We start from the raw sequence: 60,237 nt of genomic DNA, 5'->3' as shown, positions 1-60,237 counted from the left end.
TCCCTTCCAGCTCTGCAGGCTCCAGCAGTTTAGTCCTCAACATCTGGAGATTCTTGTCCCTGAATTCAGTGAGTTGGGGTTTCAGTCCCATCTGCCATGGTTCACCCGAAGATCTCAGAACTTCTGGAGCACAAGGGGAAAGGCTGAGCTCTGCCCAGCACCAGCTCCAGCAGGAAAAGGAGGACAGGGAGGTGTGGAAGAGGCAGGATGGGGCTGGCAGCATCTGGGGGGGTCTGGGCTCTTTCCCTGCTCCAGGGACTGATGCTCAGGCACTGAAGGAGGATTTGGACATTGGAGAGAGCATTGTTGCTGTGGGTCATGGTGAGTTGGGTTGGGTTTGGGCAGGGCAGTGGTGCTTTAGGAGTCTGTAGGGCTCAGGCCTCCTGCAGGAAAATACAAGAAGTTGGATTTTTAATTTCTTTTTTTTTTTACTTCTTAAAGAATTTTCTCTCTTCCTGCTCCGAACCTGTGGTTTGGAGAAGGCATTTGTGAGGAATTGTGGTGCTTTTCAGTGATAAGGTTGTGTGGCTGACTTGCAAGGATCTTGGGGTCATTTGTTGGGGGTTTTTTTCTTTTCTTGGAAATAACCAACATCATCTGCAGCTGCTGCCCCTTTTCCAGGTGGAATTCCACTGGTACATCCCTGGGATGCAGTGCTGGGGCCAACTGCCCCCTCTGGACATCTTCAGCTGGAAGGGGTCTGACTTTGGGACCTCTGTTTTTTCCTCTCTGGTGGCCTTGTAGGCTTGGAAGAGACCACCTGGAATTTGGTTTTCTTCTCATTTTTCCATCCAGACTTTGTTGGTGTCACCTCAGGGGTCTGGTAGCCTGAAGTCACTGGGACTGAGCAGTCAGGGGGTGCTTTCTGCCTTGTTTTGGGGTTCTGTCTGCTCTTGGTTGGGCAAGGAAAATAGGACTGAGCCCTCCTTAGAGGGAAGAGTTTTAATTAAATGTTTCTTACTCCTTCAGAGTCAGACCCAGACCCTAAGGATCTGCCCCCTGGCCCCACACACAGAGTTTTTTGGGGACATTCAGTGTGCTTTAGTTCTAACAAACTAATGAAAGGATGAGGTTGCTGAGCCACCCAGAAAATACCTCAGGAGAAGCTTGACATTTCCACTTTTGCTTCTCACTAGGGACAGAACCTGAAGTTTATTCCCAGTCCCTGGAAACTCAGGGAATGGTTTGCCAGTGGGCAGCTCGTTGCCTTGGTGTGGTTAGGATAAAACATCAGCTTTATGCTCTGGTGCTTGACACCTTCCTGCTGGCAGGCTTTGAATATTGGGTGCTGGAAGATCTCTTGTTATAAATGTGCTTTTGAACAGTCTGATCCTTCTCTTCCTCCTCCCCTTCTCCTGCTCTGGAAATCAGAAGCAGTTCTGAAACACGAGCAGCACTTTGGAAAAATAACACAGCCCAGCTGACTGCTGTGAACAAGAGTTCTTTTTTAGCAGCTTTTTGTCAATTTAAACTATTTCTGGCTGCAATTGGGCAGTGATTGCAGTGTGTAATGTGTTCCCCTGATGTTTAGAGCTTCTCTGGCTGTGTCTTCTGCAGTTTTCCCCTTGCTGCAGGTGGGGATGGGGCAGAGGAGAGGAGAGCATCGTGCCAGGAGCAGGAGTGCTGGTTAAACATGACACAGGTTGGGTTACCAGGACTGCCCTGGTGTGAGGTGTGGATCAGCACCCAGCTGGGGAGCTAAAACTTGGGCTTTAAACCTCAGGAAAGGATATTTGGTGTTTCAGCCTTCTCCCAGTCCCATGGCTGAGCTCACTGGATGTGCATGGTGTAAGAGCCCAGCTTCCTGCTTACAGGTGAAGTGGAGTTTTAAAATTCAAGTTCACCTCTCTTCTCTTCACATATTGTTCATTATTCTTTCATAATTTCCTTATAGCACAAGAAGAAGAAAATCAGAGAAGGGACTGACAAGACTCAGGTCTGTTGTGTCCTCACCTGCTGAGTGCTGTCCTGTGCAGTGTCTTAATTTGATTTCTTGTAATGGGGAACTCCAGGTTGCTGGATGAGTTCTGTAAAAGGAGGTTTGTTTCTTTTCTTTTTTTTTTTTCCCTGTCTTTCTTTTCAAATGGGACTTGAAGAATTCTTTCCCAGTTTGGCAAACCAGACAGACAATCTCTTGTGTGTTTGTACTGGTATAACCAGGCAGCAGGGAGTGAAGGTAGGGCTGGGAAGGATTGCTTTCCTTTCTGTTTTATGTTTAATTTGTATTTGTTTTGCTCCATGCCTGCCTGGCACAGCACCTTTGCTGCTCTGGGGTTGTGTGCTCAGCACCACAACTCTTCCTGCTTTCCTTCTGCTTGGTGTTTTGACACCCCTGGCACTAAGGATTGCTTTTTGCCTTCCAACTGGAGGAGTTCAAGTGATGCTGTTCTAGGGAATAGGAAAATGAGCATTTCAGGGGTGTTGCCATGCTGCTCATTGATGTCCTGGCTCTGTTTATGGCTGAAATGGGCTGAACAGCAAAGGAGCAAAGGCTTAAACCTGTCCTCATTGCTTGCAGGGAGGTTGTTTTGGGAGGGAGAGACAGAAGCCTTCTTGCTCCAGTCTGTTGACCTCATCTCCAGCAAACTGGTGAAATCATCAGAAAGGGGTTTTTTTTCTTAATTAAGAAATGCATCATTCAGCCACTTTGTCTTCCAGCAGGATTATCAGCAGGGTGTGTTGTCAGATCAGTTTATAACAGGATTAGGCACCACTTTTCTGCTAAATGCCTCCACTTTGGGATCATCTTCAGGTCCTTCCCATCCTTTTTATCCATTGCCAGTAAATGAGCTCTGGATCCATCCCCCCTCTGGGCTCAGGGTTCCTTCTGTAACATATGGCTCCTGAATCCACCTTTTTGTGCCTTATTCCCACTGGATTATCCCCTGGTGGCTCTGTTCCTGCTGGATCCTGGAAGGCTTTGGGTTGAATTCCCCTTGGAAGGCTCAGTGCCCTTGTCTCACCAGTCCAGTTTGTGAACATAGTCCAAGGCCACTGTAGTGGAAAACACAAGTTCTCCTGTTTCTCTCCCAGTAATTGAGGATGTCTGGAGTGGGGTGGAGGTGATTTGGGGGCCTTTTGCTGGGTTTTGAGTCCTGGAGCAGCTTTCGGATTTCAGCCAGGGTTTTGGTATTGATTGTGGCACCTGAGGGTGACTTCTGCAAGTTCTGTTCTCTGCATGAAGAAGAGACCCAGGAAGCTGGAAGGCAGCTTGTCCAGCTGTGCCTGAATTTTTTTCCTGCCATGAGATGAATTTTGTGTCTGCCATGAGATCCTCACCTTCTGTTCCATGTCCTGAATCTGGGGGGGGATGAGGCAATGCTGGAGACTATTATATTTATTTTTTTTTCCTAACTCCTCCTCTTAATGAAATGCAAAACAAAGCAGTGAGATCTGTGACCTCAAAAGCAATTTTCAGATTGTTCTGATCATTTTGTAAATGAGCTGCTCGGAGAGAAAAAAAAAAAAAAAAAGATTACTCAAAGCTTATCAGAAGGATGGAGAAGGTGTTTTACTGGGTTTTGTGTTAAAAAGAAAAAGTGGCAGGGGTTATCCTGCCATCTGAAGCAATAAAAAATAATCTCCCAGCCTAAAAATATATTTTATGTACTTCTAGCACTGCTTGGAGAAGTCTTTTGTGGCTCCTGCTCATCTCCTGCTGGCAGTGCTCTGAACCTGTCCCCACCTGTGCCTCTTGCCTGATTTTTTTTTACCAATTTGGAGACAAAATCCATAGGTTATCCCCTTCCCAGGTTTCTATCTGGGCTGTCAGAGGCATCTTGCAGCCCCACACTCCAGTTCTGTTTATTCCCCACACCTAAAGCCATCCCATTTGTGCTGGTAATCCTAATAACCCCCCCCCAAAAAAACATCAAAGGTGTGTTGGCCAACCTCTTCTCATTTATTTTGTGGCTGTTGGGGTGTGCACACAGATTCTGCCAGCACCTGGGAGTCCTGGTGATGCAGGAAAAGGGAGATTTGGGGAGGTTTCAGCCCTTGCTCTCTTCTTTCTGCCACTGGCACTGTTCACTGAGCACATCCCCTGGGTGAGAAAGCCAAAGATAACCATGGTGCTTCCTCATTTCAGAGCAAGGATCCAACCCAAGGGCTCTTCCTGCAGAGCTGAGCCTTGAAAAACAAAATAAAATACTGCCCTGCTTTTGATTTGCACCCAGATAGAAGATTGGAGAGTTTCTCCACTGTTTCCCTGTCTCATATTCCACCTCTTTGGGACAAAACCTGCCCTGGGTAAAGTGAGAGGTCAGGTGTCAGTAGTGAGTGGTGGTTATTGTTAATTTGAAGTGTTTCTGTTCATTTAAAGTGTTTCTGTTCATTTAAAGTGTGAAGAGGAAATGCTGCAGGGCCTCCTGCAGTGGGATGGCTGAGTCTGGGCTTGAGGAGCATCTGCTGGGAGCAAGAAATGAGAGCTCTTTATTGATTCCCTTAGAGATGCAGGGAGATGCCTGGAAATATGACTGCAATAAATAACTGGGAGCAGTGCTGGAGGGTGAGGGTGTGTTTGCTGTCTCTGTTCTGAGCAGGCTGGATGGAAATGGGCAATTTGTTCTTCAGATTCTCTTAACAAATGAGGGGGATGAGCCATGACACCTGATTTTCTACAGCTCTGAGTACTTACCAAGTGCATCATCCTCAGCCTTGGAAGCTGAGAGTTGTGTGGCTCAGCTTGAAAGCTTTTTCATTTTTGGTTGAAACACCTGAAATTCACTGAGTGACCCCAGGCAGTCTCTGAGCCTCAGTCACTTCAAACACCTCCTCCCTCTTCTTCCTTCCTCCTCCTTCTTTCTCCTCCCTCCTCCTTTTTCCTCCTCCCTCCTCCTTCTTCCTTCTCCCTCCTCCTTCTTCCTCCTCCCTCCTTCTTCTTCCTCCTCCCTCCTTCTTCTTTCTCCTCCTCCCTTCTTCCTCCTCCCTCCTTCTTCCTCCTCCTCCTTTTTCCTCCTCCCTCCTTCTTCCTTCTCCTTCCTCCTTCTCCTTTCTCCTCCCTCCTTCTCCTTTCTCCTCCCTCCTTCTTCTTTCTCCTCCCTCCTTCTTCTTTCTCCTCCCTCCTTCTTCTTTCTCCTCCCTCCTTCTTCTTTCTCCTCTCTCCTTCTTCTTTCTCCTCCCCCCTTCTTCTTCCTCCTCCCTCCTTCTTCTTCTTTCTCCCTCCTTCTTTTTCCTCCTCCCCCCTTCTTCTTCCTCCTCCCTTCTCCTTCCTCCTCCTCCCTCCTTCTTCTTCCTTCTCCCTCTTCCCTCCTCCTTCTTTCTCCTCTCCTTCTTCCTCCTCCCTCTTCCTCCCAGCCCCATGCTGCCACATCCTGGATGCACATGGATAACTCTTCTTCTGGGACCAGTTGCATACTGGTGGGGAGCAAGGACATCCCCATCTCCTTGCCCTGCAGTTCCCCAGTGCCTCCAGAGTCTGACTGGGATGGTGACACTGGGGGGGATCAGTTGGGGACATTAAAATGGATGAAATGGGACAAAAACAACCCCAGGAAAGGTGTTGCAGGGGCTCTGGCTCAGGGAGCCAGGAACCAGAAAGCAGGAATATCTCCTGGAGGATTTACCCATCCCTCAGAATTGCCTCAATTTACTGAAATGGGAATTCTCAGCCTGGCAAAGTCCAACTCCAGTGAGTTCAACCTGCCTGGAGCTTCTTGCAGCCCTTGGATGCTGAAGCAACCCTGTAATAAAACCTCAATTCCCCATCCATGCCCCAGGGACTCCCTTTAGGGGGCTGCTACTTCCCTTGCAGTGTTTATCATTTTAAAGATGATCACACATTGTTTATCTTCACCTTGGGGAAAACCCTGAGCAGTGATGAGGTTTGGTTTAGCTTGTAATACAAATGAGATTGATAGGTTTGGTTTGGGGTTGGTTTTTTTTTTCAGTTTTGGAGTTTCAGAGCTGCTCTCAGTGGCCAAATGTCAGGGTTGAACCCAGTGGGTGCCATGTATTTTTTCTCAAGTGTTTGATAAATCTAAAATAAAATAAATAGTACAAATTTAAATAAATAAAACCCACCACTGATGCAAAGTTCATGGGGGGCTGATGGGCTGCCAAGTCCTGCTCAGGACTTTACCCATGCAGGAACCCCCCCTTGCTCTGTAGGACCTTGGGCTCTGCAGTAGGAGTGGAAGTGGAGGTAATTCTGTGTCAGTTTGCTGGTTTTTGGTAAATAAACTTCACTTTGTTACCACAAACAACACAAAAGTGTTGAGATGGAGCAGGGGGTTGCATTGTCCTCCAGACCTTTGCTGGTTTCTTGGGGATTGTTCCCCTGCTAGGGCTGAACTTCAGTTTGGGGAGATGGATCCAAAATAGGACATTATGGGGTGAGGGGTTTGTTTGTTTGTTTTTCTTTTCTTTTTGCCTGGTTTGTTCCCCAAGGGACACAAATCCGGTGTCAGCCCCCCCTCCTTCCCTCCTTCCCTCCTTCCCTCCTTCCCTCCCAGCAAAGGACTTTTTTTTGCTTTTCACAGGGTTTTTTTGAGCTCTTGGCTCTTTTTCCAAAGAGTTTTTGGAGCTCTCAGAGAAGCACCAACTTTTGATCCGTGGTCATTGTCTCTTCTCCTTCCCATCCCCAGGATGCCCAAGCATCTCCCTGCTTCAGACACTGCTGTCTCATGCTTTAGCCCTTATCTAGAACATGCAGAGCTCTTGCCCTGCATAATCTTTACACTTTATGGTACTTTTTTTTTTCTTTATCTTGGCTGAAAGAGTCACTATTGCCTCTGGAGTGAAATACTTAATCCCCACTGCCTTGCTCCCCTACCATCCAGACACCTCCAGCTTTCCAGGCTGGGGTGAGATTGCTCTGAGGGGAATTCCTCATCGTGGCAATATTAAAAATATCCTGAAAATTGAAGGTAGCAAACCTTGGAGTGTCAGGGCACTGCCTGTGTGCCAGGGGATGGAGTTAGGGCACAGGAGGAGAGAGGATATTTATGGGGGAGAAAGCCCAAAAAAAGTTATTCCTAGAAGTTTTTCATCACTTTATTTACCTGGATTACATCTTAGCATGAACAGGGGGTTTGGGGGGTGTTGGAACACATGGAATTAAAAAAAAAATGAAGTTGACCATTGGCAGATTTGCAATCCTGGGATGAAAACTCCAAGGTTTGGGCATCACCTCTCCCTCTGAGCTGCCCTGGTGGTTTTCCTGGTGCCCTTAAATCCTCTCCATCCCTCAGCCCCCTCTGAGGGGGATACCAGGATGCAGAAGGGTCAGGGATACCATCCAGAATGGTTGAGATAAGCAGAATCTGGGGATTCTGTGGCCAGGGTCTCCCAAGACAGCTTGAAACTGCAGGAGGAGAATATTCCAAAGACTTTGAAAATCTTTTGTGGGTGCTGGATTTAATCTAACATGGATGGAGTGCACTTTTATTCCCTGGTAAATTGCTGGGTTGACATTCCTGGATAGTTTGAACTATTTATTTGGACTATTTTTCCCATCTGTGTGTGAGAAAACTGCTTTTATATGAACTGTCCCAACCCAAGGCATTTAAATCCCCTTATCTCTGGGGCCATCCCCTTGGTGCAGATGGCTTTTTTGGAGCTGTTTTGTTGGAATCCTGAAGGTCGTTGTGTTTCCTGCAGCTCTGAGGGAGTTAACTTGAGTGTAATCTGAGGCTGGCACAGCTCAGGCACTGTGCACAAACAAGAGGGTTTTGTCCCAGCCAGGGTGGCACAAAAAGAACCATCCATGGTTGTGGCCACCCAGCCCCAAAAATTCACAGGGAATTAAGATTTCTCTGAAGGTGTGAAGGGAACTGATAGCAGGGAAATCCCCATCCCTGAGCTTCTTGAAGAATTAACACAGGGTGGTGTAAAAATAAGGTTTTTTTTCTTTTTTTTTCCCTAAAATTGTGCTGGAAGGGAGGACATGGGAGTCATCAAGAGCAGTCAGCATGGTTTTATCAAGGGTAAATCATGTTTGACTAACCTCATAGCCTTCTATGAGGAAATGACTAGGTGGATAGATGATGGAAGAGCAGTAGATGTGGTTTATCTTGATTTCAGTAAAGCATTTGACACCGTCTCTCACAGCATCCTTGTAGATAAGTTGATCAAGTATGGGTTTGGTGATCAGGTAGTGAGGTGGATCAGGAACTGGTTGAAAGGAAGGAGTCAGAGAGTTGTAGTCAATGGGGCAGAATCTGGTTGGAGGTGTGTGACCAGTGGAGTCCCTCAGGGGTCGGTACTGGGACCGGTGTTGTTCAATATCTTCATCAACGACTTGGATGAGGGTATAGAATGTACCCTCAGCAAGTTTGCTGATGACACTAAGCTGGGAGGAGTGGCTGACACACCAGAAGGCTGTGCTGCCATTCAGAGAGACTTAGACAGGCTGGAGAGTTGGGCAGAGAGAAACATGATGAAATTCAACAAGGGGAAGTGTAGAGTTTTGCATTTGGGGAAGAACAACCCGATGTCCCAGTATAGGTTGGGGGCTGACCTGCTGGAGAGCAGTGTAGGTGAAAGAGACCTGGGGGTCCTGGTAGACAAGAGGATGACCATGAGCCAGCAATGTGCCCTTGTGGCCAAGAAGGCCAATGGCATCCTGGGGTGCATTAGAAAGGGTGTGGTTAGTAGGTCAAGAGAGGTTCTCCTCCCCCTCTATTCTGCATTGGTGAGGCCGCACCTGGAGTATTGTGTCCAGTTCTGGGCCCCTCAGTTCAAGAAGGACAGGGAAGTGCTTGAAAGAGTCCAGCGCAGAGCTACTAAGATGATGAAGGGAGTGGAACATCTCCCTTATGAGGAAAGGCTGAGGGAGCTGGGTCTCTTTAGTTTGGAGAAAAGGAGACTGAGGGGTGACCTCATCAGTGTTTTCAAATCTGTAAGGGGTGAGTGTCAGGGAGATGGAGTTGGGCTCTTCTCAGTGGTGACCAGTGATAGGACAAGGGGTAATGGGTGTAAATTGGAGCACAGGAGGTTCAAGTTGAATATTCGAGGAAATGTTTTTCCTGTAAGGGTGACAGAGCCCTGGAACAGGCTGCCCAGGGGGGTCGTGGAGTCTCCTTCACTGGAGACATTCAAAACCCGTCTGGACACGTTCCTATGTGATGTACTCTAGGTGGCCCTGCTCTGGCAGGGGGGGTTGGACTAGATGATCTTTCGAGGTCCCTTCCAACCCCAAGGATTCTGTGATTCTGTGGAGCTGGGCTGAGCTGCTTCCCAAAGGGTTCAATCCATCCTGGGCTAAAGGGTTGTGGTTGGTTTTAATATTGCTAAATAGTCAGGAGAATTTTGGGGTGAAAGTGGGGCTGAGGATGATCCCCATCAAGAGACACTTCCCTGGATGTGGGTTGTGCCCCCCATCAAGAGGCACTTCCCTGGATGTGGATTGTGCCATCTGATTTTAAATAACCCAAGAAGTGGATTTGTGCTGGGAGGTGCTGACAAAGGCTTGGCAGTAGTGATTATGGTTTGTAATCATGGTTTATATTTGTCAGGTTTTTGAGATTTTCTGTGTAGAGCTCAAGTCCTTGGGTTCTGTTTTCTGGAAAAAAAAACAAAAAACAAACAAACCAAACACAAACCTGGGTGTTGAGCTGCTGTCTGGCACCCAGCAAAGCTCTCTGGTTTCTCTACATGTAGTGAAGCTCTCAGGGCATCATTTTCCATGAGAGTTTTATTTAAAAAAAATATAAAATAATAAAAAAATCAGAGTTCTGGAGTGCTGAGCCCCTCAGTAACTCAGCTTTTGCATTCTAATCTCCCCCCCAGAAATAAATCTTGCTCTCCTTCCTTCAAACAAGCAAGTCAAAGCACAAAAGTAATGGTGTTTTTGTAATAATTTACCCCTGGAAACCCAGAATGTAGCCCTAAAGCAGTTGAAATACCTGCTTCTTAATCTGGCAGTGGGAACCTGGGGGAATATTTATATCCATCTGTGAAGTCACTTTTTAACTAGGACACCTAAGATTCCACTGGGGGAAACCATCTGCCTGGATCACACTTTATGGCAAATATTTTCCAGTTGTTTGAACACACAGGATCTGCCTGATAGGTTTATTTTCCTTCAAATACATTCACAGGGCTGCTGCTCAAAATGTCCAGCTCGTTTTTCATTGGGTTTAGGTCTTTTTTATGGGAATCTGTGAAGGAGAAGATGGAACATGGGTTCTCTCCAGCATCCCAGGATGCTGAGAGCTGTGACAGTGCCCTGCAAAGGGACTATAAACCAAACCTGGGAGGGATTTGACACTAAATTTAAATAAAAAAGACATGAAAAAACCCATTTTTCATTGGGTTTAGGTCTTTTTTTGGGAATCTGTGAAGGAGAAGATGGAACATGAGATCTCTCCAGCATCCCAGGATGCTGAGAGCTGTGACAGTGCCCTGCAAAGGGACTATAAACCAAACCTGGGAGGGATTTGACATTAAATTAAATTAAAAAGACATGAAAAAACCCATTTTTCATTGGGTTTAGGTCTTTTTTTTGGGAATCTGTGAAGGAGAAGATGGAACATGGGTTCTCTCCAGCATCTCAGGATGCTGAAGGCTGTGACAGTGCCCTGCAAAGGGACTATAAACCAAACCTGGGAGGGATTCGACATAAAATTAAATAAAAAATAGATGAAAAAACCCATTTTTCATTGGGTTTAGGTCTTATTTTGGGAATCTGTGAAGGAGAAGATGGAACATGGGTTCTCTCCAGCATCTCAGGATGCTGAAGGCTGTGACAGTGCCCTGCAAAGGGACTATAAACCAAACCTGGGAGGGATTTGACATTAAATTAAATAAAAAAGACAGGAAAAAACCCATTTTTCATTGGGTTTAGGTCTTATTTTGGGAATCTGTGAAGGAGAAGATGGAACATGGGTTCTCTCCAGCATCCTGGGATGCTGAGAGCTGTGACAGTGCCCTGCAAAGGGACTATAAACCAAACCTGGGAGGGATTTGACACTAAAATTAAATAAAAAAGACATGAAAAAACCCATTTTTCATTGGGTTTAGGTCTTTTTTTTGGGGATCTGTGAAGGAGAAGATGGAACATGGGTTCTCTCCAGCATCCCAGGATGCTGAGAGCTGTGACAGTGCCCTGCAAAGAGACTATAAACCAAACCTGGGAGGGATTTGACATTAAATTAAATAAAAAAGACATGAAAAAACCCATTTTTCATTGGGTTTAGGTCTTATTTTGGGAATCTGTGAAGGAGAAGATGGAACATGGGTTCTCTCCAGCATCTCAGGATGCTGAAGGCTGTGACAGTGCCCTGCAAAGGGACTATAAACCAAACCTGGGAGGGATTTGACATTAAATTAAATAAAAAAGACATGAAAAAACCCATTTTTCATTGGGTTTAGGTCTTATTTTGGTAATCTGTGAAGGAGAAGATGGAACATGGGTTCTCTCCAGCATCCCAGGATGCTGAAGGCTGTGACAGTGCCCTGCAAAGGGACTATAAACCAAACCTGGGAGGGATTTGACATTAAATTAAATAAAAAAGACAGGAAAAAAACCATTTTTCATTGGGTTTAGGTCTTTTTTATGGGAATCTGTGAAGGAGAAGATGGAACATGGGTTCTCTCCAGCATCCCAGGATGCTGAGAGCTGTGACAGTGCCCTGCAAAGGGAATATGAACCAAACCTGGGAGGGATTTGACACTGACATTAAATTAAAAAGACATGAAAAAACCCATTTTTCATTGGGTTTAGGTCTTATTTTGGGAATCTGTGAAGGAGAAGATGGAACATGGGTTCTCTCCAGCATCCCAGGATGCTGAGAGCTGTGACAGTGCCCTGCAAAGGGACTATAAACCAAACCTGGGAGGGATTTGACACTAAAATTAAATAAAAAATAGATGTGAGGATGTTTTTTCACTGTTTAAAGCAGGCAGGTTAGGATTATGGGCACGGCAGTGCAAACTGGAAGAGGTTTTCCAGACCTCATCAGCCCCGTGGGGTGTTCGGGCTGGATGAACGCTAAGTTTAGGTTAAAGAATAAAATGAAATTAAATGAAATAAAATTAAATAAAATGAAATAAAATGAAATGAAATAAAGGTTAAAATGGGGAAACAGCATGGTCCTTTTTTCAGGTGCAAGAAATTCAGGTGTGAAATTTCTGTGCAGGGAGTCAGTCGAGTCAACGCGTGCAGGTGATGGAAGAACAAACTCTGCCTTGGGTTTTTCTTTTGCACAAACAGTGAAGTTTATTTTTTTCTCTCTCTCTCTGTACAGGCCCGTGTAACCTGAGCTGTAAAACCTCTGCTTTCTGACTGATGTGTTTTCCTGTGTTCCAGAGCCTTGCCCAGCTAGAGAACCTGTGCAAGCAGCTGTATGAGACCACAGACACCGCGACACGGCTCCAGGCAGAGAAAGCCTTGGTTGAGTTCACCAACAGCCCAGACTGCCTGAGCAAGTGCCAGCTGCTGCTAGAAAGAGGGAGTGTATGTAAAACAATCTAATTGTCCAAGATGTACCTTGGTATTTTGGGCATTGATAAGGGAAATAGCCCCAAGGTCTGGCGTGCAGTGTTTGTGTTGCACGCCCCATGTGCTCAGTTTGTGGGCAGCCTGTGCCAAAAAAAAAAAAAGAAAATAAATAGAAAAGCCTTGGCTCTGATGGTTAATTATGCTTCCTACCAAGGGTTGTTAGTTTGAGTGTCTTGGGGGCCTCGCTGCATTCTTTGCAGGCTGCCACCTGGACGTGTCAAGGTTGAAGTTGGAAACATGATTCTGGCAGTGGTATTTCATGTGGGCTTTGGGGAGAAAATGGGTCAGAGGGGATAAAAGCAACAGGGTTTCTTCTGGAATGTTTCCCTGGAAAATTACCCCTGCTATAGTGTTGCCTTAAAAATAATCCATCAGCTTAAAACAGTGAAAATTAGATCATGTGCTTTAGACTTAGTTTAACAGAAAGGATTTAAAATATGCCAGGAGTAAATCCTGCCTGACTTTTTAAACTTCCTTCTTTTGAAGTGGCCATTTGGTTCTTACTTTGTACCAGCACAGGTAATGTTTAAAATGATTTTGCCACATGATCTTGCAAGGTTTGACTTTCAGCAGAATGCTCATCCAGCTTTCTTACCCATCAGGTTGGAGTTTTGGTCACAAAAATAGGAAACAATAAACAGGTTGTAGTAAAGAGTTAAGTTCTCCAGGAGGAGGTGGTGGAGGGAGAGGAGTAACAGTTAATAGGCTTAGCAAAGTTACACAAAGCTAATGGTTTCACTTCTTTTGTCTAATCTGAAGTCCAGTGAGTTCAGAGCCAGCTAAACTGAAGCTCCTCTGATGGGAACTAGCAACTGGTTTACCTGAGGACAATTAAATTTATCTATTTGTAAGGGGAATTCCTGAAGCCCAATTTCATCCTCTGCCTGTGATCTCTTGCCAGAGGGTTAAGAGGTTTTCTGTTCAGTCTGGGACCAGACTCACTTTGCACCCAGCTGTCCTTGGGAATGTTGGAATAAACAGGTTTCCTCCACCTTGGACACTGAGCTTTGCAGAGTGCTCTGTATTACAGTCATTAACATGCACAAGATTTGTCCTTTTCCTGGCTGTAATTCATGGCCAGAGGTTTTAGGTGGTTGAATGCCATCATTTTTGTCCCTGAATTAGATTACAGTTCAGTGGGCTGGGTGCTAATCTGGAAGCAATAAATTTCAACCTGTATTTAGCAGTCAAGTGGAAGGTTTAAGTGCTCCTTAATGTCCAGCCCCAGAGTGCTGTGGCTCAGAGGGGTAATTGTCTTTTCCAGGTAACTTCCTGTAGGGTAACTATGTTTGCAGCTTTACTCCTACCTTCAGTGCTGTTTCTGCTCTTTAAAAGCTTTTCCCTTCTTTCTTAAAGAATTTCTTCAAGTATTTTGCTCACTTGGTGTCTTTAGCATCTCGAGTATTTAGACTCCATTAAATTAACCCTTGCAACCCAAAACTTCCAGAGGGCAATTAGCTTAAAATCCAGCATTGCTACTCAATCTTTTGAAGTGTGCAGTAAACTTCTGTTTGTGGGGTTGTTTTTTTTTCCCTTTGCAGTCATCCTACTCCCAGCTCCTGGCAGCTACATGCCTTACCAAACTGGTGTCACGCACAAACAACCCCTTGCCCTTGGAACAACGAATAGATATTCGTGAGTACAATTCCTTTTTTTTTATTTTTTTTTTTTAAACCAAGCTCATGATGTGAATGTTTGTGGATGACTTTTCATCCCTGCTTTACAGTTTGGGTGCCCTGAAAGGCATAGAAGGTTTTCCCTTTCACCTTCACCTCCAGCTAACAGAGGTCGAGGCTGAACACGCGGAATTATTCCAGGTGGAAGGGAATGGTGACTCTGTGGTCTTGTGAATAAAGAAATACTCCAAATTTCTTTTGGAGTACAAGATATGCAGGGGGCTTGTGTCTTCTGAGGACTCTCTAAGCTGAAAATCCTGGATGGGTCTTCAAAATATCATTCAGAGTGTTTCCCAAGGTCACAGCACTCTGCTGGAGCATGGCTGATACTTCCTGTGCTCCAAGGAAGGAGTCTGAGTTCAATTTTAACCTTTCTTTTTTACAAATGATGTGGCAGATGATGATCCCTGGGCAAAGGTCTTGAAATGTTTTGAGTTTTCCTTGCTGTTTTATCTGATGGTACCAAACAAGTCAGGCTGGTGGGGAGGAGCTCTCACCTAACCACTTCCCAGATCTGTTCCACACCTCCACGGTGCAAAAGGCATAACTGAAAGATCAGCACTGTATCCAACCCACTACTGTACTGATTTTTATGTTAAAAAACCCCAAGCTGTTCCTAACAGTGTCCCCATCTTTGTTCCATCTGCTGAGGTTTTACCCCCAGCAACCTCTTTTCTGTGTTCCAGGGAACTATGTGCTCAACTACCTTGCCACGAGGCCAAAGCTGGCAACGTTTGTCACACAAGCACTCATCCAGCTCTATGCCAGGATCACAAAGCTGGGCTGGTTTGACTGTCAGAAGGATGAATATGTCTTCAGGAACGTGATCACAGATGTCACAAGGTTTTTACAGGTCAGATTTTGGTGCAAGGTGCACACACACACACAAACACACACACACACTTTGTGGGGTGTGAAAGTTGCTGCATTTTCAGCCACTGCTTTGCACTTTCTCTCCAGTCTCATCTGTGCTTTTGTTGGTTGAATAGTGACTACCAAGGCTAAGCAGCTGACAACTGGCAGGACAGGTCAGGTTTTTTTTTTGTCATTTCAAGTTTGGTGGGGCAGGGATTTACTCCTGGCAGCTGCCACCAGGAGCATTCAAGGCAGGACACATCTTCTGGCCTTCCAGTTGCACAGTTCTGCTGCCAGGATCCCAAACTTAAATACACCCATGGTGATCAGTGCAGAATGGCAAACAGGAGGGCTTGTTGTGTACAGGGGAAGTACCTGCAGTGCTTAACCTGGTTTTTATTCATTACAAGGGAGATAGGTCCATGAAAACCATTCCTGATATTTATTTATTGATATTTATCACAACAAAAGGCAGCTTAGGGCTAGGGTGTTACCCAAGTTCTTGTTACCAGGTTCCTTCAGCAGCTCTGACTGGTGTCATACCTGGAGATGTTGTCACCACAGGACAGGGTTTCAATCTCCATCTGATAGGTGGAAGGTTATATCTTTATCCACAGCTGTCTCCAAACTGAGACTTCCTTCCAGAGAGATCAGTAAGTCCTGGAACTCTGTAAATGCTGATTTAGAAGCTCTGAAATTTAACCCAAAAATCAGAAGTTGGAGGAAGAGAGCAGAAGAGGTCAAAATGGCCAGTGTGAAAAAGGAGGTGGGATGTGGATAAGGCTTTAGTTCTGGAGCAGTGGTCTGTGGGCATTCAGGAAATAGGCTAACTCCTGTTATTTTAGGCATTTTCAGATGTCTGCAGTGAAGCAGGAGCTAGAAAGTGTTAAGTAATTTCAGATCATTTCCCTTTCTGGGCTGGTAACTGTGTCCCAGATAGCTCAGAGGTGCTCTCAGCTGAAATGATCAGAAGTGGATTCCTCTCTCTGCCAGCTTGTGACATGGGGAATGTGCAAGTTTTTAATCAGGAACCTAATTAAATGGTGTGAAGATCTCCTTGCTGTGTTCAGTTTGAGATGCTCTGCTCCCCTTTGCTCAAGTTACCTCTTCTGCCTCCACTTCTTGAAAGAAATGGCACCAGCAAGCTGCTCCAGTGCCTTCTGTCCAAATATCACCAGGGAAATGCTCAGGCTGTCATCTGGAGGTGACTCCAGTGAAGAAATGGCCAAAAATCCCCAACTTCAATAATTTTTAATTTCTCCACTGCAGCCACGTTCAGGTTTTGGTGCAGGAGATGAGGGCAGGTTGTGCAGAAGGTGCAAAGCAAGGTGTTTGTAGAGTTTTCCCAGAGTTTTCAGCTGGCAACTTCAGTGCTTGTCTTGCTCTTACAGAAACATCCACACCTTTTACCATAGCCTGTGTTAAAATAAAAAAAAAAAAAAAATCTAAATCTTTCCAGAGTTGAGGCTTAATAAAAATGTTAATTAAATTATTTATTATGTCTTTATATTATTTTATTATTTATATTTACATTATTTATATTATTTATGTTCTTATTTATGATCAAATCATTTTTATGTTTTAGTAAAGGAGTCTGTTTTTATTACCTCATCTCACCAAACCCTTTAGAACCTTTTGCACTTTAAAAGCACATTTTAAACTCTCTGCTTGGTGTTGCTCATGGGCTTTTTTCCAGACACCAAACTACAAAGGTCTGAAGCATTTCTAGACAAACATGGCTAAAAATCCTCCGAGCAGAAAGGTCTTTGGATGATGGGGCAGCTTACTGAAAGCCTCCTGGCTCTAACTGCTCTCCCTGTGCCCTTTCCTTCCTCAGGATAGTGTAGAGCACTGCATCATAGGAGTGACAATCCTGTCCCAACTAACGAATGAAATTAATCAAGTAAGTGCTACAGCCTTCCTCAGTGAAGTAAGTGTCCAATTTTCTCATTCATATTGTTGTGTCCTGCTGTGTGTCTGTGCATTGTTTGGATTATGGGGGTTTTTTTTCTTTTTTTTTTTCCTTTTTTTTTTATTTTTTAAGTGGGGAGGGGGTGTTGTGGCTGCTTTTGTTTGTTAGTTTTTCACAGTCACTGCTGTGGCAAGATGCTGAAACCCTTCTGTCCTGAGGAACTGTTTTGTTTCACTGCCATCTCCCATCTTCTCTCACATTGGGATGTAATATTCAGAGATGAAAAAGGGCAGGGCAATGCTGAGCAATTAGCTGAGCAATTAGCCAAACCTTCCCAGTGTGAGGACAAAGCCCCAGGGATGTCCCCAGCACCTTCTGCTGTCAGTCCCTGTGCTCTGGCTCAGCTCACAGCATTCTTGTGCCAAGAAGTGAATGGAGTGTTCCCTGCTCTGGGTTGACCACAGAGATGAAACAAGGAGGAGTTGTCAAATTGTGCAGGGTTTTAAAACATCCTTTTCATTCAGCACTAAAACTCCTAATGTTCCCAGCAGGTAGTTCTCAAGTTCTGCTGGTTTTCTCTTAATTTTGCTAAAATAACCAAGCTGCTGGGTGTTGGTTTTTATGTTAATATCTTTGCTAAGGAAACTAACCTTTCCTTTTTGGTACTTTATTGACTAATCCAGGCATTGGAACAGAGAGATCCCTGAGTGGGAGCTGAAGGATGATTACAAATTGTTTTCAGAACTGGAAATGGAGGAGAAGGTTTTCTCCTGGCCAGGGCAAAGCCCCAATTTCTTCTGCTGGATCTGATGAAGTTCAGCATTTCTGAACTTCCCTCTGCTGTAACCTGAATGACTACTCCATACCTTTCAGACCCCAAAATTGGTTCCATTCTTCAAGCCTGGCCTGATCAGTAAATCCCAACCCACAGATCTCCTCCTGATGCTCAAGCCAAGTCTTGTTAATGCTGATTTCCTTGCCCAGGCTTTTGTACAACCCTGAGTTCATCTCTGCTGAGGCTGAAAATAAATCTGTTTACCTCTGTAAATGAGGATGTGTCTGGCAGCATCTCTGTGCAGGGCTCCAGCTTCTGCTTGGAGAGCAACCAGCACAGGAACTGTCACCAGAGCCTCAGCCTCTACAGGTGGATAGCAAAATAAACAAGGAATTTAAAGACAAATAAAAAAAAAAGTCTTTTGTAATATCTTGGGTATTAAATCTGCCACACTTTGCTGTTCACTCCTAAATGTGCTTTGTGCCATTAGATGCACAGGGAGGGATTGAGTGACTCATCTTGGAAAGCCTAAAACTGCCATTACTTGGAAAATAATAAATCTGCCAACATGCCCACTCGTCTGAGCAGGGTCATGGACATGTACATAGCAAAAAAAAATACCCAAAACCCCCTTCTGGGGCTTCTCTTTAGGCTTTTTTTTATTTATTTTAAACTTTCAACTGCATTGCATGAGAGGTGAATTTTCCAGAGCTCTGTTACTAAAGCTTTTGTTCCAAAAGCTAAGAGAACAAACAGAAGAGAGTGCTAGTAAGTGTTCTGAAAGATCAGATTTCATCCTGCAAGTACTGCTCAGACTTGCCCAGGGCTACTGAGTGTCCACTGCATTGTAGAAATCCACTGATTTAAGCTATGTGATGATAAAGAAAAAGGAAACGTTTACCACGAGGTTTCTAATAACCATGGAGGGAGAAAATAATGCTCATTTTCTTAAAGACCCTGAAATCTAATAGCAGGAGCTGAGGAATGGTAATTCAGACAAACTTAGGACCAGTTCTGATCTGCCACCAGCTCCTGGGTGATGCCAGGTTTCTCTTTCTCACCTGGGATGTAAGAAACAAGAGGGTTTGTCTGCTCCATGGGGTTGTGGGAAGGTTCCAGTGAGGTCTGCAGAGCTCAGAGCTGGTTCCTGCAGGACTGGGTGAGATGGGTGAATATCTAAGGTTAAAAGAAAGTAACAAAAAGCATAGAGAAAATGGAGCTTCAGGTTGTGTGCCTCTGCACTGGGCTGCAAGATGAGCCCATCCCATGATAACCAGCTGCCCATCAGATAATTCATCCTGGGCAAGTGGAAATTCCAAATAAATAGCAGGAATGTGAGGTATTGCTTCACTTTTCCTAGAAAGCAGCTTGTGAAGTGACAGAAGTTGTGCTGGCCCATCAGTCAGAGACTTTGTTATCCCAGTATAAACCAGTATGTGTGTCTTCCAGTATAAACCAGTATGTGTGTCTTTTTGCCAGCTTTTTGGGCTGATAGGGTAAGAGGTGCAGACCTGGAGTTTGTCACAGACCAAGTCCCTGGGTAACTCTCCTTCCAGGTTTCTTCTCCTCTGTGCAGGTTCAGGAGGGCAACTCTTTAAGTGGTAGTAGTTGACCATGGGTCTGCCCCCAGCAGCTTCAGGTAGGATTTTGATTCCTTAGGAGTTTAAAAAGCAGCCTTTCAAGTTTCTGAAAGGACTTGTAGTGCTGTTGAAAATCCTGCTGGTTGGAGGAGAGAGTGAAATGAAGAATAAACCCAACCCTGCTGCTCACTCAAAGGTGGAAAGTCCTTTCCCCAGCCAGCATGGGATCTCATCCATGGAAAAGCTGCTCTGGGAAGGGACACCTGGATGTCCCAGTGTTTAAAGGATTCCTGTGGGTTCTGCTGGTCCTGTTCCCCCTCTGCCCATCAGCTCTAAGCTCTGCTTTTCTCTCTGCTCAGGCGGATACCACTCACCCACTGACCAAGCACAGGAAAATAGCCTCTTCCTTCAGAGATTCATCCTTATTTGATATTTTCACACTGTCATGCAACTTACTGAAGCAGGTAAGGAACCCATCATTTGTCATCCCTCCTGGGGGCTGTGTGTTGGGTGACAGGCTTGGTTATGTAGCTCTCCTCCTGCTCAGAGCTCTGGGCTTCTTTGTCAGGAAGGCTTGGACTTAGGTTTGTGTTTAAAAACAAAAAAACATGCCACAAACAGAGAAATAAAACTCTTCAACAGTTCTGATTGAACATCTGTGTCTAGGCTATGAGACTTGAGTTAAACTTCTCTGTCTTGAACCATCAGGAAAGGGATGAGCTGTTGGTTTTTACATCTTAAATGCCTTTGGTTTACTGGAACTGGCAGAGAGGTTTCCTGCAAAATAGGTTCTTGTTTCTTGTTTTAACCCCAGGTTAAAACCCACAGGGTGAGAGAAAAAATGTTAGTGAGGATAAGTTTGGTAGATGGAGGCTAAAGATTCTTCTTGATGTTCTAAAGCATGAGAAATCTTGGGCTGCCTTGTGGTCCTCAGCTTTTTATTTTGTTTTAATTGTCACACAGGAGTTACCTTGCTTGAAAAAGACTTCCCTTGGGCCAAGGCAGCAATGCTGTGCTGGTAGGATTGATTTTTACCCCCCAAAAAAGCAGTTTTTCTTTCAGTTGAAGTAGCACATATGTATTTTGTAGGCAGGTAAATGATCTAAGGAAAACTCTTGGTTCTTTATCAGATTTCTTTTCTAAAAAGCTAATCTGGAGTTCTAATGGTGTCTGCAAGAATAGCCTCTTATGAGAAAGTCTGCCCCAGTAAGCTGAGCAGCAGTAGCACAGATTTGATTAGTTTTACTTTTATCCTTCAAGCTGAGTGAAGTGTCAAAGTTGACAAATAGCAGAAAGAGTGAAAAGGAAATTTTATTTTAAAGCTATTCCAGAGTGAGCAGCTCTGGTTCTGTCAGTGATAAAGGTGGATATGTGGGTGTAATTGGAGCTTTTTTTTTCTCCTCCTGGTTCCTAAAGGAAGCAAGGTTTGTAGAGTTGTGCTGCTCAGCCTTCCCCATCCCCCTGTACCACAACTTTGGGATTCATTGGCTCATTTCAGGTGCATTTGATGGTCAAGGAGAGGTCTCAGAAATAAAAGATTCCTCCAATTTTGTGTAAAGAAGCTCCTGGGGAGATTCAGGCAGGGCACAGGGTCCTTACAGCTTCCCAGATTTATTGGGAGAAACTTCAAGTGCTGGTGCTCAGCCAGGGGGCACAAACCAGCCCTTGTTAAGCTGCTGTCCCCAGAGCTGCTCCCACACTTTTGTCCTGTCCCTGTGCTGCCTGAGACAAGGCAGCCACAGCTTCTCCCAGGAGGAAGCTTCTTGTTTTCCACCCTAACTCCTAAATCACCTTGCTTTTGGTTCTGGGGATGCTGTGCTTTAAAAACAGGTGGGAATGTTTGCTGTTGTCTCATGCAACATCCTTTTTTTTTTTTTTTTTTTTCCTGTGATTAAACACCCACAACCCAAGTTAGGTCTTTTTTTGGGGTGGGTGTGTGTGTCTCATAGTTAGCTGTGGCAGGTTTGTGTAGATGAAGCAGAAGTTTCCAAAGGGATCCTGTTGGCTGGGAAGGATTGGGCTGCAGGAAACCCAGGTATCCCTAAACCAGGGGGCATTTAGACAGCCCCACAAGGGTCTTGGTGACACAGTGGGGACAGGGAGGGTGACATCCCAGCCACCACTGGCACTGCCTGTTTGACTCAAGCTGGCAGGAGTTGAGTTTTTCAAGCATGGAGGGAGAATCCAAAGGGCAGAGAGCCTGGGCTGGCCCTGGTGTTCAGACCTGAGTGCTGTGTTTAAAAAGCACCCAGCATTTTGTGTCCCTTGGGTTCTTTGTGTTACCTGAGAGTGCCCATGTGTCCCCTGTAACCAGAGCTGACACAGATCATCTCTGCACCCAGAGGGAAGTTTCTCCTTCCCTACCAGGGTGAGGTGGAGCAACAGGATTCCCTGCAGCTGAGTGCTTGTCAGGCAGAAAATGTATTCTTCTGTTTAACCTTAATAAGAACTTCCTTATCTCCTGAATCTCACAGGATAATTGCAAGCTGGCAAAGCTGGCTGCCTTCCTCCTGTGAGGTACAAGCCAAGTGATAAAGCAAGAGCTGTCTATTTATTTATCCATCTTATGTAAAGACTGAGCATGTAAATACACATGCTGGCTGTGAAAGGATGAGGGAGCTTGTGGCATTTGATCCTTGTGATTGCCACATCCTGCTTCAAGTTGAACTGCTGCTTCAAACTCAGCTGCCACCTGGATTTTCTTTTTTTTTTTTAACTGTTTAATTTTTACTTTATTTTAACCCAATGTGTTTTCTAGGCTTCTGGGAAGAACCTGAATCTGAATGATGAAAGCCAGCATGGGCTGCTCATGCAGCTTCTGAAGCTGACACATAATTGCCTGAACTTTGATTTCATTGGCACATCCACAGACGAGTCCTCAGATGATCTTTGCACTGTGCAGATCCCAACCAGCTGGAGATCAGGTAATCCTGGAGAGGAAGAGGAGCAGCTGGAAGCGTGGCTGATTTGTGAAAGACATCACTGGACTTAACAGAGAAACTTTGTGTGCAATGGATCAGATCTTTAGGGATCAGACCCAGCCAGCAAGGGTTTAGAAAGGGCAGGTCCTGTCTGACCAACCTGATCTCCTTTTATGATCGGGTGACTGCCTGGTGGATGAGGGGAAGGCTGTGGATGTGCTCTGCCTGGACTTCAGCAAAACCTTTGACACCGTCTCCCACAGCATCCTCCTGAAAAAGCTGTCAGCCCACAGCTTGGACAGGAGCACCCTGTGCTGGGTCAGGAACTGCTGGAACGGGCCCAGAGAGTGGTGCTGAACGGGGCTGCCTCAAAATGGCGGCTGTGGTGTCCCCCAGGGATCAGTGTTGGGCCCAGTGCTGTTCAATATCTTTAGTGAGGATTTAGGTGAGGGGATTGAGTCCATCATCAGCAAATTCACAGGTGACACCAAGCTGGGGGGAGTGTGGATCAGCTGGAAGGCAGGAGGGCTCTGCAGAGGGACCTGGAGAGACTGGAGAGTTGGGATGATCCCAAGGGGATGAGGTTCAACATTCCAAGTGCCGGGTCCTGCACTTTGGCCACAACAACCCCATGGGGAGCTCCAGGCTGGGCACAGAGTGGCAGAAAGGGACGTGGGATTGCCAGGAAGCTGAAGAGGAGGCAGCAGTGTGCCCAGGTGGCCAAGAAGGCCAATGGCATCCTGGGCTGGCTGAGGAAGAGCGTGGCCAGCAGGTCCAGGGAAGGGATTCTGCCCCTGTGCTCAGCTCTGGGGAGGCCACAGCTTGAGTCCTGTGTCCAGTTCTGGGCCCCTCAGGAAGTTCAGGAAGGAGCTTGAGGTGCTGGAGCAGGTGCAGAGAAGAGCAAGGAGGCTGTGAAGGGATCCAGCAGAATTGCTGTGAGGAAGGGCTGAGGGAGCTGGGGGTGTTGAGGCTGGAGAAGAGGAGGCTCAGGGGAGACCTCATCACTCTCTGCAACTCCCTGAAAGGAGGTTGGAGCCAGGGGGGGGTTGGGCTCTTTTCCCAGGCAACTCTCAGCAAGACAAGAGGGCAGGGTCTCAAGTTGTGCCAGGGGAGGTTTAGGTTGGAGCTGAGAAAGAATTTCTTTCTGGAGAGGGTGATCAGGCATTGGAATGGGCTGCCCAGGGAAGGAGTGGATTCTCCGTGTCTGGAGATCTTTCCAAAGAGCCTGGATGTGGCACTGAGTGCCATGGGCTGGGAACCACGGGGGGAGTGGATCAAGGCTTGGACTTGATGAGCTCTGAGCTCCCTTCCAACCCAGCCCATTCTAGGATTCTATGATTCTATGAATGCCAGAAGTCAAACCTCCCCTCAGCATTATGGCAAACCTAGTCCAGGTTGGGTTGGCTCTCAGGAGCTGTAAAAACTCCTCTACCCTTTCAGGCTGACTCTTGCCAATTTAAGAAACAGTAAACTGGTTTTGTTGGGTTTTTTTTTTTCCCTACATAAAACTTAACAAATAACTCAGCACCTGTTCTAAGAATCCTGGCTGTTCTCAGGCAGTTTCACAGATTGTGTTTTTAAAGGCTTTTCCAGTAATTTTGTCTTGGTACCAAGTACCCTGTGGGCTTTTACTTTTTTTTTAGGAAAGGCAATTGTGTAGAAGTGTAAAATCCCTGGGAGATTAGTGTGGTACTTCATGGCTGATGAGTGTTAGACCTTCAGAAAGGAGCAAATTGAGGTGTTCTCAGTAAAATGCTCTCTTCTATTTTCAGCCTTCTTGGATTCTTCGACCCTTCAGTTGTTCTTTGATCTTTATCATTCCATCCCTCCTTCATTTTCTCCTCTGGTAAGTTCCATGTTTTCTTTTTCTTGAGAACTCTACTACCAGAAATTGGTTTGGATTTGACCTGAGAGCAGTTTGTTTGCTGGAACTCCAACCTCCTTGGTCCTTGCCTAGCTCAGAGCCTGCCTGCTTGCTTTTCAGTATTGCTCTTTTTGGGGAATGTACCTTAAGTTATTTCACTGCAGTGCCAAGTTGATCCTGAAACCATCCCCTGAATAGGTAGCAAGTCTGGGAGCACAACTGAGGAATGTAATTTCTCCTTCCACACTTGAAATCTGGGCCATGTCCCAGTTGGGTGAGATGGCCAATAGCACAACTGAACTAAAAGTTGCATTATTTCTACATGGGGAAAAAAAACAAAAATAAATTGCCTGCTGGGCATTTATCTATTGGATAAATATTTTTGATAATTAATGCCACAGTGCAAACATGCCCTTTGGCTAGGGAGGAGAGGGTCCTTGAGAAGCATTTTCTCAGCACTGCTCGTTACCCTGAAGGGTTACTTGCTAATTCTGAATGTACAGCCTCAAATATTCATGAAAGATTTTAACAGTGTGATTCTTTTTTTTCTTTTTTTTTTCCTACTGTATTGAAATCTAAAGCAATTATGCCTTTGATTGTCCTGCCTCTTTGATCAGTAAATATAAGAGCCAGAAAGAATGAGAGGCTTGGCAGCTGAGCAGGTAGAGCTTGTGCTGGTCAGAGGAGATGGGGATTTGCCTCTGGAGAGGGACTGCAGGGTGCTGGGCACAACTGACTGCCCCTGCTCTTCAAAACCCCCTCACCAGCCCCTTCCTGCTGCAGCTGCACTTGGAATTTACCCTGGATTTACATTTCAGAGGTCTGAGAACAATTTATTGGTTTTTCTTGCCAGCCATCTAGCTTCTGCTATACTCCTCCAAGTAGTCTGTGGTGCTTCCCACCTTCCCCTGCCAGTCCTGGTGTATTTGCAGTCTCTCCATCTGAAGAAATCCCATGTTTGGGAGCAGAGCTGGGAGCACACAGTGTCAGGGTGCAGATGATGTTCCTTTGGGTGATGTGCTTGTTAACCTCTGCTGTAATTTGTTTTTACACAGACTACAGAGAACTGGGAAGATGAAAGAGATCCTGGGTAGCATGCAAAGGAGCATCAGATTTAAATGATTTGTCAGGTGGTGGAAAGGAAACGTGATGTTAATTCCATTCTTCTCATCTCCCCCTTTTTATTCCTTCCCCTCAGGTTTTATCCTGCCTGGTGCAGATAGCTTCTGTACGCAGATCCCTCTTCAACAACGCAGAAAGAGCAAAGTTTTTATCTCACCTCGTTGATGGGGTGAAAAGAATACTGGAAAACCCCCAGGTGAGTCCTTCAGGTGCAGTCAGGGGAGCAGTGAGCACTCCTCCTGCATTCAGTTCCACGACCAAAACCACCCCTGAGCTGCCCCCCTGGCTCTGCAACTTCACCACCTTCTCAGTCCCTCCCCTCTAATATTTTTTTTTTATTTATTTATTTTTCTCTCCTCTCAGAGTTTGTCAGACCCAAATAACTACCACGAGTTCTGCAGGTTGCTGGCCCGTTTGAAAAGCAATTACCAGCTGGGGGAGCTGGTGAAGGTGGAGAACTACCCCGAGGTCATCCGACTCATCGCCAATTTCACCGTCACCAGCCTGCAGGTACAAAAGCTTCCACTCACACCCCCCCCAGGTCTTTGTGCCTCCTCTTGACACCAAACTCTAACCCTCCTGGCTGTTTTCTGCCCCTTAATTCACTTTGTGTTATTTTTACCACCACCCTTCCCCTGCAGACTGTAACAGAACCCCACGGTGCAGCGTTGATTATTCCGTGAATTCCTGCTGAATGGAGCAGGGTGTGGGGGTTGCTGTGCCTCCAGAGGTTTTCCATGGCCTAGCAGGGGGAAAAATGTAAAAAAAAATATAAAATTACTTGTTAAAGAAGGCTTATTTTTAGAATTCTCAGTCCCTTCACTATTAAAATGCCATTGTAGGGGTTGTTAGCAATCTGAATATCATGTCACCTTCCCACTGAGGCTTCCACTGGCATGCAGCTTGTAACTACAGCCCTGCACAGACTATGCTTAAAAAACCAATCATATACCTTACATAAAACCTCTGGAGCATGCTTAAAAACAATGATAAACCTCACATAAAGCCTCTGATTGTTACATTTCAATATTTAACTGGATAACAGCTTTAAACTGTGCTTTTGGGCAGCTGTCTGCAGCACCCCAGTTTGAGCTGGGCAGTAGTTTGAGACTTGTGATTGCCACATCCTGTTTAAAGCTGAGCTGCTGCCCCAAACTTAGGCTCAGCCCAGGAGCTCAGGATTATCCCTCAGTCTCCACTCCTGATATGACAGTGGGATAATATAGGATAAATGATAATGCCCTCAGAGCTGAGGTGGGGCTTGAAATCCCCACTGAAAATCAGCAAGCAGATCATCAAAGCTTTTAGGTGCTGCCCCATGAGTGCTCCGTGAGCCAAAATAAGGTGGGTAAAATACTAATGAAGGTTGTAACCTCCTGGTTTCCTTCCTTCTCTTGGCTCCTGGTAGCACTGGGAGTTTGCCCCCAACAGTGTTCACTACCTGCTGAGCTTGTGGCAGCGCCTGGCTGCGTCCGTGCCCTACGTCAAAGCCACAGAGCCCCACATGCTGGAAACTTACACCCCAGAAGTCACAAAAGCTTACATCACCTCCAGGCTGGAGTCTGTGCACATCATCTTGAGGTAAGCACAGTTTGGCAGCACCTCTGCTCAGCACCTCTGCTCAGCACCTCCAGAGAGGGTTGCTCCTACAAAGAGTAAGACCGGGGCTGCAGGAAGTGGTGTGAATCACCAGAGGATTTCTAAGGGAGGTTTAACCTAAATCCCATGTTCTGTCTCTCCTAAAAAAGTTCTTCCCCTTCCTTTTTTTTTTTTGTTTTAAACATTACTCAATCTCCAATGCCTGAGCTTGGTCTGAGTGGTCTGTGTGTTGTGGGCACAGCCTCAGACATCTGCTGCATACCATGTACATGCTAAATTGCAGAGAGAAATAAGGATGCAAAGATTTTAGATCTTTCCTGGAAGGTGGCATGAATTACACTGATAAGTATCTTCTCTTTGGGTTTTTGTTTCACCTTTTGAGTGCAGGGGCAGCCCACAGGACTCTGTTGTAATGTCTGAGTTTGTGTGGGATGAATTCTGCTTGTATTTGATGAAAACAAATGGTCAGATGTAGACAAATAATGTCTCTCTTAAGGTAGACTGATTGTCTAGTCCCTTTTTAGGTATCTAGCAATGCAGGGGAAGAACAGCAGGTTTAGCTCAGCCAGCTTTGAAATAAACTTATTGTTGGGGTCAGGGCATTTAGAGGAAAAAGCAGCTAAAGAAAAGCTAGAGGAAAAAGCAGAAAGATGGAAAGCTTTACACAGACAGCCAGGCAGAGAGCTTGATGTTGGCACTGCACATTCCCTTCTAAGACCTGGATAAATGTTGAAGATGTAAGAAGAGCTTACTCATCCCAGGTTCTGATGGCCTTTCCACCTGAGCCACAGCTCTTCTTGGGATTTATGGCTGCAGCAATGATAATTATTCCATGGATCTCTGTAGCTCTCATCCTGACAAACAGCAGAGGCAGAGCCTTCGGTCTTGTACGCCTGGAACAGCATCCTCCACCTGATAGAAAGGAGCTGATGTTATGAATTAAGCTGTGTCTACCCTTGAAGTCCTTTTCTGATGTGTTTTCTTGCTGCTTAGAGATGGTTTGGAGGATCCACTGGATGACACTGGCCTTGTCCAGCAGCAGCTGGATCAGCTCTCCACCATCGGCCGCTGTGAGTACGAGAAGACCTGTGCTCTGCTGGTGCAGCTCTTTGACCAGTCAGCCCAGTCCTACCAGGAGCTGCTGCAGAGTGCCACTGCCAGCCCCATGGATGTTGCAGTACAAGAAGGTGAGGCTCTTTGGAAAGCTTGGGAGCTTGCACTAAGTTGTCCCCTTCTCAAAAGGACTGTTCCAGAAGCCTGGAGTCCTGGTGAGACCCAGCAGTGGGCAGGCAGATCTCCAACACTTCCCCTGGAGAAGTGCCTGGATGGTGTTAGGACATTTTTTGGCTGTGCACAGCCACCCCCAAGGCACTCTGCTGGCTGAAGATAGCACTGTCCTACACCTGACTCCATTCCTTTCTGGGGGAGATGTGGTACATTTTGCCCCTGTGCTCAGCTCTGGGGAGGCCACAGCTTGAGTCCTGTGTCCAGTTCTGGGCCCCTCAGGAAGTTCAGGAAGGAGCTTGAGGTGCTGGAGCAGGTGCAGAGAAGAGCAAGGAGGCTGTGAAGGGATCCAGCAGAATTGCTGTGAGGAAGGGCTGAGGGAGCTGGGGGTGTTGAGGCTGGAGAAGAGGAGGCTCAGGGGAGACCTCATCACTCTCTGCAACTCCCTGAAAGGAGGTTGGAGCCAGGGGGGGGTTGGGCTCTTTTCCCAGGCAACTCTCAGCAAGACAAGAGGGCAGGGTCTCAAGTTGTGCCAGGGGAGGTTTAGGTTGGAGATGAGAAAGAATTTCTTTCTGGAGAGGGTGCTCAGGCATTGGAATGGGCTGCCCAGGGAAGGAGTGGATTCTCCGTGTCTGGAGATCTTTCCAAAGAGCCTGGATGTGGCACTGAGTGCCATGGGCTGGGAACCACGGGGGGAGTGGATCAAGGGTTGGACTTGATGAGCTCTGAGCTCCCTTCCAACCCAGCCCATTCTAGGATTCTATGATCTCCTTGCCCAGTCTTTCAGAGACAAGTCCTGAGGATGTTTCCCCATCCACAGGTGGTCAGTCCTGCCCCATCCCTCTCCTGCCTGAGGCAGGACACGGAGTGCTCATCTGAACCTTCCCACTGCTTATGTGGCAGAAACCTCCTGCTGGTGGTTGGTGATGAGTAACTGGGAGTGGGGTTTTCCCCTGGAAGCCCAGGAGGAAGGAGGTTGTCTGTCTGCAGCTTTGGGTGGGTTCAGTGTGGAGGTTTTCTTCTTGCACAGCAGGTTTAGGAATTGCTTAACACTGGCCATGGAGAGGCTGTGCCTTTGGAGCTGGGGTGTAGCTGTGCTCAGACCCCTCTTTAATAATGGAGCTCCCCTTTTTTGGGGAAGAAATTGGGCACATCAGCATGAGGCTGGAAACTGTTCCTGTTCCTTCTGAAGCAGCATTGCTGAGCTCACACAGGACAGTGTGGGGGGGGTTAATTTATTTATTTTTTTGTGAGCAAAACTCCATATGATGTCTGCCTCACCAGCCACATGTACAGTGAAAGAATGGCTCCTGCTAACACCTGTACATGTTTAAATACATAAAAAACAAGGAGCTGGCTTTCAGCAACAAAGAGCTTCAGACCTGGCATTTGGGTTTCTTTTCCAGTTCAGTCGTGCCTGTTCTCCACCAGGTGGAGAGCTGAGTTATTTTGCTGTTGGTGGGGCACTAAAGCAGAAAGCTCCTCCCTGTTGGGTCCTGGTTTGGCCACAATGGAATGGCCAAGTCCTCAGCTCCCTCTGCAACGTGTGTGACGAGTTGGATACTCCTGCCCTGTGTTGGGTTCTCCTGCCCTGTATTGGGTTCTCCTGCCCTATATTGGGTTGTCCTGCCCTATATTGAGTCCTCATGCTCTCTGTTGGGCCCTCCTGCCCTCCGTGGGGTCCTCATAGGCTCTGTGGGGTCCTCATGGCCTCTGTTGGATCCTCCTGCCCTCTGTTGGGTCTTCATGGCTTCTGTGGGGTCCTCATTCCCTCTGTTGGGTCCTCATTCCCTCTGTGGGGTCCTCATGGCCTCTGTTGGATCCTCATAGCCTCTATGGGGTCCTCCTGCCCTCTGTTGGATCCTCCTGCCCTCTGTTGGGTCCTCCTGCCCTCTGTTGGGTTCTCATGCCCTCTGTTGGGTTCTCATGCCCTCTGTTGGGTCCTCATTCCCTCTGTGGGGTCCTCATGGCCTCTGTTGGATCCTCATGGCCTCTGTCGGGTCCTCATGGCCTCTGTTGGATCCTCATAGCCTCTATGGGGTCCTCCTGCCCTCTGTTGGATCCTCCTGCCCTCTGTTGGGTCCTCATGGCCTCTGTGGGATCTTCATGCCCTCTGTTTGGTTCTCGTGCCCTCTGTTGGATCCTCATAGCCTCTATGGGGTCCTCCTGCCCTCTGTGGGGTCCTCATGGGCTCTGTGGGATCCTCATGCCCTCTGTGGGGTCCTCATCTCCTCTCTTGGTTGCAGGGCGCCTGACCTGGCTCGTCTACATCATCGGGGCAGTGATTGGTGGTAGGGTCTCCTTTGCCAGCACGGATGAGCAGGATGCCATGGATGGAGAGTTGGTCTGTCGGTAGGGATGGAATCAACAAATGGGATTCCTGTTGGGAAGCTGCTCAGGCTCTGCTCTCTTCCCCTCTTCTCACTGTAAACAGAACAGGATTGGGATTGGGTAGAGCCAAGTGGCCAACTTCTGCCCTGGCTTAGCTAAATTGGGGCAAATCTGAGCTGGAAGGAAGAGAGTGAGGGGAAGAGTGTGAAAGGAGATTTAAACTGGGCTTAAATGCTACTGGAGTTCTTCTGGAGTAGAACTAAATGCATTCTAAATGCAAAGAACTCCAGTTCTTTGCTGGGCTGGAGAGAAAAGTCTTTCTTTTCTTGTTAATAATCCAAAAGTGGGTTTTGTCCTTAAATCAGCTGTCAATATTGCAGTTACTCTCAAAGCTTTATACTGTCTGTAAACATGTGCTGGATTTCTGGGAGGGTAAATCCTCTCCAGTGAAAGATTTATTTGATAGATATGAACAACCTCGAGTCACACTGGGAATGCTTTTCCAGTCCAGAGCCTAAATGCTCTGTTTGGGAGCTGGGATAGCAAAGGAGCTCAACTGGAAGCTGGCCTGTTGGTGAGCCAGCAGATAACATCAAGCTCTGGCTTCCCATGGGTTACTGAAAAGGAAATGGTGAAGCCCTCGTAGATATTTCATCTCCCTTTAGTGCCAGCATGGATGGGAGATGCTCACAGAAGTCTTGTTTACATTTTATCTTCTTTCCCAGTCCTTGTCTGGGGACACTAAAAAAAAGAAAACCATTGGGATTGCCCCCTGGGTCTGTTACTTCCCTTAACAATCCCTCCAACCCATTCCTTGCTCCTTGAGCATTGGTTTCTCACAGCAAAAGCCCCCCCAAAGTTGGGGTTGCTGGGCAGTCTGGCTCTTGTGAGGGGAGCAGGAAGGGATTTCTCTGGTGGCTTTGAGAACATGATGGATAAAGCACCCAAAACTCCCTTCTGCAGTAAATGAAGCCCCAACCTCTGTTGGGAAGGGATGGAGAAGCCTTAGGAGGAACAGAGGAGGAGTGTGTCCCAGCCAAGGGTTTCCTACCAGTTTTGTCAGTTCTTGAGCACTGCCCACAGAAAACCCCAAATCCTGTTGCACGCAGGGTGGAACAGGAACACCACCATGTGCCAGAAATGCCTCATGTCCTCCCAGTGCCCAGCAGCAAACTAGTTTTCCCACTTCTCCCCAGGGTGCTGCAGCTGATGAACCTGACGGACTCTCGCCTGGCACAGGCTGGGAATGAGAAGCTGGAGCTTGCCATGCTCAGCTTCTTCGAGCAGTTCCGTAAGATCTACATTGGAGATCAGGTGCAGAAGTCTTCCAAGGTAAATCCATCCATGGTCTGGATGCTCATTCTGATCCCAGTCCAAGCCTCCCCTTTTTCAGTGTAGTGTTTTAGGATTTTGGTTTTCTCGGCTGCTCGGCTCAGTGTGTTCACTGCAAAACCTTCAGCACCTTCTGTGTGGTCAGGAAGGAGCCAGGGACTGTGGCAGAGGCTTAAAACTTGAGGCCTGGGTTCAGCTTTGTTACCTGCCAGGTTTCTGCTGGTTTCAGATGAGTCCCTTCAGCCTGTGTGGCTGTGAAAGTGTGCGAGTGGCACCCATGAGAAACCATGAGCTCAGCAGCTGTGGCTTGCTTCCTTGGCTCTGAAGTGAAGACAAATATCAGTTCTCTTCATCACAAGTGTAGGTTGACTTTAAATGCCTTGGTGCATCTTTAGAGATGCAAAATAACTATTTAAATTAAAAAAATAAAATAAAATAAAATAAAAAGTTAAACAATGGGAACGTAATTACTCCAGAATTATGTTCCCTTCCTTTCCAGTAATCTATGATCTTCCTTCCCTTCCCTGGAGAATTTGGAGCAATGTTGAGATAAGGGGCTTAGAGCTGCAGACAGATTCACTAAGATGCACTGCACGTGCTGCAGGAGCACAGTTGCCACATCCCCTTTCCCTGGCAAAAACAAGTGCCCAGCTTCCACGCACAGCATCTGAACTTACTAGGGCTGATCTAGGGAAGCCCAGAGAGTTCACCCTCCAGGGCATGCATCCCACAAAGGGAGAACAAGCTAAAAAAAAAACCCCAAATAATCCTTGGCCACGTCTTGTTTTGTTGACAGCTTTTAACCTGGTGTTGTTCTCTCCTCCCTCCAGCTCTACCGCCGTCTCTCCGAGGTCCTGGGCTTGAATGATGAGACCATGGTCCTGAGTGTCTTCATAGGAAAAATGTAAGTGCTCCTGCCTGCAGGCATCAGAGCTTCCAGGGTTTCATTGAAGGTGGAACCAGGAAAACTGAAATACAGGGGATTGTTGGTCAGTCTAAAGCTAGCAACATCTGTCTGCTGGAGAGAATCACAGCTTTTGCCAGGGTTTAGGTCACCTGCAATATCCAGGATGATTTATCCACCGTGGATGCTTGCCTGGGCTGTGGAGACACAAAAATACACCAGGAGAATGGATTCTTTTTCCCAGTGCCTGCTCAGTCAAACCAAAGGCAGAGAGGGGACAGCACTCAGGTTTTTTGTCACTTGACTCTTGGTAATCACCAGCCACGAAAGCTCTGGGGAGGGAACTGCTCCTTCAAAGGTTTTCTTTTCAAATCATGTTGTTCAATACCAAAGCAGCCCAAGTCCTTGTCTTAAAATCCTTCCAATCTTTAGGCACCCAATTCAGCCTCTTTCTTGGCAGCTCTCCTCTGGACCAAACCTGTCCACTGGCATTTTTTTTTCTTATTTTTTGCCATGTCTTTGGCAGCCTCCTGAGCATTTGGAACCAAATCAGTAGCTCCCATGCTGACGCCCCAGTGCCCTGTGCCTGGAGCTGTGCAGCCAGTAGCTCCCCCTCGATTTCTTCAGCATCACCCCTGTCTCTGGGGTGAAATGTGGCTCCCCTGGAAAGAAGCAAGGGCTACTAGAATTCTGCAGCTGACAGTGGATGGTGCAGGTGCAGAATTGCATACGTCTGCATGTAGTCACTGCCGCAGAATTCTCTTACCCTTGCTGCAGAAACCAGCCCTGGAGTGCCACAGAATTCCAAGGGCCTGGGTATGGGCCAGTGTAGCTTGGGACCCAAGTAGTGAAGATTATCTGAAGGATAATTTTTCTAGTCAACCAAATGTAAGTACAGTGATTTTATACCAATCTTTTGTGGCTTGTGATGTCTGTGGTTTCGGTGGAGGGTGGAGCTGATGATGTTGGGTGACTTTTGAGCTGGAAAGATCCACCACACAGCAAAGGGGAAGCTGGGCAAAGCCCTCTGATCCCTCCTTGTTCTCTTCCCTAGCATCACCAACCTGAAGTACTGGGGTCGATGTGAGCCCATCACCTCCAAGACACTGCAGCTGCTCAATGACCTCTCCATTGGATATCCTTTTGGGAAGAGTGACCCAGATGCTGCTGGAACAGGAGCACTTTGCCTCTAACAGATTCCTGAACCACCTCATCTCTGGGGTAGTGAGAAGAGTGGGTTGGGAGTGGTCAGCATCTCACCTAGCTGGCTGCTTTGTACTGTTTTGGGTCATAATTGCTCTGTAGCTTACATCCCAGAGATAATTTGTTTGCAGTCACAGATTATCCTATATCCTTCCTATCCTATAGTCCTTCCTGACAGCTGAATAAAAATGCTCACTGCAGGACTCTCCTCTGTGGAAAACAAGTGGAAGAGAGGCTAGAACATACTGAGTAACACAGACCTAAGTCCCCTTCCAGTTTTGCCCTGGAAAGTGCTTTGCAAGCATTGTAAGAAGTTTTCTGCTGACTCTGCTGCTTCCTTAACACCCTCTGTACATACAGCAGTGTGAGGAAGCTGGTGAAGCTGAGTGCTGTACAGTTCATGCTGAACAATCACACGGTAAGGACTTTCACCTCCTGCTTTTCATCCCACAGCAGGCTCCTCCAGGGAGGAGATAATCCCCTCAGTTTAACACCTGGACACTCTTATCTCTCTCCATCATACAAGCTGAGCCTCTGGAAACTGTGGTCTGTGTTTCAGCTCTCTGTTCAAAGCCTGCCCTGCAGATTTGAGGGGCTGTAGTCAGACCCTGGGTGCCCAGAGAAGCTGTGACTGCCCCATCCCTGGCAGTGCTGAAGGCTGGATGGGGCTTGGAGCACCCTGGGCTGGTAGGAGAGGTCCCTGCCTGTGGCAGAGGTTGGAACTGGATGAGGTTTAAGGTCCCTTCCCACCCAAGCCAGGCTGGGATTCCATGAGGACACCTGAATGTGAGGATCTCTTCCCTCTCCACTCCAGACATCCTTCTCCAGAGTGAAATGTGGGAGCTGCTCACACTGCAGTTCCTTGGCTCAGCACCCCTGTGCAGACCTGGGGTGCTGGCTGGAAATCAGAAATGTTCAAATGAGCACCTAGAGGCCAGCAGGAGAGTCTCAGAGATTTCTGACTTGGAGCTGTGGCCATTGGGTGCTCTGGTGCTGTAGTGATGGGGCTCCCAGCACCACATCAGAAGCTTTGACCCAGGTGCTGTGTTCCTGGAGCTTGGGGATATTTTGCAGTCAGTCCTGTGGTTGGCCCAGAAGCTGCTTTGAGACTTTTGTTGTCTGGAGCTCCTGTTTCTGTGGAGAAGGTGGGCAGAGGGCTGTTTTCCAGCAGCCTGGAGTGTCCTCAGGAGGCAAGGGACCTCAGGCAAAGTCCAGGGAGACTTCCTGGTTCATCTCCTCCTGGGGAATTCCAAGATGAAAGCTGAGAGCTGGGTCTGCTCCGGGGCACGGTGCCTGTTGCCCTCTGGTGGCCTTTTCTCCCAGCTGGATGTGCTGGGGATGGGATCTCTGGATTCACAGGTGGATGTGAAGCTGGCAGAGGGGAGATGCTGAGCGAGACACCCATGCAGCTCCGTGCTTCTCACCTTGGCACAGGCTGAGAAGGAGAGGAATGAGGGGACCCTGGATACCTCTGCAGGGTGTTGGTTGTCCTTTAACCCATCTCTTTTTTTTGTTTTCCATTTGCAGAGTGAGCACTTTTCTTTCCTGGGCATTAACAATCAGTCCAACCTGACTGACATGAGGTGTCGGACCACGTTCTACACTGCACTTGGGCGTCTTCTCATGGTGGATTTAGGTACTGGAATCTTTTCCTGGGAAGCAGGGCTCTGGGGGTTGGATGCTGGGCTCTGCAGTAGGCTTAGTTCTGCTGCTTAAGGAGCTGTAAGCTCCTGCAGAAGGATGCTGGACAGGGAGGAACCGAATGGGGTAAGAAAAAGGAGAAGGAAGAAGCTCAGAGATGGGTTTGCTGCCATCTGGCTGGGTGCAGGTGGTCCAGAAGTGCACACCAGCAAGGCTGGGGCTAAATTTTTCCTTCATAATATTCCAAATATTTTCCTGAGGTGACAGGCTTTGTTCTAAGCTGACCTGTCTGCAGTCCTGTGGTCTCTCTGCCTCTGCAGTGTCTCAGTCTCAGGCAGAACTGCAGGGCACGGGGAGGTGCAGTCTGTTTTCTCCTCATTTCCTCTTTTTTTTTTTTTTTTTGTTTTTCCTTCCAGGGGAAGATGAGGATCAGTATGAGCAGTTCATGCTTCCCCTCACAGCTGCCTTTGAGACTGTGGCACAGATGTTCAGCACAAACACTTTCAATGAACAAGAGGCAAAAGTAAGTTGGGCAGAACCTTCCCTGCTGCCTGTGCTCTCCTTACTCATTCCCTTAGGAGCTTGGACACTTTGGGGCCAGCCAGACAGGAGACACCAAGTCACTCCCAGCCATTCTGCCCTCTGAATGAGACAAGCAGATGCTGGGGGGATGATGGGTGCTTTTCTTTGGGGGTGCAGTGGGGTTCCCCCACTCATAATTGAAGCTGTCAGCCTCCATCTCCTGGGAATGAAATCCCCCAGTGCTGGCTCAAATGAAAGAGGGTTTCTGGGCACTGAAGAGGAACCCTAAAAGTGTCTAACCAGGGCTTGGCATCCATCACAGAAAGGCTGTGCTGGTGTTGGGATGGGAGGGAAAGGGCTCTGTGCTGGGGGAGCCAGGGAGGGTGAGATTGGGGGGGTGTGTGTCACATTTTAATGGAGCTTTTTTTCTGTAATACAGAGAACTTTGGTTGGTTTGGTGAGAGACTTGAGGGGAATAGCCTTTGCCTTCAATGCCAAGACCAGCTTCATGATGCTCTTTGAGTGGATGTATCCTTCTCTTGCCCTGAAACTTGAGTCATCCTGTCTCTCAGAAGGGAGAACTCTTGCTGCTTGCATCCAAATGCCCTATTTTCCCTGGTAAATCCTGGCTAGGGTTTCTCTTCACTCCTGTAGTACTCAGTGTCCTGTCTCTAAGCCCTAAAATAGATTTGACTTGGTCTGTCTGCAACCAAGTCAACCTGCAAATCTGCTCAGAGCTGAACTCTTGGGCTTTTTCCAGTTGGACCTCAAGAGACTTGACCTGTAAAGCACAAAGGCCTTTATGGGATGGGTGCATCTCAGCAGCTTTTCCTCTTGCTCTCTGAGCCCAGCAGCATTTGGTGGCTTTGTCCCCTTGGTGAGAGCTCTGTATCTGGGTTCCCAATTTCTCTTTGCCTTTAAAGGTCAGCTGGCTGGTGCTGGCAAACCTCTACCCTTTGCCTCAGAACCTTTTTTGGTTCTTTTTTTCTTTTTTTTTTAATGTCCTAGTATCAGAACTGTCTCTGCCAACCCCATTAAAGATTTTTTTTATTATTATTTTTTTTTTCCTGTGATAAAGCAGACCCCAGCAAGCAGCATCTCTGCTTGACCTTCTTAAGTAAACTCCTTTGCAAGGTTTGGGTGCAGCACACAGAACAGCCCTAATTTAGTCAAATTTGTCACCTTTTCTCATCATGCAAAGCAAGAAAGTTCCTCAGCTTTCACCCTGCAGCTATCCATCCTACATGCCAATCCTCCAGAGGGCCATTGAGCTCTGGTACCATGACCCAGCCTGCACTACTCCTGTCCTCAAGCTGATGGCTGAGTTGGTACATAACAGGTAGGAGCCTCCAGCACCTGCACCCTGCCAGGGATTTGTCTGGCTGCTGCTCCTCTGGGTGCTGCTGCCCCACTTGTGTTGTCTTTGCTTCAGTCTGTTTGTGTTCTGAAGGGGACAGAGGGGGTGAAGGGAATTGTTTCAGGAGGGAGGAAAACCTGATTCAGTTCAGATATCAGCTGGGTCATGACTCAGCCCCACCAGGAGACACAATCAATAAGCCCTGAATTTGCTCAGTGTCTGCTCCCAAGGACAGCTCTGTAAGATGGAGGCAGACATCTCATGTTCATTTTTAAAACCCCTGTTTCAAATGAGCCTTGTTCTCTCTCTGGCAGCCAGATGACCACTTTCTGCTTTTAGAGCATCAGCTTTTTTTTTTTTTTTTTTTGCCAGCAGAGAGGTAGCTCTGATGCTGCTCAGATAATTCAGAAGCAATCTAATCTGAGGGTGGAAGGCTGCCAAAATGTTGCTCTGGCTCAGAGCCATCTGCACACACAACCCCATAGGAAGGGAGCATTGTCACAGCTGAGTGGAGGGGACAGAAGGGCTTGGGCACAGTCATTTGAGAGCTGACTCTCTGTACTTGCCCAGGCTGCTTGCCACATCCCAGCAGCATCTTTGCAGCAGGACAATCCTTGCTGGAACACATCCACTCATTTATTTCTGAGGTGAACTGGGCAACTCGCTGAGCTTTGACTGGAAGATCTGTTCACCCTAAGGGAGGAAAAAAATGCCAAGCTCTGGATTCTTGGTGTTATGAATAGGAGCCAGTCAGCCTGCCCTCCAGGGCTGCTTCCAAGATGTTCACTGTCTTTGTGTGCAGTAGCCTGGTGACTATTGCCAAGGCAGGATTTCCAGCCTCCATCTTGTAATATTCCCAACATTTGTGATGATACAGATCCTTCCTTCTGCCACAGCAGAGCCCCTCTCTCCCTCAGAGCCTCTGCCCTCACTGCCTTTGCTCATCACCACCAGACCCAGGTGCTTTTTGGTGAGCAGCACATGGAGGTGCTGCAGCCTCAGCTTTGTTTTATTTAAGCTCCAACTTTTTTTCCCTGTTGTTTTTCTTTTTAGTTTGTTTTCTTCTCTCTTTGCTAGGTCCCAAAGGCTGCAGTTTGATGTCTCCTCACCCAATGGCATCCTGCTCTTCAGAGAAACCAGCAAAATGATAACCACATATGGTGAGTGCCCAGCAGGTGGGATGTGGGCAGCTTCCCTCTGCCCTTGACTCCTCCACTTGCCTGGGGAGCAGGAGCTGGGCCACTTGCCAGCTCAGAGAGCAAGCCCAGGCTGGGGAGCAGTGCCAAGCTGCCTGCTGAATGCATGCTTAGATACAGGGAGATGCTTCTGCATGAAGCTGCTGGGTAAGCAGGCAGAAGGGCAGGGGGTTTGCCATACAAATGAAAGGAAAAGATGAGAGCAAGGGGCAGGAGCTCAGCTGAGCCCCCTGTGAGGCTGCAGGGTGCCATGGGCCATGGTGGGGACAGAGTCAGGCTGTCCCTGTGCAGCAGGATTACTTGTGTTCTCAGTAGAGCCAGACACTTCTGACTTGAAACAGGTCCCTCAACCTTTTTCTGGGGAATATAAGTGCTATAAGAGTATAAGTACTATAAGAATATAAGTAATACAAGAATATAAGTAATACAAGAATGTAAGTAATATAAGAATATAAGTAATATAAGTAATTACCTTTATCCTGGCCCAAACCAGGGCATCCTGGATGCTTGTGTCTGACTCCTCACCCACTCCTTAAAGTCTCTGCTGTTGTTTTTCCTGCGTCCTGGAGGGGAAAAGGGTTTGGATGTGGTTGCTGAAATGCTGCCCCTGCTTCTGTGCTCCTGCAGGAAATCGAATCCTAACGCTCGGGGAGGTTCCAAAGGATCAGGTCTATGCCCTGAAGCTGAAGGGGATTTCCATCTGCTTCTCCATGCTGAAGGCAGCTCTGAGTGGCAGCTACGTCAACTTCGGGGTCTTTCGCCTCTATGGGGACGATGCCCTGGACAATGCCCTCCAGACCTTCATCAAACTCCTGCTTTCCATCCCTCACAGTGACCTGCTGGTGAGCCAACACCTGGGAGGTGACACAGACACCAGTGAGCAGGGGACACCTCCTGGCACCCAGGGGCAGGAGGAAATCACAGCAGCAGGAGGTCCTGGCTCTAACCACCCCCCCTAACACCACCCAAGGGCTCCCCAGCAGGGTGAGCTCCAGGTCTCAGCAGAGCAGTGAACAAAATAATTGTTCCTCTGCCTGAAAAAGGCTTCAGAATCACAGAATCTGCTCTCTCCTGGTTTGCCTGTGGGCAGAGGTCTGGGTGCACCAGCAGTAACCTGCTTGCTGAAAACCCCCACCTGCAGAGTCCTGTTCCTCTCCAGGCCCCAGACACAGAAATCCCTTTTTCAGCAGAGCTTTGAGGTCCCATCAGCACAACCCTGCTTGGCAAAATACTGAGGAGAGAGAGCAAAATGTATTCATTCCTCCCAAGTCTCATCTGTCCCAGGTAGAAAAGAGCCAAGATATTTTGATGTGAGAGTGTTGGGAACCCCTTGTTGCTGCAGCCTCTTTGGTGGGAGAGGAGTGGAGGGAAAAATCTGTTTGTCCATAAGTTATTCTGGGTGAGAGGATGGTTTGTTCTCTTTCCAGGAGATTCAGTAAGTAGTTTTCCAGGTGATTAATGAGTGGGTTGGGTCTAGCAGAAAGATGTAACTGATCCAGGCAAACCAGGAGGCCTTAAAAGTCTTTCTCTCTCCTTTTCTCTGCAGGATTATCCCAAGCTCAGCCAGTCATACTATTCCTTGCTGGAAGTTCTTACCCAGGACCACATGAACTTTATAGCCAGTCTGGAGCCTCATGTAATCATGTATATTCTCTCTTCCATTTCAGAAGGCCTCACTGCACTAGGTAACCATCTCTCTGCTCTTAGGGCTTTGGTTTGGAAGCAGGGCAAGATGTTGGGTGCTTTAACTGCATCCTAATGCAGGCTGAGAGAGAAATGGGACCTTGGGAATGGGGTTGGGGGAGTTTCACCTCTGTTCAGGCTGAAACATCAGGGATAGTGAATATGTGAGGAGATTCCTGAGCTGGTCAGGGTGAGGTGGTTCCTTCAGGGACTGGATAAACTGTGTTTCCTGGGAGCCTGTCCAGGAGCCAGGGAAGTGCTGGCAGGACCCCAACATCTCCCCCTTTTCCTCTCATTGTTGCAGACACCATGGTTTGCACGGGCTGCTGCTCCTGTCTGGACCACATTGTCACCTATCTCTTCAAGCAGCTGTCACGCAGCACCAAGAAGAGGACAACACCCCTGACCCAGGAGAGCGACCGCTTCCTGCACATCATGCAGCAGCACCCAGAGATGATTCAGCAGGTAAAGACAAGACCTCAGCTGCTGGGGCACAGCTGCTGGATTCTCCCAGCATGATGTCATCCTCCCTGCTCCAGAGCCCCAGGCTTTTCCAGAGGAAAAAGGATTTTTTTTTTGTTTTTTTTGCTGGTGTTGCATCTCTCCTGTGCCTGCACTACCCAAGAGTTGTGATTCAGAGCCATGCTTCAGGGCTGGGGTTCTCCCTCTGTAAGGAACACTAGGTTTGCACTTCAGATATGAAAGGAAGTACCCAAAAAGGAGTTATTCTTTTGATTTCAAGAAATAAGAAAAGAAATTTCAAGAAATACAGCTACAGGCTGTACTGGCAGCTCATAGAAATGAAGCCAGGAGACACACCTGAGAGCCTGTGCTCTTCTGCTTTAAACAAAAAAATACTAAATCAGGGTTTTCTTGAAACATTCAGGTGTCCATGTGCCCTCAGAGCAGAGCAGGCACTGTGGGGTCCCCATCCTCAGCACAGGAGCTGTGCTGGGACCACCTGAAGTTTTGCTGCCTTCTGGAGCATGGGCTGCCTTGGCAGCATTCCCACCTCTTTCAGAAGAGGAGAATTTGGTCATCATGGAGGTTTGTTCCATGCTGGTACCACACCTGCCACCTGCCTCCACCCACACCACCTCAGAGAGATGTGGAGCAGAGGGTCAGTAATGAGCTGAGACCTTTTCCTTGTTTGCATCAGGCTTAGCTCAGCACCTACCAAGAGGCACCGTGGCCTTTGGGTGCCTCTGGGTCACTGGGTGGCAGAGGATTCCACTCACTGAGGTCTTGGTGCTCCTGAGGGCCCCGTGTTGGGTTGTGGCTCTCCATAACTGAGAGCAAAACGTGTTTCCAGCCCTCTCCCCTGAACTGCAGTGCTCAGTGCCTTGCTGATGGTGTTCTCCAGCCTCCCTCACTGCTGCTTGTCCAGGTGTCAAAGCAGGGAATATCATTCCAGCCTTGCTGGCAGATCACATGCAGAGACAAGCAGGCTTTTTTCAGGGGGCTAGAAGCTGTGTTTTCTGAGGATAAAGAAAGAAACTGCATCTCCCAAAGCAGCCAGGTTAGATCCTGGCTCTGGGAGGGAATGCAGACAAAGCAGAGAGAGGTCCCTGGGGCAACAGAATTTGTGCTCTCTATTTAAACTCTTGTTGAAATGCAGATGGGACAATCCCCCCTGGGTGTCTCGGGGCAGGATGGAGTGTCAGGAATAACTACAACTCCTCCGTGTGCCCTCAGTCAGGTTTCCCAGCAGTTCATGGGGGTTTCAAGGTCCTCTTCTGGTCCCAGGGTGCTGAGAGCTCTGTGGCATTGAGGCTTTGAAATCTGGAAGTATCAAAAGTGAATCAGTTCCCTGGGAGGGGGGTGAGGGAGTGGAAGGGCTGGTTTTAAACCTCACTCTCCCTCTTCCAGATGCTGTCAACAGTGCTGAATATCATCATCTTTGAGGACTGCAGGAACCAGTGGTCAATGTCTCGGCCTCTGCTCGGCTTGATCCTGCTCAATGAAAAGGTAAAAACCAGGAGGTGCCTCTGAGTTTGGATGATGCTGAAGGGAGCAGGATTTGTGTCAGGGGAAGTGTCCAGCCCTCCCCCTGCAGCAACCTTGGCCTTAAGGAATCCTCTGAACTCCCATCTCTAAGGGCAGTAGAAGGGCTGGAACCTCCTTGGCTCTCTCTTCCTGGGGAACCTGTGATCCGTGTTGGGAAGCTGGGGTGGTTATTCCATTCCTCTGGAAATAAACCCATCCTCCTCCTCCTCTTTTCTCCCCCAGTACTTCTCAGACTTGAGGAACAGCATAGTGAACAGCCAGCCCCCAGAGAAGCAGCAGGCCATGCACCTCTGCTTTGAGAACCTGATGGAAGGCATCGAACGCAACCTCCTAACCAAGAACAGGGACAGGTGAGTGAGGGGCAGAGACCCCAATCTGGGGTCCCTTTGGGGTCTGAGCCTACCCCCACAGCTTCTTAGAGGGGCTGGGGTCCTTGGGGGGAGCAGAACACTGGAGGAACCCAGGGACCTGGGAGAGTTGGGGGTGTTCAGCCTGGAGAAAATAAAGAGAAGGTTCTGGGGAGACCTTGGAGCAGCTTCCAGTGGCTGGAGGGGCTGCAGGAAAGCTGGGGAGGGACTTGGGACAAGGGGCTGGAGGGATGGGATGAAGGGGAATCGCTTTGAACTGGGAGAAGGGAGATTGAGGGTGGACATGAGGAAGGAATTCTTTGGTAGGAGGGTGGTGGGACACTGAGATGGGTTCTTCAGGGAAGCTGTGCCTGCCCCATCCCTGGCATCCAACCATCCAGGTTGGATGGTGCTTGGAGCCACCTGGGCTGGGGGGAGGTGTCCCTGCCCCAAAGCAAGGATGGCATAGGATGAGATTTCAGGTCCTTTCCACCCTGGTTCTCTTGACTCCCTGCTCCACCCTTTTCCCCTAGGTTCACCCAGAACCTCTCAGCCTTCAGGAGGGAAGTGAACGACTCCATGAAGAACTCCACCTACGGAGTGAACAGCAATGACATGATGAGCTGACACCTCCCAACTCCACCTCTCCAGAGCAGCATCTCTTTGGCCTGGCCCAGAGGGGTTCCCGTTTCCGATGGAAAGAGAAGAGGGCGTTCCTCATCCCTGCCCTTCCCCAGGGGGCTGGATTTGAGCTGTACTCCACGTCCCGAGGGAGGAAGGGACAGGAGGAGGGGTTGTTGAGCTCACACACCGGGGCAGGGTTGCTTCTTGTTTCCGTGGGAGGGGGTGGAAGGGCATCAGCCAGGTGCAAGAACCCAACCTCTCCCTACCCGAATGTCTGCGTGGAACGCCAGCGCTCTGCTGCAGCCTGCCTTGTATAAACATGTACATTTTTTCATAACATTTTGAAACAAGGTTTATATTGACTCAAGTTTAAAAAAAAGGAGGAAAAAAAAAAAAAAAAAAAAAAAGGAAAAAAAAAATTACCACAAAAAGAAAAAAAAAAATAAGTGTGATTGAAATTTTTACCAAGTCCTGGTGCACCGGTGCTGGCGTGAGGGTTGTGAATGAGAGTGAGGAAAGTGTGTCCTGCAGGCCTGAAGCTTTACTGGGCGAGGGGGTGGGTGTGTGAAAGTGCAGAGATATATTTAGTGACAAGTGTAGAGAAGAAAAGAAAAAAAAAAAAAACGAAAAAAAAAAATTAAAAAAAAAAAAAAAAAAAAGAAAAAAAAAAAATTGGGAAAAAGATGGAAAAAAAAAAAAAAAAGGCATTGTAAAATTCCAAATGTATATTTTTTCTTATTAAGCCCCTTTGAGATCACAACTCCCCTTGTCCCATCTTGCCCTTGTTATTAGGAACTCTAAGCCATGCTGCGTGACCCTTCATTCGTGCTTGCTCGTGGGTGTCCCCTGTCCCCTCCCCGGTGTAGCCGTGGCCACTGTCCCCTCCTCACCCCCTTTTCTCCTTCCCTCCTTCCACGCAGGGCACCTGCCCCCTCCTCACTTTGCCTTTTTTCTTGTTTCTCCCCATTTTCAGCAAGCAGGCAGCACCCAGGGGGTGCTGGGGGAGCCACCCCACTGACCAGAGGGTTCGTAATAACAAGGTTTGCCCAGCATGAAGTATTGAACACCCCCTTGGGAAAAAAAAATTAAAATATTCCATTTTTTTTTTAATGAAGTCACCGTAATAAATGTTTTGGATAGAAAATTGACTCACAGAGGAAAGCTGAAGGGGGAGGGAACCCATTTGCCTTGTACTTTTTTCCACTATTGTTGCTGCTAGTCGTGTGCATCCTCTTGCTCAGCTCCTACCCACCGACACTCAGTCCTTAGGGCTTCAGTTTCTCTTCCCAGACACCACCCACTCTTAATTTTATTTTCTCCCCCTTTTTTTTTTTTTTTTTTCCCCCCCTTTTTTTTTTTTTTTTAGGTTGGTTTGTTTTTTTTTTCCCCCATTGTTGTTTCCTTTCCTCTGGTGATTGTGTGTTGGGTCCTTTTTTTCCGCGTGAGCAGATTGCTGGTTGACTTGTAAGGGTGTTTGCTGCATACAGTGTAAGCATTGTGACTGCAAATAAAACTTCAATGGTTTCTACTGAGCTGCTGTCTGCCTGCCCATCACCTGCCCCCCCCCAAAGAAATGGGGTAAAAAAAAAAAAAAAAAAGGATATTTGATTTTTAGGTGATGCTCTGGGGTGGGGAACTGAAATCACTCAGTTCTTCTGCTTGGAAGAGACCTTCAAGATCAAGTCCAACCATAACTTGGCTCCACCACCCATGAACCCAACTCCAGGGCTTCCCCCACATCCCTCAGCACCACATCTACAGCTTCAGAACCCCTCCAGGGATGGGGATCAATCCCGACCAGATTAATTACCCTTTCTCTGAAGCAATTCCTTCTCCCATCCCATCCAAACCTCCCCTGGAGCAACCTGAGACCTCTTGGGGTGCAGGCAAAGTCTGTCCAAACTCCAACAGCATCCAGCCAGATTTCAGTGGGTTTGCTGGCTTTTGGGGAACAATTTGGCAGCATGAGGAGTTTGGGGTTTTTTTAAAACATTTATTTACAGTCAGAGCTTGGGAGGAGCAGGGAAGGCAGGTCCAGCCCTGCTCTTCCATCCCCTGCCCAAGCAGGGACCAGCAGCAGGGTTGGGGGCTTTCTGCCCCTCCAGGGCTTGGCACTTGGGGGGAATTTGTCCCCTTCCTCACCCAGATGCCACCTCCTCTGCCACCCCCTCCCTGGCACTGCTGTACACCAGGCTGTTGCAGCCCTCTCTGTTCCGAGCGATTTCGATGGCAAAAAATTGGATTCTGGTGGCTGAGAAGAAAAGAAAGGAAAGAAAGAAAAGGAGGAAAGAAGGAAAGGAAGAAAGAAGGAAAAGAAGGAAGGAAAGGAAAGGAAAGGAAAGGAAAGGAAAGGAAAGGAAAGGAAAGGAAAGGAAAGGAAAGGAAAGGAAAGGAAAGGAAAGGAAAGGAAAGGAAAGGAAAGGAAAGGAAAGGAAAGGAAAGGAAAGGAAAAAATAAAAAAAGGAAGAAAGAAGGAAAGAAAAGGAAGAAGGAAAGGAAGAAAAGGAAGAAAGGAAAGGAAGGAGATAAAGGAGTAAAGAAAGGAAGAAAGAAGGAAAGAAAAGGAAGAAAGAAGGAAATAAATTTGGTGGATTGGGTGAATTGGGAACCCCCTTTTTTTTCCAAGCAGGGCTGGGTGCCCACCCCTCACCCAAGATGGTGTTCTCCTCTGTGTAGTCCTTGCTGCAGTCCAGACGCAGGAGGGTCCCGAAGTTGAAATCCTCCACCACCCCCTGGAAGCTCAGGCAGAACGGGCGCCACTTCTGGGGTGTGGGGAGAGAAAAATAAACATCAACACCCCTGGGAAAAGGTTGGGGGGAAAAACTGCCATTTGTCCCCTCCCACCCACCTCCTTGGCAGGCTCTGATTTCAGCTCCTCTGGGTCCAGCACATCAACTTTAAGGTCCCTGAAGGTTCTCCTGAACTCGGCGTAGATCTGATCATCAACTTTGGTGAGGTTCAGGAACTTGGGGTCAACGGAGGAGATGAGCTGTGGAGAGAAGACCAAAAAAATTAACTCTGAGCCCTCCACACACCCCCTGAGCCCCCACCACCCCCTCCATCCCCCCCCCACCCCCCAGAACTTACATTAAAGTAGACCTGGGCGTGCTGATGGGCTTTCATGGCCCAGGCCAGCTCCACACGGGGCTGTGGAGGCAGAAGTGGGGTTCAGGCAGAGCTGTGCAGCCTTGGGGGGTCCCCTCCTTCCCCTCCTCCCCTTGAAAGGGGTGTGGGGGCAAAGGGGGTGGCTTGAGGGTGATGGTGTGGGGGTCCGTGGCCGTGGTGGGGGTTCCAGCAGTGATGAGATGGAGATGCAAAGCCCCAAACTCCTCATTGCTGTCCCCCCCCACCCCAACCCCGGGGCTGACACCCCCCTGGCTGCAAGGGATCCCCAAGGGCTGGGACACATCTCCTGGGGCTGAAACACCCCCACCCCAGCACCGGGAAGGGATTCCCGGGGATCTCACACACACAGCCCCCCCCATCCCCATCCCCATCCCCCCCCCGTCGGTGCTGGGGACCCTCCAGACCTCTCCCTCACGGTGCTGGGACCCCCCCGACACGGGTCGCCCTCCGGTGGATGGACCTCCGCGGCCGGTCCCCCATCCCGGATCCGATCCCGATCCCACGTCCCGTCCCCCCTCCGGGGTTCGGTCCCCATCCCGGTTCTATCCCCCATCCAGGTCCCGTCCCCGCTCCCAGCTCCGGTCCCCCCATCCCAGATCCGGTCCCCCCTCCAGGATTCGGTCCTCATCCCGGTTCGATCCTCCATCCCGGGTCCGGTCCCCTATTCCGGATCCTGTCCCCTATTCCGGATCCGGTCCCCCCTCCAGGGGTCGGTCCCCCATCCCGGTCCGGTCCTCCCTCCAGGGTCCGGTCCCCCATCCCGATCCAGTCCCCCATCCCGGTCCGGTCCCCCATCCCGGTCCGGTTCCCCCCCTCACTCACATCGTTGCCGAAAGCCTCTGCCGGCAGCGAAAGGGCCTGAGCGGCCGCGGCGACTTCGCTGGGTCCCTGCGCGGGGAGAAACTGCTGAGGGACCTTCGAGGAGACCCCGACCCCGAACCCCCACACCCTCCCGAACCCCCCCGAACCCCACCAGCCCCGCCGCAGCCATCGCCAGCGCTGCCGGAAGAGGCGGCGGGACCCGCCCCTGCGCGCGTGCGCGGGGGGACACGGGGGACGTGGGGGACACGGGGGGACACGGGGGCAGTGGGGCATGGGGGGACATCAGGACACGGAGGAGTGTGGGGCACCTGGGGCGTGGGGGGGACACCGGGGGCAGTGGGACACGGGGGACGTGGGGGGACACGGGGGCAGTGGGGCATGGGGGGACATCAGGACACGGAGGAGTGTGGGGCACCTGGGGCGTGGGGGGGACACCGGGGGCAGTGGGACACGGGGGGACACGGGGGACGTGGGGGGACATCAGGACACGGAGGAGTATGGGGCACCTGGGGCGTGGGGGGGACACCGGGGGCAGTGGGACACGGGGGGACACGGGGGACGTGGGGAGACACGGGGGCAGTAGGACATGGGGGGACATCAGGACACGGAGGGGTGTGGGGCACCTGGGGCGTGGAGGGGACACCGGGGTCAGTGGGACACGGGGGGACACGGGGGACAGTGGGGCTCAAAGCAGGGTGAGGCTGGGGGGGGCACAGTGAGCCTGAGAGCCCCCTGGATTTGTGGTGTCCTTCCCCAGGAAAGGACATTTTGCACTCCTGGCTCTCTGGGGGGATTTGGGGGGGGGGCTTGGGGAGGTTGGGGGGCGTAGGAGTGGGGGGGTTGTCAGCATCTTCTGCCCCAGCCTGGGGGATGCTCCTGAGGAGGAGCCCTGTGCCCCCCGCTCTGATGTGCTGCCTGCCTTGGCAGCATCCTTCCCCTAGACTGGGGGGGGCCGGCAGCAGCCCCCTCCCCACCCTCCTGCCCAGGGTAAGGAGTGGGATTTGTAAATCGGAGACAAAGGGGGATTAGGGAGCAGCGGGGAGATGATTAGAACCCATTGACCTGGCCTTGGGCTGCAGGCAGCAGGTATGTGTGGAGGGTCTGGTGCCCCTCGGGAGTGTGCAGGGGGGGGGACGGACACACTGCTGTGTCCCAGATTGGCTCCGAGAGGGGAGCTGAGCCCCCCACCAAGGCCAGGCTTTAGTCTGCTCCAGGTGTGGGGCAGCAGGGTTGAGCCCCCAGGGGTTTCTTGGTTTGGGTTTGGTTTCTTGTTTTTTTGGGGTTTTTTTTTAACCTGGCCCCAGATTCCCCCCCCCCCCCCTCAAACCAAGTCTCCAGCTGGGGGGAGCAGAGTGCCCCATTTGGAGCTGGGGGGCTCTAACCTGTGGGGGCCACACGCAGAAAGGGTTTGACAGGCAGCCCTGTCCCTTCAGCCTTTCCTCACCCGGTGGGGGCTGCTTGGATAAACCATCCCCCCCACTGGGGTGTTGACGGCTCCCCAGGACCCTCTGCCCCGGACCAGGGGGGGACACAGGGGGTGATGAAGGCTCAGTGGCCATCAATCATCCCCTGCACTGGAGGGGCTGGGGCACAGCCCTGCCCTGCAGCCCCCCGGGGGTGCTGAGCCCTGGGGAGGGGGGTGGAAGGGGACCCCTGAGCTTCCCCTGCCTGTGGTTGTTGGGGGGCTGCAAAATTCCGGGTTTTGGGGGGGGAGGTGTTGCAAAATGTGTTTCTCAGGATGAATTCCTGGCCCAGGAGGTGAGAGGCACCAGAGGAGCTCTAATTTGGGTCGTTAGCACCGAATTGGGCCCCCCCCCCACGCTGGTACAGATAGGGGGGGGGGTACCCCACTGAGCTGCATCATCCCCTCCCCTGGGGGCTGAGACCCCTTCCCCTTGCACTGCCGGGGAAACTGCAGCACAAGGGGGGAGGAAAAAGGTTTCTGTACCAAATCCCCCTCTGGGACCCCCCCAGGGGTGTTTTAACCCCCCCTCCCCAGTGTCACTACCCTGCCCGGGTATTTATGAGGCACTTAGCACCTCCTGGCCCAGCAAATGGAGCATGGAGGGGTGCACATCCTCCTCCTCCTCCTCCTGATGGGGAGGTGACACCCCATGGGGCAATGGGAGAGCTGCTCTGGGGGGTGTGCAGGGCTGGGACAGGGTCCCCAGAGCTGGTTACAACTCATGGGGATGATTTTTCTTGTGTGATGCACAGAGCAGGGCTGGACCTTTGCTGACATGAGGTGACACCACAGACATCCTCGGTGGCAGCGTGTCCCTCCACGAGGCCCAGGGGCTTTTCCCAGCTCTGGTGCTATCCCAGCATCACCCCCCAGCTCATCCTCTGCAGGGTGAGGCGAGGTGGGGGTGGCTTTGGGGACCCCCCGAGTGGCCAAGCCTCCTCCTCCCCCATCCCCTCCTCCCTCTCCCACCCCTGCCAGGTCCCGTCCTCCTTCCCTCCGCCGAGCCCACAGCCTCCCAGGAGAGGTTCAGCCCCTCTCCCCACCTTTTAAAGCCTGCCACCTCGCCCACCCATCTCCCATCCCCACGCCGGGTCCCGGAGGGTGCCGGGGGGTGGATGGGGCGGGGGGTGCTGCCCGGGGCTGTGGGCAGCCCGGCCGTGCCCGCTGCTGCTGCTGCTGCCGGAGGGTGATGGAAAACAGCCCCTGAGCCACGGAGGAGAAGCCGATGGGGTGGGGACGAAGGGGACAGGATGGATCTGGATGTCCCCAAGGCGTAGGACACGCAGCCCCCAGGGCAGGAGGAGGAGAGGACCCGACCCCAGCTGCCTCCCCCATGCTCCCTCCTCGCCGCTGCTGCTCCGGAGCTGTTGGCATCACGCGTGGGCTGGTCGGCGTGGTGGTGGTGGTGGTGGCACCGGGGGCTTCACCCCCTTTTTCCCTCGCCCTCCCCGAGTGTGGGGCTCCCCCCAGGAAGGAGGGGACAGGCTGCTCCTCGGCGGGGATGTGCCGGCGGTGAGGGGAGGGCAGGGTCGCAGCCAGCCCGGGGCCGTGCCGGAGGTTGATGCCGGTGGTCGGGGGGCTTCGGCCAGAGCCATGCAGCCCATCAGCCTCCAGAACCTCTCCATGTAAGCCCTCCTCCTCCCGACCCACCAAGGGGGTTCTTGGTGCTGTTAGACACAGTTATTCCTCGTGGATGTGTGTGGGGGGAGAAAGGACAGAAACCAACTCTCCCCAACCAAACCCCCTCCTCTTTCTCTTTCTGTTGCAGATGTTTCCAGCTCCTCATGTTCTCCTGTCAGACCCAGGTAAGTGGATCTGTTTTACTAACCCCGTGGCACTGCTGGAGCCGGGCTGGGTGATGGGGTTCCTATTCCCGGGGGGGGCTTTCCCTGCATCCAGGGGGGGGTTATTCGTGCCCACCCAAATTGGCCGCGGGCAGGGGAAGGATGCTGCCAAGGTGCCCTCGGGGCTGGGTCCCCATCGGAGCTGGCAGGGGGGTATCTGCCGTGGGGAGGCACATCCCCCCCGGACCCCAAGGCCAGCGGGGAAGCCCCCCCGCCCCCCCGCCCTGGGTCAGGCGATACATTTCTTGCAGCTTTGCTCGGGGAGGGCCGTGCCAAGTCCATCAGCCTTGAGCTGCGGGGCCGGACTCTGCCCTGCCTGGCGCCGGGACCGGGCTGCCGAGGGGGTTAACGGGGCAGAGAGGGTTCTGGTGCCCGCACAAGCGGGGAGGGGGTGTGTGTGTGAGGTTTTACACCCTCCTCTTCTTCCTCCCCCCCCGCCCCATACGCACTCTCTCAGGCTGCACCAGCCTTTTTTTGTCAGCTTTAGAAAGGCCGCGGCTATTAAAATGCACTGTTCCATATCAGCACCCTCTGCTCTGCAGCCCGAACAAAACCCCCGGAGCTGCCGGCCCCACCAGCCTTAATATCTGCTCAGGACCTTTTTTTTTTTTCTTCCTTTTTCTTTTTTTTTTTTTTTTTCCCTCTCCTTTTTTTTTCCTTTTCCCAAGGTAAGTTCTTTTATTGCTTTGAAAACGAGAGGGGAAGGGAACCGCCTTTGATGGAGAGAGAGAGGGGGCCACCCCCAGCCCACCTCCTCCACCAGCCCCAAAGGCTTTAAAGTGGATCTTGGCAGGAAATGAGTCCCCAGGCACACACAAAGGTGGTGGAGAGCTCGGGGGGGTGGGGGTGTGTCTGGCAGTGCCCCCCACCATCCTGCTTTCCCCCCTACCCAAGAGCAGGTCCCCTCCTCCTTCCCTCCCAGCGATTCCACAGCTGGGGAGATGCAGGCTGCAGGCCCAGGGGATGCTGAGCACCCTGAGGAGGGGCAGAAGGACTCCAGATGTGATCCCACAGCCTTTTTGGAGCTGGCTTTTGGGGATGGTGTCCCTTGGGTCCTGGTTTCCCACTCCCAGGGGGATCAAACTGGCTTCTCCCAAGAGGAGTGGTGAGAGGTGCTGGTGGGAGTCCCAGGGGCACTAATCCCCCTCCCCACCTTAGCTGCAGTAATTAGCTGCCCTTCACCACACCATAGCCCTCCTGCTGCCCCCTTAGCATCACCCATGGGGCTGGCTGGGGTCCGGGAGGTGGTTTATCCCCCCGGGTCAGGGGGGAGCCAGGAAGGGACAGATCCTGCTGCTGGGACACCCGGTTTGGCTTTAGGTGGGTCTCATTCTTCCTGTGAGTGCTCCACAACCTCATCCTTCACCTCCCAACCTGTCCTGAGAGCAGAGGGTGCTGCCAGAGCAGGAGATGCTGCCGAGTGTCCCTCTGTCCCCAGGGGATGGGCAGGAGCAGCTCCCAAGGGAAGGGTCGGCTGTGCCTGGAGGAAACCACCCTTCCCGGGACCCCCTGTGTTCCTCCTCATACAGGGGGATGCAAGCAAAGGGGTTTTCTTCCCCAGTGAAGGGGATCAGCCCTCCTGGGGGTGGTGGGAGGATCTCAGTGTCCCCCAGCTGCCCCCCGGGCTGCCCCCTCCTCTCCATCCCCTTGCCCCAAAACAAATTGATTTTATTTTTCCCTTTGTAAACAAAGGGGGAGAATCAACCGTCTCCTAATTTTAACCAGTACGTGAGGGACCAGGGGGCCATGACTGACCAGCTGAGCAGAAGGCAGATCAGGGAGTACCAGCTCTACAGCCGGACCAGCGGGAAACACGTCCAGGTGACCGGCAAACGCATCACCGCCACGGCCGAGGATGGCAACAAGTTTGGTAAGGGGCTCCTTGGCAGCTCCTCCGAGGGGGTTATCCTCAACCTGGGACAGCCAGGAGGGCTGGGAAAGGCAGGGGAAATGGCTCCTCCAGGGGTTTGGCAAGGGAGGTGGGTGAAGGGAGGTTTGGGTTGTCCCAACGGGGTCGTTTTGTACCCGCAAACCTCCCAGGCAGCCAGCCCTGACCTCAGACCTTCCCAAATCATTGATTTCTTGGGCTTTGTGCAGTATTTATAAGCCTTGTATTTGGAGATTTTGCTTCCTAGTCTCTTCCTGACACGACACACACGACTTTTCCTGGAGGAGAATCACCCAGTCCCATCCTCAGCCTCTTAAACACCCACACATGGTGGATCCCTCCCTGACCACATCACCTTTTCCCTCTGGGTTTACTGGGAAAATCCATCCCTGAGGCCCCACTGATGGGCACCACATCCCAGTAAAGGCCAGGCTGGCATTCCCAGCATCTAAAAACATGGGAAAAAGCTTTCCAGAGCAGCCAGGCTCTGGATTCACCACCTTTCCCTGCCAGTCAGGAGCACAGGACCAGGGTCATGGGTTTCAGTTTCCCCTCCCAACCTTTGCAGTGTTTGAGAGAAACAATGAGGATGAGGATAATTACCCCAAGGGGTGCTGGACTGGGGCTGGGGCAGGAGAACCCATTGAACCCCCAACAACTGTGTTGGGGGGGGGTGAAGGGGGCTGTTGCTCTCCTCAGTGCTGCCCCCAAAGAGTTTGGCTCTGCTGGGTTTTAACAAAAGCTCTTTAGCATCATGTCTGGGGCTGTCCTGGTTCTTGTCCTCCTGGCCCCACCGGTGACGGGCAGGGAGGGATGGTCACGGGGGTGGGGGGAGATGGAGGCAGGGAGAAGGGGGGCGAGGGGTGCTGGGATCTCCTGGAAAGGGGTGTCACAGCACCCATGGGATCCTTGCCTCTTGCTGTCTCCCTGGCAGCCAAGCTGATCGTGGAGACAGACACCTTCGGGAGCCGTGTGAGGATCAAAGGAGCTGAGAGTGAGAAGTACATCTGCATGAGCAAGAAGGGGAAGCTCATTGGGAAGGTGAGGCCTGACACCCCCTGTGCCCCCCCCAGAAGCTGCCCAGCCCCTTTTTCTCTCCCATCAGCACATGGCATGATGACTAATGAATGGGTGAGATGGCTAATGAATGGGTGAGGTGGCTAATGAATGGCTGAGATGGCTAGTGGATGGCAGGCGTGAGCTGGGGAATGGTAGGGGTGGACTAGTGAATGGCATAGGTGGCTAATGAATGGCTGAGATGGCTAGGGGATGGCAGGGGTGGGCTAGTGAATGGCATGGATGGCTAATGAATGGCTGAGATGGCTAGTGGATGGCAGGCATGAGCGGGGGAATGGCAGGGGTGGGCAAGGGAATATCAGGGATGGGCTAGTGAATGGCAGGGATGGCTAATGAATGGTTGAGATGGCTAGTAGGGGTGAGCTGGGGAATGGTAGGGGTGGGCTAGTGAATGGCATGGATGGCTAATGAATGGCAGGGATGGCTAATGAATGGCTGAGTTGGCTAGGGGATGGCAGGGGTGGGCTAGTGAATGGCATGGATGGCTAATGAATGGCTGAGATGGCTAGTGGATGGCAGGCATGAGCTGGGGAATGGCAGGGGTGGGCAAGGGAATATCAGGGATGGGCTAGTGAATGACATCATCCATGGCCAGGGAATGTCCAAGATGGGCTAGTGAACGGCAGGGACGAGCTAGAGGTGTCAGGGGTTGTCTGGGGGAGGTGACAGCAGCCGGCAGGTCCCCTCCTCATCTCCCCCTCCCCACTCAGTGCCATCCCCCCCCCCCCTCTTTCCCCAGCCCAACGGGAAGAGCAAGGACTGCATCTTCACCGAGATCGTGCTGGAGAACAACTACACGGCTTTCCGGAACGCCCGCTACGAGGGTTGGTACATGGCCTTCACCCGCCGGGGCCGGCCCCGCCAGGCTTCCCGCAGCCGGCAGAACCAGCGGGAGGCCCATTTCATCAAACGCCTGGCCCGGGGGCAGCTGCCTTTCCCCAACCACCCCGAGCGCCAGCAGCAATTCGAGTTCGTCGGCTCCTCCTCCCCCACCCGCCGCACCCGAGCCCCCCGCCCACGGACGTAACCCCCCGACCCTACATCCCCCCCACCCCATCCTCTGCCCCTTCTCCCAGCACTGGTTGGGGTTTTTTTGGGTGTTGTTTTGTTCTCTTCCCCATTTTTTTTTCCCCTAAGGGATGGGTTAGGATGGGGTGGGATCCCCCAAGTTTGAGGTCGTCGACCCCCTCGGTTGGGAGGGGAACAGCCACGGGTGTCCCTTCAGCCCGTGGTACCCCCCTGCACCACTCAGTGCCTTGGGCTGTTCCCCTCTTGTCCCCATGCCACTGAGGGCTGGGACACCCCCAGCCATATTCCTGTGTGTCCCCCCTGCAACCCCAGCCCTGGACTTGGATCTTGGAGCCAGGGATGGATGGGACCAACCACGAGACTGTGGGATGTCCCCACTGAGGTGGGATGGAGAGTTTGTCCCCATCCCTGGGGTCAAAGGGATGCTGTCCCCATCCTTGGGGTCACAGGGATATTATCCCCACCCCTGGGGTCAGAGGGATATTGTCCCCATCCCTGGGGTCACAGGGATGCTGTCCTCATCCCTGGAGTCACAGGGATGCTGTCCCCAGTCCTGGGGTCAGGAGGGTGCTGTCCCCATCCCTGGGGTCAGAGGGATGCTGTTCCCAATCCCTGGGGTCACAGGGATGCTGTCCTCATCCCTGGGGTCAGAGGGACATTGTCCCCATCCCTGGGGTCAGAGGGGATGCTGTCCCCAGTCCCTGGGGTCACAGGGATGCTGTCCCCATCTCCCCATACCTGGGGTCAGAGGGATATTGTCCCCATCCCTGGGGTCACAGGGATACTGTCCTCATCCCTGGGGTCAGAGGGGATGCTGTCCCCGTCCCTGGGGTCAGGAGGGTGCTGTCCTCATCCCTGGAGTCACAGGGATGCTGTCCCCATCCCTGGGGTCAGAGGGATGCTGTCCCCATCCCTGGGGTCAAAGGGATGCTGTCCCCATCCCTGGGGTCACAGGGATGCTGTCCCCAATCCCTGGAGTCATAGGGATGCTGTCCTCATCCCTGGGGTCAGAGGGGATGCTGTCCCCGTCCCTGGGGTCACAGGGATGCTGTCCCCATCCCTGGGGTCAGAGGGGATGCTGTCCCCGTCCCTGGGGTCACAGGGATGCTGTCCCCATCCCTGGGGTCAGAGGGGATGCTGTCCCCAATCCCTGGGGTCAGAGGGATGTTGTCCCCATCCCTGGGGTCAGAGGGATGCTGTCCCCATCTCCCCATCCCTGGGGTCAGAGGGGATGCTGTCCCCAATCCCTGGGGTCACAGGGATGCTGTCCCCATCCCTGGGGTCAGAGGGATGCTGTCCCCAGTCCCTGGGGTCACAGGGATGCTGTCCCCGTCCCTGGGGTCACAGGGATGCTGTCCCCAGCCCTGGGGTCAGAGGGGATGCTGTCCTCATCCCTGGGGTCACAGGGATGCTGTCCCCATCCCTGGGGTCAGAGGGGATGCTGTCCCCAATCCCTGGGGTCAGAGGGATGTTGTCCCCATCCCTGGGGTCAGAGGGATGCTGTCCCCATCTCCCCATACCTGGGGTCAGAGGGATGCTGTCCCCAGTCCCTGGGGTCACAGGGATGCTGTCCCCATCCCCAGGGTCAGAGGGATATTGTCCTCATCCCCGAGGTCAGAGGGGATGCTGTCCCCATCCCCGGGGTCAGAGGGATATTGTCCCCATCCCTGGGGTCACAGGGATGCTGTCCCCAATCTCTGGGGTCACAGGGATGCTGTCCCCAGCCCTGGGGAGGGATGGCAGAGCACCATGGGCAGCCAGGTGATGGGCAGTGGAGGGTGCTGGTTTGTCTGTCTGTCTGTGCAGCTCTGGAGCTGAGGGGGGTGTGGGGGGGTCCCCGGGAGCACAGACCCCCGGGGACAGCACTTGTATCCCCACAGCTGTGGGGTCTCTGCCTTATTTATTGGAGGGGAAGCTCTGTGTCCTCTCCTGGTGGCACAGGGACACAGGGGAGTGCCCACCAGGCTCTGCTGGCTAAAGACAAATGGCCTTTGGGTTGTTTTTTTTTAATTCTTCAGTTGTTTGTCTTATTTTGTTTTGTTTTTTAACCTGTTTTTTTAACCAGCTCTGCTGTTTGTTTTACGAGTCAGTTTTAGGCCTAAACAGTTAGATTTGGGAGTTTTATTTGTGTACAGGAGGAAAACCTGAGGCAAATAAAAGTGAGTGTCTGGACTGATGGGGCCTGGGGGAGTTTTTCTTGCTGCGTCAACAAACTTTCTTTTTCTGTTGTTGCTTTCCCCGAGGGTGGGTGGGGGACCCCAGCACCCCCCTTGGCACCACCCTGGGTGCTCAGGAGGAGATGCTGTGTGGCAGGAGGAAGCAAGGTGGCTGCTGGAGGGGACTCCCCAGTGTCCCCATCCCAGCTCTGTGTCCTTGGGGGGAAGTGTCCCCATCCCAGCTCTGCTGGAGGGGACTCCCCAGTGTCCCCATCCCCCTCTGTGTCCTCTTGGTGAGCAGAGCATCACCTCAGCCTGGTAAATAAATGTATTTATTCAGGTTCCTCAGCCTGGTACCCATCACTCCCCTCCCTGAGCATCACCCTCGGTGTGGTACCCAGTGGTACCCACTGATCCTCCCCATCCAGGGTCAGAACTCACCATCCAACAGTCGGGCTGTCCCCCCCCGTGCTCGGTGCCTCCCCCCCCCGTGCTGTCCCACCTTCCCTTTAATTGCTTTCCCTCTGACAATGCCCCCGGAGGTGGCAGAGGGGCCGGCGGGGAGGATGTAATCCCTTCACCGGGGCTCACCCAGCCCTACAAAGGCAGCAGAATGCAGGGGCTGGGGACACACACACCCCCCACACACCCCCCCGAGCTGGGAGGGGGCAGTGGGGAGAAAATTATAACAGTTTGAGTTAAATGAAGCTTTAAAGCAGAAGAGAAATGCAACACCCAGCAATTAGGGCCAAACAAAGCACCCGGCGCTGTCTGCCCAGGTGTGGTGCCAGGAATTAACCCACCAGCTGGGGTAATTTTTTCCCCCCCCCTTTCCTATTCGGCCCCACCACCTCGGCTTTTTTTTTTTTTTTTTTTTTTTTTTTTTTTTTTTTTTTTTCTTTTTTCCTTTTTTTTTTTTTTTTTTGCTTCTTTCCACAGGAATTTGAGACATTCTTGAAAGGACAGGGCTTTGAGAAAGGGGCCGACTGGGTCCGGACCCTCCCCATCCCCACCGCCCCCTCCCCAGTTTAGCCAAAGCTTCAAAGGTAGAGGAGTTCCCTTTGTGTAATCTCTGCTTTAATTTTTCCCCCTCCCTTTTTTCTTTTTCTTCTTCTTTTTTTTTTTTTTTTTTTTTTTTTTTTCCCTTTTCCTCCCCCCTTCTCTTCTCCTTCCCAAGCCCTTCCTCTCTTTTCTTTCAGGGTTTTCCCCTTCCTCCCCTCTCTTTCTTCTCGACCTCCCGGGATAGAAAGGGCTCGGAAGGGTGAGTCCTTTTTAATTATGGTTGGGGAAGGGGAGGGGGAAAAAAAAAACCACCCCACCACCAACCTCACACTGCTTCTTTCTTGTTTTTTGAGGTGAGACCTGAGGCGGGGGGGGGGGGAGGTGGGGACAGGAATGTCCTCTGTGCAGAAAGTGCACTGGAGGGTGTCCCACCCCACTGCAGCCTCCTCAAGCCTTTCCCAAGCTTGTGGGCTCGGGGGGTCTGGGGGAGTTTGGGGTGTTTGGGGAGGGGTGGGTTAGGATGTTCAGAGGGGCTGGGGATGCTCCTCAGAGGGGGGGTTAGGATGCTGGGGGGGTTAGGGTGCTGGGGGGGATGCATCTCCCCCAGAGCCACGACCCTCTGGCTGCAGAGGTGCTGTGTGCCAGCCCCCCCACCCTGCTGCCACTACCCCACAGGGTCCCAGTCCTTCCAGTGGCTTCCTGTGACTGGGGGCATCAGCGAGGTGGCAGGGGTTGGTGTCCCCCTGGAGCATTGTGTGGCTGTCACTGGCCATGCCCCCTGCAACCCCATCAGCCCTGTGGTGGGGCAGGAGGGGGGCAATTTGAGGCTGGGCAGCTGCCTGGCAGTGTGGGAGGGGGGGGGAAAGGGGCTGTGTGTCCCTCTGGGGCTGTGGGAAGGTTCCTTGTCCCTGTTGGGTGGAGAAGTGGGGTCAAAGGAGGCTCCTACACGTCCTCCATCCCTCGTTGAAGCTGGGGATGCTCCTGCTCATCCTGTAGAGCTTGGTGAGGGCAAGGGATGCTCCTGTATATCCTCCATCCCTCAGTGAGGCTGAAGGATGCTCCTGCTCATCCTTTATAGCTTGGTGAGGGCAGAGGATGCTCCTGCACATCCTCTTACAGCTCCATAAGCCCAAAGGATGCTCCTGCACATCCTCCATCCCTCGCTGAGACTGAAGGATGCTCCAGCTCATCCTTTATAGCTTGGTGAGGCTGAAGGATGCTCCTGCACATCCTCCATCCCTCGGTGAGCCCCGAGGATGCTCCTGCACATCCTCCACCGCTCTCTCCAGCCGGTTGCGGAGGGAGGCGGTCGCTGTAGCAACGCGCGGTGCTGCGCAGGGGAGGGGATGCTGGGCACACGCATGGCTCCCGGCGGGCAGGCACAGCAGCCTGCGGCGGGCCCTGGGCTGCCCTGAAGGTAGGGGCCCTGCTACCCCCGACCCCCCACCCCTCCCCACGACCAAACCCCCCCCCCGCCTCCCCCGGGCCTCTCCTGGGTCCGGTTTTGAGGGGGCATCGCTGGGATGCGGGGTGCGGGGTGACCCTGGGGGGTTCTGGCGAGCGGCTCTGGGCTTGGCTTGTGGTGGGTGCGGGATGGGATGCGTGGTGCCCGGCGGGGGCAGGGTGAGTGCGGATCCAAACTCCTCCCCCGCCCCCCTCCCCCCCCTCCTCTTCCTCCCTCTCCGCGGGTGCTGCGCTGGTGGGGCGGGGGGCTGAGCCCACGCTCGGTGTCACGGCGGGTTCAGGCCCCCCCGGTGGCCCCGGGCGCAGGTGGCGGTGGTGGCGGCCACCACCGCGGTTCTCTTCATGCTCCAGAAACTGGGTTAGCGCGGGGGGAGGCAGCCGCAGCCTCCATTATTCATGGGCACGGCCCCGGGGGTGGGGGGTGAGGGGGCCGGTGAAGCCCCTTCTTCAAGCTTGGGGAGTGTGGGGGGGGGATGTGGGGGTGTGGGAGGGGACGGTGGCATCTCGGGGACATGATGCTCTTGGTCCGATGAGCCCGGTTGGCCCTGGCACCCACGGGGATGGGCGTGCATCCCCTTGGGAGTGCATCCCCCCAGATGTGCATCCCTGGGTCCCCCCAGATGTGTATCCAGGGGTTCCAGCAGCCCCGGTTTGAGTCAGGAGGGAAACTGAGGCAGCAAAAAGCAGAGAGCAGAGTGTGGGGAGGGGACCCAGCTGTCACCAGGCAGCTCTCTCCCACACAGAGCCGGGAATAGACACCATCTCCCAGCGCTGCAGCACCCACGCAGCCCCACCGCCCCCGGGAGGAGGGTTTGGGGGGGGGGGGGGGGTCCCACCCTTCCTCCCCTCCCCGCGTTCTCAGCCAGGAGGGTGCTGGGGGGATCTGGGGGGCGGTGGGGACCGCAGCCTCCTTGACCAGCCCCAGGGACTCTGTCCGAGGACAGGGGCTGTCCCACTAGTTTGGGCTTGGGGAGTTTTGGGGTGGCGGGGGGCAGCAGGGGGGCCGGGGCTGCTTCTCCCTGGCAGTGCCCATGGGCAAGGCAGGGGCTGCAGAGATCAGGGTTTGATTTTTCGCAGCTGCTCAGCACCTCCCAGGCCCTCTCAGGCCTCTCTTGATCCCGCAGCTGGAAATTCTTCCTGCGTTTCCCCTCCCACGGGTGGGTGCTGCCGGGGGAGCACCCCCAAACCCAGGCTGAGGGGCAGGCCGGGGTGTGTGGGGTGCAATCCTCCCCTACCACTAGCCACGC

General features: G+C 51.0%; 3 protein-coding genes across 5 annotated transcripts; 2 read left to right on the top strand and 1 right to left on the bottom strand.

Moving 5' to 3' along the window:
- Positions 1-12,229: 12,229 nt before the first annotated feature.
- Positions 12,230-44,649, top strand: XPO7 (exportin 7). Its single transcript, XM_008501414.2, has 27 exons — positions 12,230-12,397; positions 13,984-14,077; positions 14,805-14,971; positions 16,811-16,876; positions 19,600-19,704; positions 21,999-22,164; positions 23,934-24,007; positions 25,224-25,343; positions 25,511-25,657; positions 26,556-26,728; positions 27,740-27,933; positions 30,217-30,322; positions 31,498-31,633; positions 32,464-32,537; positions 33,592-33,672; positions 34,095-34,158; positions 35,268-35,376; positions 35,798-35,904; positions 36,343-36,431; positions 37,135-37,242; positions 38,338-38,420; positions 39,084-39,298; positions 40,003-40,141; positions 40,444-40,604; positions 42,009-42,107; positions 42,369-42,496; positions 43,027-44,649. The coding sequence occupies exons 1-27, from the start codon at positions 12,230-12,232 to the stop codon at positions 43,118-43,120; spliced, it is 3,267 nt and encodes a 1,088-aa protein (XP_008499636.1). The 3' UTR covers positions 43,121-44,649.
- On the bottom strand, positions 44,492-47,263 carry PBDC1 (polysaccharide biosynthesis domain containing 1). Of its 2 annotated transcripts, none has more exons than XM_030464180.1 (6): positions 47,217-47,263; positions 47,066-47,131; positions 46,205-46,264; positions 45,966-46,106; positions 45,768-45,879; positions 44,492-45,368 (listed from the first exon to the last, which is right to left on the bottom strand). In XM_030464180.1, exons 1-6 carry the CDS (start codon positions 47,232-47,234, stop codon positions 45,256-45,258), a joined length of 510 nt encoding a protein of 169 aa, XP_030320040.1. In that variant the 5' UTR covers positions 47,235-47,263; the 3' UTR covers positions 44,492-45,255. The 2 variants fall into 2 exon arrangements, with proteins under 2 accessions (XP_030320040.1, XP_030320038.1); XM_030464178.1 differs by having other exon boundaries at positions 47,066-47,146; positions 47,217-47,260.
- Positions 47,264-50,305: 3,042 nt separating this feature from the next.
- On the top strand, positions 50,306-54,366 carry FGF17 (fibroblast growth factor 17). 2 transcript variants are annotated; one of them, XM_030464111.1, is made up of 4 exons: positions 50,306-50,335; positions 52,067-52,244; positions 53,197-53,303; positions 54,079-54,366. In XM_030464111.1, the coding sequence occupies exons 1-4, from the start codon at positions 50,315-50,317 to the stop codon at positions 54,364-54,366; spliced, it is 594 nt and encodes a 197-aa protein (XP_030319971.1). In that variant the 5' UTR covers positions 50,306-50,314. The 2 variants fall into 2 exon arrangements, with proteins under 2 accessions (XP_030319971.1, XP_030319972.1); XM_030464112.1 differs by having other exon boundaries at positions 50,312-50,335; positions 52,100-52,244.
- Positions 54,367-60,237: the final 5,871 nt, after the last annotated feature.

Source organism: Calypte anna, chromosome 22 (assembly GCF_003957555.1).
Source record: "Calypte anna isolate BGI_N300 chromosome 22, bCalAnn1_v1.p, whole genome shotgun sequence".
NCBI lineage: Eukaryota > Metazoa > Chordata > Aves > Apodiformes > Trochilidae > Calypte > Calypte anna.
Note: the sequence above shows the minus strand (reverse complement) of the source record. Positions and strands in the feature narration are given on the sequence as shown.

Excerpts from the sequence above, each read along its gene's own strand:
- FGF17 (XM_030464111.1), top strand. The coding sequence starts at position 50,315 with ATGTTCTCCTGTCAGACCCAG. Across the intron at positions 50,336-52,066 it reads TGTTCTCCTGTCAGACCCAG|GGGGAGAATCAACCGTCTCC; the intron begins GTAAGTGGATCT and ends TTGTAAACAAAG. Across the intron at positions 53,304-54,078 it reads AGGGGAAGCTCATTGGGAAG|CCCAACGGGAAGAGCAAGGA; the intron begins GTGAGGCCTGAC and ends CTCTTTCCCCAG.
- XPO7 (XM_008501414.2), top strand. The coding sequence starts at position 12,230 with ATGTGTTTTCCTGTGTTCCAGAGCCTTGCCCAGCTAGAGAACCTGTGC. Across the intron at positions 36,432-37,134 it reads ATGATGCTCTTTGAGTGGAT|CTATCCATCCTACATGCCAA; the intron begins GTATCCTTCTCT and ends TTCACCCTGCAG. Across the intron at positions 42,108-42,368 it reads TGATCCTGCTCAATGAAAAG|TACTTCTCAGACTTGAGGAA; the intron begins GTAAAAACCAGG and ends TTTCTCCCCCAG.
- PBDC1 (XM_030464178.1), bottom strand. Across the intron at positions 46,265-47,065 it reads CAGAGGCTTTCGGCAACGAT|CCCCGTGTGGAGCTGGCCTG; the intron begins GTGAGTGAGGGG and ends CTGCCTCCACAG. Across the intron at positions 45,880-45,965 it reads AATCAGAGCCTGCCAAGGAG|AAGTGGCGCCCGTTCTGCCT; the intron begins GTGGGTGGGAGG and ends CCCACACCCCAG.